At 42.6% G+C, this 72,089-nt stretch overlaps 1 protein-coding gene across 1 annotated transcript; it reads right to left on the reverse strand.

Moving 5' to 3' along the window:
• Nucleotides 1-27,624: 27,624 nt before the first annotated feature.
• Nucleotides 27,625-36,966, reverse strand: LOC139366362 (golgi associated kinase 1B). Its single transcript, XM_071103752.1, has 4 exons — nt 35,850-36,966; nt 31,524-31,741; nt 31,136-31,362; nt 27,625-28,879 (listed from the first exon to the last, which is right to left on the reverse strand). Exons 1-4 carry the CDS (start codon nt 36,784-36,786, stop codon nt 28,672-28,674), a joined length of 1,590 nt encoding a protein of 529 aa, XP_070959853.1. The 5' UTR covers nt 36,787-36,966; the 3' UTR covers nt 27,625-28,671.
• Between the last annotated feature and the right edge of the window lie 35,123 nt (nt 36,967-72,089).

The raw sequence follows: 72,089 nt of genomic DNA on the forward strand, positions 1-72,089 counted from the left end.
GTTCTTCCTTGGGGCGGCGATATTCTCCAGGCTGAGCCCAGGGTCCTTTACCGTCCAGTTCCTCCTCCCATGTCCATTTCTCCAGGTGGTGCAGCCTCTCCCACTGCAGCTGCTCCTGCTGCTGCTGCCTCTGTTCCTTCTCCTGCTGCACCTTGATGCGGCTACACTCCCCTGGTTTAGCCCAGGGTCCTCTCCCGTCGAGGATTTCCTCCCATGTCCAGAAATCCTTACTATGTATCTCCTCTTTTAGCTGCTGTTGCTGCCTGTTGACACGCTGCTTGGTCCGTTGGTGGTGGGTGATTCTGTAACGGTTTTCTGTATGAGAAGGAGAGTCGGACCAAAATGCAGCGTGATTATTGCGATTCATGTTTAATGAAAAAAACACACTAAACACAAACACTACAAAAACAATAAACGTAACGAAAACCTAAACAGCCTATCTGGTGAAAACACATAGACAGGAACAATCACCCACAAACACACAGTGAAAACCAGGCTACCTAAATATGGTTCCCAATCAGAGACAATGACGAACACCTGCCTCTGATTGAGAACCATATCAGGCCGAACATAGAACTAGACAAACTAGACATGTAACATAGAATGCCCACTCAGATCACACCCTGACCAACCAAAACATAGAAACATACAAAGTAAACTATGGTCAGGGTGTGACAATGTCAGGAATTGTGAAACTGAGTTTAAATGTATTTTGTTTAAGGTGTAAAGTTCTGACTTCAACTGTGTATATATAGAAAAAAGGGAATGTCTGACTTTTGCTGCTCTTGATATTTTTTTTTTATAAAACATTGGTTACAGGCTACTGTGTGCTGCTGCTAAGACCAGAACTGCTTGAAATTGGCACATTGGCTCACGTTTTTTTTAGGATACACCTCAAATATTTCCACCCCTCCCTCAGAGCAAGTGAGCTGTTAAGACAGGTAAATTACCAACCCTGGTGCAGAGTTGGAAAATAGTAGAGCACTGGTTTTTTATGTGGTGTGGGATTTTTGGAGTAGTGAACAGCTTTTGGTAACATGATATCCTCGCTGGTCACACTCCCAATCACAAGGGCGCAATAGGAACGTTTCATTTTGTGAAAGAAAGGACGAGCAGCTTTAGTCCAACTAAAAAGATATCAAGCTAGCTAACCTTTTTAGCTTCCCACATCTCTATGTGAAATAATCCGATTTATTTAAAAAATGTCCTGGCAAATATTGTTCCACTTGCCGGTGTAACCTAAAACATTCTTCAAGTTTGCTATGCTGCTTTCACCTTCATCCCCAAATCAGCTAAAAATAGAACTTCATGTTTTGGTCACAGAGAACAAAGCACATGGCTAGATAGAACCTGCTGTAGCCAACTATCATTTCACAATAGCCTGGAATCACTAGTTATTACCTCTAAACAAAAAACATTTTGGAATGAATTCTTGTTGTTTGGTTTACTGTTTGAACAGTTGCTGAGATTATATTTGGTTATAAATGCTAAATAGGCTACTTTGATGAATAGCCTAATATACTGTAGTCTATAGATCAGATAATGGAACCAATCCACAACAATGCCCCCACGGCTGCGGAAGGAATGATACACTGCGCCTCATTTTCCAGGTAGTAGAAAAGTATGTTGAATGCAAAGTGTTGTCGTGGAAATTCACCACCATGTCGTGGAAATGACCAACAGGGACACGCAAATGTAATATTAAATGAAGCATCCTTAATTATCAGCACACTGGAGAGGTTCCAACCAACTCAATGCACCATAGTACACATGTCAATCAGGAGCTCTGCTGTGGCAGTCCCAGCAGTTGTCTTATATACAGCTATACACAGAAGTTATATTTACATGATTTAGCATAGTTAATTCATCATTACCGACCAATACCTCACAAGGCTTCTTCTCTCTAAGTTGAGACCTTAACTGAGATGTATTTTTGTTCTCAAAACAAAAGGTCTGGGTGTACTGCCAAATTGCAGCTACTGAAAGTGAGGATTCGTTCAGCCAGTCACTTGCATGAACACAAACAGTTATTAGAAAAGTACATGAATAGAACACAGAAATTAGTTAAAGCACAAACAAATTCCAGCACAATTATTACAAGAAGCTGCCTCTTTTGTGACGAAAAACGACATTGCAACACTCTGAATCTTGCGACTGCATAGACCTTGTAGTAAGCTTTAGTAAGCCGGACCCATAAGTGAACCAGGAGACAACGAGAGGACAAGAAGGATGACTGTTTCCGGAATGGAGGAGTATGGTATGTGGATGGACAAACTTGAATCTGATGGCGTGTTGAGCAAAAATAGTTAAAACAATGACAATGTTTTTGGGGGAAATCCATTTGAAGTATCGAGGATGGTAAAGGATGTAGGAAATGAGTCAGTCAGTGACCAGAAGGGGTTTTGTTGGAATTTCTTGTGTATCAGAAGAGCACAAGGAAAAGGCATTATGGCTCTACTAACTATACAAACTCTACTAACAAACAATCAAAATGTGGAAAGTTTCGGTTTTTGGAGCAGAGCACTGTTAAAAGGTGTCATCTCTGACGTTGCCTTGGATGTTGAGGCCTTATGGTTTACCAGGAACATACCAGGAGTAGTTGGAGAATGCCGACGAGTATGTGAAGCTGGAATATGTGAGATATGCGGTGAGAGCTTTCATGTCGCAGCAGTTGTTTTTCTGGAATTGCAAAAGGCATGTACTGTATGGCCGTGTATCAAGTGTGTGCCGAAGGAATCTTTGTTGAAGAATATGTAGATGTAAGGTGTTGCAATGCTGCTGGAAAACACATTCCCAATTCCCCAGAGTGCCTTTTTAGGATAAAGGAGTTTAAAGTCGCAAGGGTCAGGGCTGCACAGCAGGTCAACTACATGGAGGAACACAAAATAGTTGAAGGAGTGAGTGGAGCTGAAGATATGGTGGTGGAGATTCAGTGTCCTTCCATAGTTGAGGGAAACTGATATGCTGATTTATGAAGAAGGTGGATTTTGTGGCGTTTTATTGTGCATGTGATTAATTGTACTGCCCAAACAAGTGGTCTAAGAAACTGGACTGGATTATATCTGCGACTGAAAGGTTCTTGGGTCTACAGGACTTCACGGCTGAAACATTGCAAGGAGTAGTGTCCGAAGATGCCACAGAGCTGTAGGGAATGGAGTTGATATTTGAATCTGACTAAAGGAGTACGTTGATTTTTGTTTCTTTACCTTTTGTTAAATACAAGTTTTAAAAAATAATATTGTATACTACCCCATACAATGGGAGGTGGCATGCACCTCTAACGCATGTTTGCAGACCGCCATAAAACCATAGAAGAAGGGAACCAGGAAGGGATTCAGTTGATCACCTCGTCCCCTTGGGTGGTACGCTATGAATTGCAGAAAATACCTAAGTGGCCAAAGTGGGAACCTGACTGGGACTCCTAAGTATTTGTGGCCCTCATGCACCTGGGGATCGAATGCCTTGTTTTCTACTACAGCCATTATTTTAAAGATTTGAGCATGTTTGGGTTGGTTGTTTTTTCCTTTCCTGCTGACAAAGTAGAAGGAGATTCTGAATTTACGGAGGGGAGTACATTCTCCCTGTAGTCTTTCATGGGCTTGAGCTGGTTTCTCACATATACTCTTCCTCTCTCTCTCTCCCTTTCCCTTCTCTCTCTCCAATGGGAGTTGACTTGCTGGGGATGGAAGGTGTGTGTGTGTGTGTGTGTGTGTGTGTTGAGGCGGGGGAGGAGAGGGTGGAATTGAATCAGCATCATGCATGAGCAAGGCAGCCATTTATCAGCAAACACACTGCTGTAGTGGATGAGGGATAGACGGGGGGAGGGGGGTGTCAGTGGAGGCTGCTGACGGGAGGACAGTTCATAATAATGGCTGGAACGGACCGAATGGAATGGCATCGATACCATTCCACTGATTCTGCTCCAGGCATTACCACGAGCGCGTCCTCCCCTATTAAGGTGCCACTGACCTCCTGTGATATGTGTGCACATATTCCTGTGTGTGCTTGTGTGTGTATATGTATGCGAGCTTACACACGCACACGCCCGTGTATGAATGTGGATGCAGGACATTTTCAACAGTAGTTGATCTGTATCCCCTCACAACTACCTAGGAAAAGATTTCCTCCTCCCTCCCCCCTCTCATCACCCAAGGCTCTGGGTATCTGGGAACACCCACGGGGGGTTATAGGAAAACGCACTGGGCCCTGGCCAGCTGAGCCCCGATGGCGGTGGCGAGGATGATGATGGTGACAGCCAGGGATAAAGATGGACTGTCATGAGTCTCTGTTGGGCCTCGCCTATTGTAAGCAGAGTGGCAGTAATTACCCAGGATACCATTGTGTAACAGCCTATCCGCCTCTATACGCCTCTCACCTCCGCCTCTATTCACAAACCACCCCTAATCCACTGTGTGGAAGGAGACTGAGAAGTATGGGGACCACGGACGGATAATTGCTGGGTTTATTTATGCCTCTGGTCACCCAGTGGGGAATGCACTCAGAATGACAAGTGTCAGAGGGGGGGTTGGAGATAGCCACCTCTCCGGATGAGGATGTGCTTTTTTGTGCGTTAATGAGTCCTAGTGCCTATAAGGTCTAGTTTTGCCAGTATGGCTTGCTTCCCTTATCCTTCCCACTTCACTATTGTGGGCTTATAGGGTTTGTGTGGAAGTAGGAGATTCTTGTTGCTGTCTGTGTATGACTCAGTTTTTTTCCCCCTCATCTAAGCCAGAGTCTGGAATAGACATACTTTACCAGTCTGGAAAGAGGGGCTTTCAGTTTTCAGCAAAGGGACACTGAACTGCTTCACTCATCCATAGAGTAACAGCGCTAAAAGAGAAGAGCTTCTTAATGTCACATCACAGGGTGCAAATAGTGGGCTTGATTCTACACACCAAAGTTGGATTCACTTTCCTTGAGAAACAGGGATATGATTTGCTTGTCCCTTTCTGTCATATTTCAAGTTATTTTAATACTCCATGGCAATGTTAGTTCTCCTGTTATCGCTATGTTTAGATCTGCTTTTTTCTTGAAAAAAAAACATTTCCCCAGGGAGTGGCAGCATTTTTCTTTTGTATAATGTATTAGTAAACGAGGCAAGCTTGTCTCATTACGTATGCCGTGGCATGCAGGAATTAAACTTTGATATGACCCACAGCTCTTAGCGTTTTAACAGCCACTGTGTGACATTATTCATTTCAAGCAAATTTCCTCTGCCTTCATTCCAACGATAACACGTGACTTTTAACAGGATACACGGCCCAGTTTTCTCCCCTTCTTCCCTGTTTCTGAAAAAATACATTCAGTATGCTGTTCAGTTGAGAGTTATGTCTAGACCTTATCACACACTTCAACACCCATAGCCTAGTCCAGCTCTCTGTGCTCTCAGCTTTAAATCTTCACTAGAAATTACATCTATGTATGGTAAATTAATTTAACTGTTTTTGTTGTCACAGCGTCTTGCACATTTACCTATAGATGGTATGAAATCTGCATTCTGTTATTGTGGTACTTGACAAGGTGTTTTTTTCTTATTGAAGGTGTGTCTCGTTACCTCTCTTAACTGTAGTGATATATTCAGATTAATTATTCAGATTAATTAAATCTTTGAAAACATGTTAATTGTGATAGCTCCCCAACTCCCCATGTGTTACCAGAGTAACCAGCTGTAGGGTATGAAATACAGGACAACATTGCCCTCCAGTGGTTTAGAGTGGATCAGACGCTGGCTGGACGTTTTATGAAGTAAGCAAGTTATGGGTGTGATCTGATCTAGGGTCTTTTTTTGCGATTTGACATTTAAGGGCTATGTTCTCGCGGTTGCAGGGACTGCATTCACAGTAAACGCTGCATATTTCGGCTTAATTGCCTTTTAAAATGTATATTGGATCTTCCACGATACTTTGGCGTTACGGATTGAATCCAGCCTCTCGTTCTTATTTCTCTCGCTCTCTCCCCCTCTACCATTCCCCTCTCTCTTCTTCTGCCCACCATACATACACACACACTCATTCTCTCACCCTCCCTCTCGCTCTCTCCTCATTTCCTACCTGCGTCTGTGTTGATGAACTCTTTAATACATTAATCATTTATCCACTGGCTTTACACAATGTTCCACATACATTTTTAGATTCTGGATGAGTCATTATCCAAATGTAATCCTTTTCAAACTGACTGTTGGTCACAAGATGACAGGGATGCATTTCTTGATGGAATCAAATTGATGTCATAATGACATCATGCAGACAGCAATTTATTTTTCTCACATACAGTAATAAAATAATGGGTGACAATTTCTCATACAAATGATGCAGGATCTTAATTTGATCACTCTTGTTTCTGAGAATTTTCCTTTGAGCTTTGTGATTTACATAAATTCACTGAAAACCCACACTAACACAGGTTATATTAACAGTATTGCACTTTTCATGTAGCTTACTTTTGGCCATCTAATATCCTAACCACTGATCAAGCAACATTATGGAATAAACGTTCAAATCCTGTTGCTGCAGGATTATTTTGCTGTGACAATACTGGTCAAATTAAGATCCTACATCTGTAACTGTTTGAGCTTCAACTTTTTGTGTGACGTTTTAATACTTCAAAAAGAGAGGCTGTGTCGTAATGATAAGGAAGCAATGGTGTGCCTATATGGATGGAATCAATTCCTGATCCATTCAACATACTCAGCCAACAGCTGAATCTGGAACATGCAGACACAACATGACGTCACCTGGCGTTGGAAACCGTGGGAGTAAGCAATCTTGGCTTGATATTTCCTTGATGGATGTTCCTTACCTTGAAATCCTGGGTCTATGCTATGCTGAGTGTCATGTTCAATACACCACATTGTGGCAAAAAAAATGACCCTCTATTGGAGAGCTGAATGTTAGTATTCTCTACTCTCCCCTAGAAGGAGGGGAGGGGCTTAGCCATTGGCATTGTCCTGTCCAAATGTCAGCTCGTTCATCAGAATTCTGCCACTTGACTCTAAGGAAGGTACCAAGGGAAACAGGTTGGCTGGGTTTGGAGGGGAGAGGGTGGTGGGGGGGCTTTGATAGACAAGGTAAAATTACTATAGCCTCTGTTTTCGCTTGATCTTTTGTATTTTGGGGGCCATTGAATCTGCACTCCAATGATGATTCAGTTATTAATAATATTTTATTCAGAGGGTTACTTTAAGAGTGCTACTTTGAGGGCTACTCTTTATTCAGAGGCCAACTTTGAGATTAGGGAGAGACATTTGCATGAATGTCACCCTGGTGATTGGGTCAAAATGGAAGGCTGTCTGGAGCATTGTTTTCAAGTGTGGCCCTCAATAGGTGATGTTTCTGTCAATTACTCCATAGGTAATGTAACTGACACATATACATTTGTCCATCAAATTTCAGACTTGGTCTTTGTAAAAGGCGATAGGTTCCTAACTAACAATGATATTAACCCAGATTAGGTTAAGTCTAAAATATAAGCCTGATAACAAGCTAAGCTAACAATAAAGGATGGTCAATATCAGTTATTTTCCAAGTCAATCATACAATCTTTGCCTGGCATTGTACTACTGTGAAAATGACCAAATATGCTAATTCAGGACTGAAATCGAACAGTAATGACGGCGCTGGCTGACTGTCCCGTCTCATTAATTCAGTTCTTGTGACAGGATGCACTTTTCAAGACAGCCATCTGATGCCACAAGGTCATCAATTCAAAACCAAGTTCTGCATAAATTTGACTGAGTAAAACAGTAGCTACATAAAACTTCAACCATTGTATGTCACACCATATTACCATCAAAGACGGTCATTTCTACTGATCCAAAAATAAAGGAAGATGATGCCACGTATCAAATGTTGCCTTTATTTCAAGAAATCACAACGGAAGTTCTGTGTTGGACTGAACCAACATTTGAGAACCTATTGAGAATATAATATGCAGCTCTGAAACATACAATATTGTAGTGTACCTATATAGAACTGAACACAGTGGCTCAAACACCCCAGACCACGAGAACTAAACACTTTAATGGAAAATATGAGATAACAGGACTCAGTGGAATGATTTGAATGAGACATATCTTAGCAAAGGTGATATAAAAGTGCACCAACTGAATGCATCCATTTTTCTCCCCAATTCTACAGAGAGAAAGAATGAAGAAAAGCTCAGAGATCGAGGTCGGTCTAGAAACGTGAATTGAAGGATTCAGTTTTTGTCAGTCTGTCACTGTCAGTTTATGGCACAAAAGGAGTCAGTCCTGGGAGATTGGAGCGTATCACATGTGGAGGTCACCGTCACGTCATCGCCAGTCCCTCACCTCCCAATAGGCTAGCAATTATGAAGTGCCACAAAACTGCATAGGTTTACACTATAGGATGGAACTCCATTGATTTAAGACATTCACTGAATGCATGTCCCCTGTTTTTCAGATTGATATACACTGAACTGTACATACATTGAGTAGGTCTCTGTTTCTCATATTTGTTAATACAAATTAGTTCTTGTTTGAGGGAGAATTCTATTCATTTTGTCTTGGATGTTTTTGGTATTTAGAATATGTGTGAAAAGAGGCTTACTGTGAGTTTTGTTTTGTTGTGTATCAACATATTCAGTGTGGATTCATAGTGAGTGTTATTCTCCATGCCGGAAAAGTCTTGACTGCGTGAGTGTTCAAATCGAAGCACGACTTCCCACATCTAGGTGGTCACCATGGAAACAATCCCACAAGTGCAAAATGCTACATCACTATGATGATTTAGACCAGATAAGAGTAGCTAGCTGAAAAACATATTTTATTTCATGTAAAATGCATTCTCTCTTTCAACACACAGCGGTCCTTGGATTTCCCTCTATGTATAACATGCTGTTGTTGGGAAATGCTGACAATGATTTTGTGTCAGAATATTTTGTGTGTGCTTTCCTGCCTTGGGGATATGTTTGGCCAAGAACACGTCAAATTAACAGTCTTTCAATCCAAATCAGTAACTTCGACTTCTCTCCCTCTGAATTAATGTGAAGACACAGGATAGGTTAAAGCGATGTGGTAGACAACTACGGGGCATTTTCCAATTATCAGTGAGGGAAAGATGAGGAGAGACAGCCACTTGAGACTTTTGAGATGCAGACAAAGTCTTGGTGAGGACATAGACCAGAGTAAATGGGTGAAGACAAGTCCTCCAACAGAACACAAGATGACAGCAGAGTTCTCTCTTTCATCATGTTCTCTCTCGCTCTCTCTCTCGCACCCTCTCTCTCTCTTGCTCTCTCTCTTTTGTTTTCTTTCTCTCTCTTGCTCTCTCTCTCTCGTTTTCTTTCTCTCTCTCTCTCTGTTTCTCTCTCTCTTGCTCTCTCTCTCTCGTTTTCTTTCTCTCTCTCTCTCTCTGTTTCTCTCTCTCTTGCTGGCTGCCACAAAAAGTAAATTCTGGTCAATTCTGACAATGTGTATCCCTTCTAGCTAAAACTCACCATGTTCAAATCAAATGGTTACTGCTAAGAATAATACATGTTGACATGTCTAATGGTGTATAATAGTAACAGGTCATTAGAGAACAACAGTTCACCAACCTGTACTCTTAGCATTGGACTAATTCGTTTCAAGTTTTTATTGTCACGTCAACAAGCACAGTGAAATGCTTTTCTTGCTTGTAATAGAAAAAAATAGTCAGGTAGAACAAAAAGTAAAAATAATAAGAACACGAGGAAGTAAGCCTGTGTAGTAGGATTCCACCTTGTTCCTATATTGTTCTTTTGCTCGTTTGATGACTGTCGTGGTCATAGCGGGACTTATTGTACTTGTTCCTGTCCTCAGCTATAGCCTCTGGGTTGACTGCAATAGCCCTGTGTGCGGTAGCCCTGTCCTTTAGCTTAGCACAAACCTCAGTGTTAATCCAGGGCTTTTGATTGGGAAAGCAGAAAACCTTCATTGTGGGGACAACGTTGGCGAATCATTCCCTAATGAAGCCGGTGACTGAGGTGGTTAACTCGTTAATGCTATCGGTGGGGACTCGGGACATATTCCAGTCAGTGCTAGCAAAGCAGTCTTGTAGCATAGTGTAACAGCATAACTTTAGACCGTCCCCTCGCCCATACCCGGGCGCGAACCAGGGACCCTCTGCACACATCAACAACAGTCACTCCACAAAAGCCGGGCCCTTGCAGAGCAAGGGGAACTACTACTTCAAGGTCTCAGAGCAAGTGACGTCACCGATTGAAACGCTATTTAGCGCGCACCACCGCTAACTAAGCTAGCCGTTTCACATTCATTACACTAGCCTCCGATTCGTAAAACCATTCCTCAATGGAGAACGTATTGAGTACTTCCTGTTTAATCTTCTGGTCTTAGAAAGGATGCAGGAGTAATGGGGGTGCGGGAGGGCCTTGTATGCTCGCTTGTGGGTAGAGCAGGGTTTCTCGAACTTGGCCCTCGGGACCCCAAGGGGGGCATGCTTTGTTTTCTGCCCTGGCACTAGACAGCTGATTCAACTAATCATCAAGCTTTGATCATTTGAATCAGCTGTGTAGTGTTAGGGAAAAACCTAAATGTGCCCCTCTTGGGTCCAGAGGATCGAGTTTGGGAAACGCTGGGGTAGAGAAACTGGTCTAGGACTTTATCGCCCCTAGTGGCAAAGAAAACACATTGATGGAAGTTGGGCATTACTTGTCTTAATGACACAAGAAGGAAAGCAGCCTCCAGGTGTATGGTTTCCTGCTTGTTTATAGCCTCTTACAATTTGTTTAGTGCCAGCTTGGTGTTTTTCCTGTCCTGAGGTGGAATATGTACTGCAGCAACAATAACAGCTGAACACTCTCTTGGGAGGTAGAAGGGTTGGCATTTGACCATCAGGTATTCAACTAGAGCCAGCACACCCCTATTTCCCTGACTCCAATGTCTTGTCTGCTCTGTGAATATTGAATCTATTGAGTTGGATGGCCATGGGGGGTATCTTGTCTGAAAGCTATGTTTCAGAAAAGCAAAGAATATTGCAGTTACGAGAGTCCCGTTGAAAATCGAATTCGTGATCGGAGGTAATTCATCTTATTATCAAGTGACTGTACATTGGCAAATAGAATGAAGGGAAGGGAAGTGGTGGCCAGTTTTCTCTTCACCTTAATCTCACCAGGTCTCCCGCTCTCCTGCCTATTCATTTGCATTTCCTCTTGAATAGCCCAAAAATTGGGTTGGAAGTTGAGTTGAAGTTGAAGCCGGAATTGGGGTTAGTAACTGGCAATCTGATGTTCAGAAGATTGACAAAAAACATTTGAACAGCATCAGAAACGGTGGTGGATACATTTTGTGCCAAAAAGTAAAGATAAATGCCAAAAGAATGACAAAATAGCAAAGTTGGGTCAGAGCTCGCAAGACAGCAGCTATACAGTATGGCGTCATCCTTCAAATAGTGCCCATATGTTCAGTGGAATGCCAAGACACCAGAGAGCGATATTGATCAATCTCCAGAGGCCAAGAGGCTAATTTAAGCTTTGTGGTTGGCTAAGAGCAGATATTTAAAGTCCAGCAACTCATCAACAGCTGTAATGTGGCGCCACATCATCATAGGAAACTAGGAGACGGCTATTTTTAAAATCCAAAAACTCAATGAGGGTAACAGAACATAAACTGAAAATGCCACGTTATAATGTGCTAACCCTGTCGCTCAGATGGTGCCTGTGTCCAGACATGGACATTAGTTACCCACCCTGCCCTTTCTTGTCTCTAGTCATTTCCTCTCTGCCCATTCTGGCTGCATGTTGGGCCTGACCAGGCCATTCCTGTTTGGATTCCTGTTATAGGAAGAGCTACATTCGCCATGGAACATTTTGTTTGGAGTGTTGCCCTGGTTTGCTGTGGTGCCAGGTTCTTTCCCTATTTGTCCACCAGACATTAGCTAGTAGTTAAGGAGGTTGAGAAGGGCATTGGAATTAACTGTTGGCGTGTATGGTTAAGGCATTAACAAAATGGTCCAAATGTAAGTGTTCTTTCTTATCCAGACAAGCACAATCAAAAACACAATGTATGTTTTGTAGCTATTGCTTAGTATGTTCTCAATGGTTTAATTTAATATGAATTATTCCTGGATTGAAATGGGTTTACAGAGGGGCCTGGACACCCCCAACTTTGCTTGAACAACCGCCTTTCGCACAATATATGGTGAAACAAAACGCAATATTGTTTTACCAGCTCCGCTAGTGACATTCTACATAGTCAATATCTCCAAGGCCAAAAAGTTACACAACTGTATATTTGGGTTAAAAAGTAACCCATAAAAGGAATTTGCACTTCATCACTCTATACTCTATCTGAAGATAAAAGTACTTTTATGACAAACTTGATTCTGCTCTAGTGAACACACAAGGGAAAGAAAATCTATGTCATAGCAAGCTTCCTTACATTCCAACTCATGCTACTAATTTAGGAAACAATATCTCCATTGTCTCCCTCAATCTCCATCCCTCAATACTCATGTATGCCTCACTGTGCTCCCCCTCTACAACTTTGTTTTATTCTCCCACTGACATTTTGACTACATTTGTCACTCAGTAGCAGTCCCTTCGCACATTTTAATAGGCTGTGGCAGCTAGCTAGCCTAGCAGCTGTCTCTTGAGTTTGATAAATGGTCCATTTCTCTACCAACGAGAGCTAGCCAAGGTCAAGGCTCCTAAATAGACACATTGAATGTACAATACATGACCTCACCTTTCCCTTAACTTCAGGACTGTCATGCTAAAATAGCTACTGCTGTCAATGGCTACTAACCGGGCCGAGCATGGGCATAAAATGGGCCCCCGACCCATTTTTAAAAAATCCGTTATTATTGATGTTGAACTCAGTCGGGGTCTCAACTTACTGATGAGAGTTAGAATAGTTGTAAGGTGCCATTTTGACATTTGGTTGTACATCAGCAGTTTCTCTTTATTTATTTTTTATTTAACTAGGCAAGCCAGTTAAGAACTAATTCTTATTTACAATGACAGCCTACCCTGGCCAAACCCTAACCCGGATGACGCACGGGTCAATTGTGCGCCGCCCTATGGGACTCCCAATCAAAGCCAGTTGTGATACAGCCTGGAATCGAACCTGGAATCAAACCAGGTTCTGTAGTGACGCCTCTAGCACTGAGATGCAGTGGAGTGGATTTAAATCCCTGTTTCCTAAGTATTCCACATATATACAATGTCAGTACAGTAATAGTCTGAAGAATTAGTACTAAGGAAGAATTAATGGGGAAAAAATCACATCTCATTGGATTCCCAAATCCCAGGCTTGTCTGTCGAGTCTGCTTTGTGAAGCGTTCCCAGAAGTATTGCGATGTTGGGCAACTGGGTTTAGAAACTCTGTGGTAATATATTATATTATATTATCTGGATTTGGTGGAAGGATGGCCACCGAAATCTAGTGGGCCTGCACTCCCCTCTACAGTCAGGTTAGCAGGCTAGGCTAATCCACTAGATTGCAGGACAAATATAGAAAGTCAAGGAGGAGCAGGAGGAGGACATGGAGAAAAGGTTGATGTGTATGACCTCATGCAATCTTTAAATATAATTTAAAGCAAATTATTGTAAAATAACAGATGCTTATGTTGGTGGTGGCTTTTATTCAGTCACTGTTCTTAAAATCTGATGTTTATTATATAGTATTTTTGCTCGTTTATTAAATAATTGGTTCACAATTTTTTTTAATCAAATCTCTATTGTTGATGTAAATGGCATGTTATAGAAGGGTCCAGACACTTGAGAAACGTACCGCACTCGAATAGACTTCCTCATCCTCGTTGTGTTGTCCAAAAACACCAAAATATGTCTTTTTAGAAATGGCAAGCTCTCAGTATAGTGATAGAGGTATTTAAATGTTGTGCACATGAAATTGTGTAATTCTGAACTTAATCCGCAACATGTTGGACTCAAGTGATACGTGTGTGAGAATGCTTTCTCCTTCCCATTGTGGTGAAACGAGAAAGCACTAGCATACTCACACAAAAAAATGTAATAATATTGGAGTACCCCTAGCCTAAACATTAATATGTTTATGTGTAAAAGACATCACGTTGCTTCCTTCGAAAGTATCACTTCCTCCAATGAGGCTTGAATCCAGGACCTCTGCCTTACTAGCGCATGTAACCACCCTCCCGAAGTGCCACAGACGCTTCAGGCTGAGGAGTAAGTTTCACACATCCCCATGTGCTACACATGCAGAAGGAATAGCCTGGCCAAAGTGAAGCCATCAATTACATTAGCCTATTATAGGACTACCTCTTAACATTATAATTCAGACCATGATGTAGCCTAATACAGAAAATATTTGATGCTAAATGACGGAATCGTATCTCAACACACCAATACAGGGGTCAGGAAACTTCACATTCTTAAGAACTATATTTTCCACAAAAATAACCTTTTACAAGCCAACGAAGAACCATTTAAGAACCTTTTTTATTTTTAAGATTGTAGGAATGATTTGACCCAGGAAGAACTGAAGCTGTTTTTAACACTGTCTTTAGCAGTCTATTTAGTCCTCGTCCTGCGGTTTCTCTGCACGTGTGTCCCCTTAGTGCTAATAGTAGAGTATGTTGTCAGTTTAACAAAATGTCTGTCGTTGGCCCGGTCATAAGCTGCAGACTGCCAGACCAAATGGATCCAAGAGCTCTTGTTTTGCTCTCATTATGCCCCCTTTTTTCCCATTCATTTGATTTCCTGGGGGTGAGAATTTTAGCAGATATTTTTCCATGGAGAAATCATTAGAGGATTATTACAGCACCATTTGAAATCTATCTATCCATTGTATCAGTATAGTAAATGGTCAAAAAGGAAAAGACGAACACAAAGAGAAAAAAAGCAATCTGAGCTTTTTCTCTCCTTACTTTTTAGAATGACTGTTGATGTTAGGATAATCATTCAGCTCCTGAGAGCTGTAATTGTGGTTTGAGATCAGGGTTTCGTCTGCCATTTCAGGGGCGGCAGGGTAGCCTAGTGGTTAGTGTTGGACTAGTAACCGAAAGGTTGCAAGTTCAAATCCCCGAGCTGACAAGGTACAAATCTGGCATTCTTCTGTCTTCTTTTCCCATCACAAGGTATCTATTTACAGATGATGACATAATAGACAGACAACTGTCCGATTTCCCTAGATATCCCCAGGGCAGATGTCATATTGCCCTAGATATCCCCAGGGCAGATGTCATATTGCCCTAGTTATCCCCCGGGCAGATGTCATATTGCACCAAATATCCCTAGGGCAGATGTTTGGCATGCCAGTGCATGGCGGTGGTGCCTCACCCCATACACCCTTATTTATGGATGGGAGTATGGGCTGCTTGTGTTAGGTCTGGGTTCACACTGCCTTTATCCTTCTTTCATCACTCCATGTGGAAGAGTGTGAACCCTAGGAACTAAGTGTGACATGGTCATTGTTAGGTTGGATACAACTCCACGCAGGTCAGTCTGAGTGAGAGGAGTGACCTGAAAAGCAGGAGTGACGTGTGCGTGCGTTCAGTTGGTAGAGCATGGTGCTTGCAACGCCAGGGTTGTGGTGTTCGATTCCCACGGGGGACCAGTATGGAGAAGGAAAAAAAGTATGGAATGTATGCACTCACTACTGTATGACGCTCTGGATAAGAGTATCTGCTAAATTACTCAAATGTAAATGTGTGTGTGCGCGACAGAAAGACAGAATAGAACGAGTACTGTGCAACAGGCCTTTCGGGGGTCCAGTGATCATGAGATATGTGCCAAATTTCTGTATCACTCCCATCTAAATCCTGTGCTGGAAATCCCTGTTTGTTGTTTCAAAAAGGTTCTCAGGCAAAGTGTTTAGTTAGCGACCCAAAGCTTTCATTAAATCGGCTTTATAAGATTATTGACTTCGGCTGTGCACAGAACGCCTCTGGCTAAACCTTTTAATTTGCTTGCATTCTAACCTGACAGAAAGCCTTAGGCCTATAGGCATACCTCTTTGTGTCTACAATTGGAAATGTAATTATGGGTCAAGTTCAGTCACAAAGTGAACATGACTGTCTCTTCTTAATTTCACTTTATGCCATGGTAGGGGAGAATGGGGTAAGTTGAGCCATCCCTTGTTTCTAGGTAAACCATACACAAAATTAATAATTTGCCCAAATATTTTGGAAGAGGTCATAATTTCATGGAGTCTGAAGGAAGAAACCACATGGGAAAAAAAGTGGTAAGCAAGTTAGGTTTTTTCACAAAGTAAAATGTATTTGTGTTAGAGGTTTCATGATGTTTGTATCTAAACCAAAATATCTAATTTTAAGATTGTTCTATACATCCATTTGGGTCTCTATAAGCTCCAGTATGAGGTCCTGAACCTAGCATGAAAGTCCCTTCTTGTAGCTGTGTGGGCTTAAATGTTTGCCTTGGAGTAGGTTGAGCCCATGGCAAATTGAAGTGTTTCTTCCCAGGCGTAATACAAGGCATTATTGCTGGGATATGAGGTAACACCAGACCTGGCCTATGTTAAAAGGGTTTTTAAAAGAACAAAGTGTTGGTTTAGTTGTTAAGACTGTGTTAAAATATTCTTTAAATTATTAAAAGACCAAGTTATTGTGTTTGAGAAATAAAAATTATATTCAGTACTGAAATGTGTTGGTGGATCAACATACCCTGTCCCTCCGCAAAATTTACCCCATACCCAGGGTAAGTTGTGCCAAGAGACAGCATTTTTTGGATAAGCTATGTTTCCAAAACTGTAGTGTTTACATTCATTCTCATTATTTCCAGGGATACACAACATCCTGAAATATATGTAGATATATTTGTTAGAATGAATATTATATTTACCTTGACAGAGTGATGGTGAATTAAGTGTTATTTCTTACATTGGTACCCCAGGTCATCTTAGGTTTCATTACATACAGTCGAGAAGAACTACTGAACATAAGAGCAGTGTCAACTCACCATCAGTACGACCAAGAATATGACTTTCGCGAAGCGGATCCTGTGTTCTGCCTTTCACCCAGGACAACGGAATGGATCCTAGCCGGCGACCCAAAAAAACGACTTCGTAAAAGGGGGAAACGAAGCGGTCTTCTGGTCAGACTCCAGAGACAGGCACATCGTGCACCACTCCCTAGCATTCTTCTCGCCAATGTCCAGTCTCTTGACAACAAGGTTGATGAAATCCGAGCAAGGGTAGCATTCCAGAGGGACATCAGAGACTGTAACGTTCTTTGCTTCACGGAAACATGGCTCACTGGAGAGACGCTATCGGAGTCGGTGCAGCCAGCTGGTTTCTCCACGCATCGCGCGGAGAATATGTATGCTTCATGGTTAACATGGCGTGGTGTGGCCACAACAACATACAGGAACTCAAGTCCTTGGAAAAACCTTGGATCATTGCTATTCTAACTTCCGCGACGCAAATAAGGCCCTGCCCCGCTCTCCTTTCGGAAAAGCTGACCAAGACTCCATTTTGTTGATCCCTGCCTACAGACAGAAACTAAAACAAGAAGCTCCCGCGCTGAGGTCTGTTCAACGCTGGTCCGACCAATCTGATTCCACACTCCAAGACTGCTTCCATCACGTGGACTGGGATATGTTTCGTATTGCGTCAGACAACAACATCGACGAATACGCTGATTCGGTGAGCGAGATCATTAGAACGTGCGTTGAAGATGTCGTTCCCATAGCAACGATTAAAACATTCCCAAACCAGAAACCGTGGATTGATGGCAGCATTCGCGTGAAACTGAAAGCCCGAACCACTGCTTTTAATCAGGGCAAGGTGACCGGAAACATGACCGAATACAAACAGTCTAACTATTACCTCCGCAAGGCAATCAAACAAGCTAAGCGTCAGTATAGAGACAAAGTAGAATCTCAATTCAACGGCTCAGACACAAGAGGTATGTGGCAGGGTCTACAGTCAATCACGGATTACAAAAAGAAAACCAGCCCCGTCACGGACCAGGATGTCTTGCTCCCAGGCAGACTAAATAACTTTTTTGCCCGTTTTGAGGACAATACAGTGCCACTGACACGGCCCGCAACTAAAACATGCGGAATCTCCTTCACTGCAGCCGACGTGAGGAAAACATTTAAACGTGTCAACCCTCGCAAGGCTGCAGGCCCAGACGACATCCCCAGCCGCGCCCTCAGAGCATGCGCAGACCAGCTGGCTGGTGTGTTTACGGACATATTCAATCAATCCCTATCCCAGTCTGTTGTTCCCACATGCTTCAAGAGGGCCACCATTGTTCCTGTTCCCGAGAAAGCTAACTGAGTTAAACTCACTTCCGTCATCATGAAGTGCTTTGAGAGACTAGTCAAGGACCATATCACCTCCACCCTACCTGACACCCTAGACCCACTCCAATTTGCTTACCGCCCAAATGTCCACAGACGATGCAATCTCAACCACACTGCACACTGCCCTAACCCATCTGGACAAGAGGAATACCTATGTGAGAATGCTGTTCATCGACTACAGCTCGGCATTTAACACCATAGTGCCCTCCAAGCTCGTCATCAAGCTCGAGACCCTGGGTCTCGACCCCGCCCTGTGCAACTGGGTACTGGACTTCCTGACGGGCCGCCCCCAGGTGGTGAGGGTAGGCAACAACATCTCCACCCCGCTGATCCTCAACACTGGGGCCCCACAAGGGAGCGTTCTGAGCCATCTCCTCTACTCCCTGTTCACCCACGACTGCGTGGCCACGCACGCCTCCAACTCAATCATCAAGTTTGCGGACGACACAACAGTGGTGGGCTTGATTACCAACAACGACGAGACGGCCTACAGGGAGGAGGTGAGGGCCCTCGGAGTGTGGTGTCAGGAAAATAACCTCACACTCAACATCAACAAAACTAAGCAGATGATTGTGGACTTCAGGAAACAGCAGAGGGAACACCCCCCTATCCACATCGATGGAACAGTAGTGGAGAGGGTAGTAAGTTTTAAGTTCCTGGGTGTACACATCACAGACAAACTGAAGAGCGTCCACCAACACAGACAGCATCGTGAAGAAGGCGCCGCAGCGCCTCTTCAACCTCAGGAGGCTGAAGAAATTTGGCTTGTCACCAAAAGCACTCACAAACTTCTACAGATGCACAATCGAGAGCATCCTGTCGGGCTGTATCACCGCCTGGTACGGCAACTGCTCCGCACACAACCGTAAGGCTCTCCAGAGGGTAGTGAGGTCTGCACAACGCATCACCGGGGGCAAACTACCTGCCCTCCAGGACACCTACATCACCCGATGTCACAGGAAGGCCATAAAGATCATCAAGGACAACAACCACCCGAGCCACTGCCTATTCACCCCGCTATCATCCAGAAGGCGAGGTCAGTACAGGTGCATCAAAGCTGGGACCGAGAGACTGAAAAACAGCTTCTATCTCAAGGCCATCAGACTGTTAAACAGCCACCACTAACATTGAGTGGCTGCTGCCAACACACTGACTCAACTCCAGCCACTTTAATAATGGGAATTGATGGGAAATTATGTAAAATATATCACTAGCCACTTTAAACAATGCTACCTAATATATTGTTTACATACCCTACATTATTCATCTCATATGTATACGTATATACTGTACTCTATATCATCCACTCCATCTTTATGTAATACATGTATCACTAGCCACTTTAACTATGCCACTTTGTTTACATACTCATCTCATATGTATATACTGCACTCAATACCATCTACTGTATCTTGCCTATGCCGCTCTGTACCATCACTCATTCATATATCTTTATGTACATATTCTTTATCCCCTTACACTTGTGTCTAAAGGTAGTAGTTTTGGAATTGTTAGCTAGATTACTTGTTGGTTATTACTGCATTGTCGGAACTAGAAGCACAAGCATTTCGCTACACTCGCATTAACATCTGCTAACCATGTGTATGTGACAAATAAAATTTGATTTGTAAAAAATGGCTCAATTTACCCCACTCTCCCCTACACTGAAGTTGGACTATCTGGCCATAGCAGTGAGGGAAGAGTTAAATGTTAGGAGGACACATCCCTTTCAGACAAGACAGCTGTGGCCTTGACAAAGTGAAAAAATAAACGAAAAGAACCTGGCTCTATGCCCAGAGCCAGAGCTGTGTGTACATGCAGAAACCATATCTTCACGCCAAACTCCACGAAATAGAGCATAACAGAGTATAACATCACAAAGATACATTATCGAGGCTTCAAATTCCGGGTCTATATATTATTTCGAAAGTAAAGGCCTCTGGAATGAGCAGACATTCTTATTATTTCCCTCAAGTGGATGGGAGTCCTTATCAAGAACACCGCTTCCTCTAGCTGATGGGAAGCAACTTGGGAGGACATTCTGTTGTGTCTACCTTTCTGTATTTTGAAGAAGAACGAGAGTCCCATCTATGTTGGCCTTTTATCTCTCCATCTCTCCGTTGAGGTCGCCCCACTTTTCATGTGCTGTCTGTCTGCCACCCAGGTGTGATGTTGTCAAGGCACTCAAAACCGTTTTGGTATTGGAAGGAAAGTCAAGGCGGTGCAAAATTCCAGCTAGCACTATGATTCTACATGGTTGAAGAATGATTAACCAGGTCACTGCCTGAGTAGGCAGCTAGTGTTCCAAACCACAGGGATGGAACAATTAGTGCATATTTTGTATTTTATGGTATCGTCATTTAACTCCTGAAACATATGCAGTGTCACTAACTTCGGAAGTTACACCTTCGGTGTTAATAAGATGCAGTTTCCCATGGTATATCTCAATACAAAAATAAGCTGAATACACACAACACCATGGTTTAATTTATCATAATCATGAGGATAATTATACTCCACACAAGCATACATTGCAGGTTCATATTCTGCACAGTAATGATAACTTAACAACATTTACCTAAGGACGATGCTGGTTTTGAAAAACAATCCCAATCTATTAAAGTATAGGATAAAACTATCCATCGGGCTTACACTGAAACACAAAATAGTTTTTTCCCCCCGTGGATTCGGTGAGTGTCATTGGCTGAGCAGAGAGAGCTGTGAATGGGGAAAATTGACATCATGGTTTAATGCAGTGATTATCAGTACTGGGCTGAATACAGAGAAAAGAAAGAACCTCTCTGTTTGGATGTAAAGTCTGTGCTGGGTGAGCCCAGCTGTCTGGAACTCACATGAACTGTGCTCTCCCAAATAATGCTCTCACAGAGAGAGAGAGAGAGAGAGAGAAATAATTGGCAACCCTATTGGACCCTTAACAGTCATGCCAATTCAGCACATTTGAGTATGAACTTGAGGCAAGGGGGATATAGAGAGGCAAGAAAGAAAAGTCAGTAATGGGGCCAACTGCTATATTGTTTATTATTAATCCTGCTACCAGTCTGGATTCGAACCAGGGACTGTAGTGGCACCTCTTGCACTGAGATGCAGTGCCATAGACCGCTAGCTGTAGGCCATTAGAATTACTCACATGAAGGGGCATGATTAAACATGCAGGTATTTCGTCCTCCCTTTTTTGACTCGACATAGGCCCATGCTCACATGCACAGGCTGTCTATCTATGTCTGTCTGTATGTGTTTCTGCATTATTTTAGTATGAAAAAGTGGACCTTCAGAAAGTACTCACACCCTTTAACTTTTTCCAAATGTTGTTGTGTTACAGCCTGAATTTAAAATACATTCCATTTAGATTGTGTGTCACTGGCCTACACAACACCCATAAAATCAATGTGGAATTATGTTTTTCAAAGTTTTTACAAATTCATTAAAAACAAAAAGCTGCAATTTATTGAGTCAAGTATTCAACCCCTTTGTTATGGCAAGCCTAAATAACTTCAGGAGTAGATATGTGCTTCACAAGTGTCATAATAAGTAGCATGGACTCACTCTGTGTGCAATAATAGTGTTTATCTTGATTTTTGAATGACTACCTCATCTCTGTACCTCACACATACAATTACTTTTTAAGGTCCCTCAGTTGAGCTGTGAATTTCAACCACAGATTCAACCACAAAGACCAGGGAGGTTTTCCAATGTCTCGCAAAGAAGGGCATTTACTGGTAGATGAGTAAAAATGAAAAAAAGCAGACATTGAATATCCCTTTGAGCATGGTGAAGTTATTAATTAGTAATTCGTGAATTGAGGAAAGGGTGTTCTCTTGCTTCTACAGAAAGCAGTGAAAACTCCTTTGACTCTATTGCCGACCATAAGGCCATTAAATCAAATATCCAGCCACCCTAGTTAGACTACTCTTTCTGCTTCACACAACAAGCGGTACCGGAGCGCCAAGTCTAGGTCCAAGAGGCTTCTAAACAGCTTCTACACCCAAGCCATAAGAGTCCTGAACATCTAATCAAATGGCTACCCCGAGTATTTGCATTGTCCCCACCCCCTCTTTGACGCCGCTGCTACTCTCTGTTATTATCTATGCATAGTCACTTTAACTCTACCTACATGTACATATTATGTCAATTACCTCGACTAACCTGTGCCCCCGCACATTGACTCTGCACCGGTACCCCATGTATATAGCCTCGCTATTGTTATTTTACGGCTGCTCTTTTTAGTACTTTTATTTCTTATTATTATTTTTTGTAGGTATTTTTTTAAACTGCATTGTTGGTTAATTAAGGGCTTGTAAGTAAGCATTTCACTGTAAGGTCTAAACCTGTTGTATTCGGTGCATGTGACATGTAACATTTTATTTGATTTAAGGATGTTTCTGAAAACTTCACCTGTGTCAAATGCCACGAACTAAATGCTGTCAAGAAGAGGATCATTACTTTACTTGAGGAAATTAAACATCTAGACGAGCGTCTAAGTTTGAATAAGGACGCCTCACATTTAACCGCATTTGTTGATGCCTCTTTTCAATGACACAACTGTAATGGAACTTTTATGGATCTTTAGCATTTCCCCACGCTACGGGCTTCTGAACCTAGCCAAAAGTTGGATGCTATCAACTCTACCCCTGACGGGCGTGAATGGAGTGTGATTGGATCCAGGAGGAGGAAGAGACCTGCACCCCAGCGTTCCATTTTTTTCCGGTAGAGTCGTGACAAACTCTCAAATAATTGTTTTGAGCCACTGTCCCTGCTGTCTTCCTCAGGGCGTACGGACACCGGAACTAATTGCAAAACTGCAATACCTAAACAAGCGTCCTATTATATCGGGTCACATACCCACGAAGAGACATGGATATGGTAGATTCAGTTGGTTGCTATCACTTCAGATCTGGCTAAAGAGTTACTGTAACTCTGTCAATGTTGTCTTTATTGATAACAAAGGAATGGAATTCAGCCAAACTATCCCGGGGCTTATTTTAAGGCTGCTCTGAGAAACTGACTGGGATATAACCCGCACTCTATCCATGTTATCCCAACCACCCTCACACATCCAACTGTTTCCGCCGTTAAATACTCTAGTCAAGGAAATCTACATTACCCGTCTTAATTTCAAAAGGTTTTAAACAGCCACCAAATAGATGCAGCCGCAGGCCCATCGGGGCAAGCTTTGATAACTTCATTTCAATTCCTATGAAATCTCCTGACTTACCTAATGATCAAGTTTATAACGACCCGGTTAGGGTAAATATGGACACCTCTGCTGTTTTTAAGTCTCGCAAAGGGCTGGGTTTGTTACATTTAAATGTGCGAAGTATGATGTCTAAGATGGACTTTATCGATATCTGGATGCATGACACGAACACAGACATTCTTGTTTTATCAGAGACATGGTTAAATGATTCTATCATGGATATTGACATTTCTAATTACAACATTTTTGATGTGACAGGCAGAGAAAAGGTTGAGGGTGGCAATGTGAAATCTGCTTTTGTAGCATCTTGTGCTCTTAATATCACTATACCCCAGAAATGTGAAATCCTGGTTTTAGATGTGACCATAAGACAAAATGTGCATGTATTTGTTGCTGGAGTGTATAAGCCTCCTGCTACTTTAGTTGATGCAATTTAGTATCATAGAAAAAAAATTAAATGCTCAGCTATCATCTGAACTGGTGGTCTTAGGTTACTTTAACCTAGACTGGCTGATACCCATCTCAGATAACTTTTAAGAACATTTGTCTTGATCTTAATTTAACCCAGATAATCACAAAACCCACTCGGGTAAAAGTGAAAAATCGAGATTGATCCTCATTATTTGATTTCATTCACACAAATAACCCTCATAAGTACAATTCTGTTGGTGTGTTTGCAAGTGACCTTAGTTATCATTGCCCTATAGCCTGTATTAGAAATTCCAGAGAGCATAATTCTGATCCTCGTATTATTAGGAAGAGACATTTTTTTAAACTTTTCTCCCCAAGCGTTTATGTATGACTGAATTAGCTCTTGAGCATTTCTCATCTGTTCCTATATCACTGGCAAATAAACACGCTCCTTTAAACGCTATAGACAATAAAAAAAATAAAATCCATGGTTTTCTACAGTACTTTCAGATATCTTTAGAACAAGAAACCATGCCTGGGCCAAAGCTAGACGAACTAATGCTGTTGTGGACTGGCAGCTTTTCAGGCAACTGAGAAATAAATGAGTCCTTAGTATAAAAAAAACTCTATCGCTGACTCTGCTGGTGATTAATCTACATTTTGGAAAACAGTTAAGGCGTTAAAGCGTGGAAATTCTTCTCCTTCCCGATCCAAGCAAGTTATATTGAACTCTGACATCGTTCTTGAAAAAACGAGATGCTTTTAAACCAATATTTTATGTGCATTGGTTTTTTATTTGAAGGAAATCTTGGTTTAATAGACCCGGGTGTCAGTAAACTGCTCATTCTTCTCCCATCCTCTAGTCATCTTGATAGAGGGCCAGACAACCCCCAGTGAATCCTTGTACTCTCTGGAACAACTGTCTACTTCTGATGTATTGGAACAACTACTTATGTTTGATGTTAAAACATCTACTGGGCTGATATGCTTCATCCCTGCATATTACAGCTGTCTGCTCCATTGATTTCGGAAGCAATAACACATATTTTTAGCTTCACAATTATATTGAATACTATCCCTAGAGATTGGAAGGCTGCCCATGTGCTTCCTTGACAAAGGTGGGGACCCGAGTGATCAAAATAATTATCTTCCCATATCCAAACTCTTTTGCCTAGCAAAAATCCTGGAATCATTGATCAATACTCAGGTTAGATCCCTGTAAACTGCAACATATTTTCTGAATGTAAAACAGTCAGGATTTCAGACCAGGTCATAGTACCATCTCTGCTACTTCTATGGTTTTAAATGATGTCATAAATGGTTTGATATGAAGAAACGCTGTACTGCCCTCTTAATTGACCTGTCCAAGGCTTTCGACACCGTGGATCACATCTTATTTACTCAGAAATGCTCCACACTTGGTTTAGATCGGGCAGCTTGTAGCTGATATAATTATTTAAACGACAGACCACAGTGTGTACTTACTGAAGGCGTTAAATCAGGATTTCTAGACATAACAAAAGGTGTCCCACAGGGTTCGATTCTTGGTCCAGTTCTTTTCACTATTTATATTAACAGCATTGGTCTATCTGTACAAAACTGTAACGTTCATATGTATGCAGATGATACTGTTGTATACGGTACTGCCCCTACGGCAGCTCAGGCTCTGCTGACTCTTCAATCTGTTTTTACTACCTTGTAGAAAGCCTTGTTGACCTGAAGTTGGTACTAATTGCTGGTAAAACCTAGTACATGTACATGTTATTTTCCAAATCATGTAATAATATAACTGATTATTTGTGCATGAGTACGTTAGATTGTGCCCCCATTGATCGTGTCCCAGCCTATAAATATCTGGGCATCTGGATTAACGAAAAGCTATCTTTTTAAAAAGCATGTTGACGAGTTAGTTAAGAAATTAAGAACAAAGTTAAGCTTCTTCTGTAGGAATAGGGCGAGCCTTTCATTAAATAGTAGAAAACAGATCATTTAGTCTACATTCATTCCTGTTATAGATTATGGCGATATTAAATACATGAATGCAGATAAGTGTTTTCAAGCCCTTGGACACAATGTATCATAGCGCACTTCGTTTTATAACTTAGGACAGTTTTGACACTCACCACGACATCCTCTATCATAAAGTTGGTTGGACCTCTCTAAAAACACATACAGTGGGGCAAAAAAGTATTTAGTCAGCCACCAATTGTGCAAGTTCTCCCACTTAAAGATGAGAGAGGCCTGTAATTTTCATCATAGGTCCACTTTAACTATGACAGACAAAATGAGGGGAAAAAAAAACAGAATCACATTGTAGGATTTTTAATATATATATTTGCAAATTATGGTGGAAAATCAGTATTTGGTCAATAACAAAAGTTTCTCAATACTTTGTTATATACCCTTTGTTGGCAATGACAGAGGTCAAACGTTTTCTGTAAGTCTTCACAAGGTTTTCACACACTGTTGCTGGTATTTTGGCCCATTCCTCCATGCAGATCTCCTCTAGAGCAGTGATGTTTTGGGGCTGTTGCTGGGCAACACGGACTTTCAACTCCCTCCAAAGATTTTCTATGGGGTTGAGATCTGGAGAATGGCTAGGCCACTCCAGGACCTTGAAATGCTTCTTACGAAGCCACTCCTTCATTGCCCGGGCGGTGTGTTTGGGATCATTGTCTTGCTGAAAGACCCAGCCACGTTTCATCTTCAATGCCCTTGCTGATGGAAGGAGGTTTTCACTCAAAATCTCACGATACATGGCCCCATTCATTCTTTCCTTTACACGGATCAGTCGTCCTGGTCCCTTTGCAGAAAAACAGCCCCAAAGCATGATGTTTCCACCACCATGCTTCACAGTAGGTATGGTGTTCTTTGGATGCGACTCAGCATTCTTTGTCCTCCAAACACGACGAGTTGAGTTTTTACCCAAAAGTTTTATTTTGGTTTCATCTGACCATATGACATTCTCCCAATCTTCTTCTGGATCATCCAAATGCTCTCTAGCAAACTTCAGACGGGCCTGGATATGTACTGGCTTAAGCAGGGGGACACGTCTGGCACTGCAGGATTTGAGTCCCTGGCGGCGTAGTGTGTTACTGATGGTAAGCTTTGTTACTTTGGTCCCAGCTCTCTGCAGGTCATTCACTAGGTCCCCCTGTGTAGTTCTGGGATTTTTGCTCACTGTTCCTGTGATCATTTTGACCCCACGGGGTGAGATCTTGAGTGGAGCCCCAGATTGAGGGAGATTATCAGTGGTCTTGTATGTCTTCCATTTCCTAATAATTGCTCCCACAGTTTATTTCTTCAAACCAAGCTGCTTACCTATTGCAGATTCAGTCTTCCCAGCCTGGTGCAGGTCTACAATTTTGTTTCTGGTGTCCTTTGACAGCTCTTTGATCTTGGCCATAGTGGAGTTTGGAGTGTGACTGTTTGAGGTTGTGGACAGGTATTTTATACTGATAACAAGTGGAGAACAGAGGAGCCTCTTAAATAAGAAGTTACAGGTCTGTGAGAGCCTGAAATCTTGCTTGTTTGTAGGTGACCAAATACTTATTTTCCACCATAATTTGCATATAAATTCATTAAAAATCCTACAATGTGATTTTCTTTTCTCATTTTGTCTGTCATATTTGAAGTGTACCTATGTTGACAATTACAGACCTCTCTCATCTTTTTAAGTGGGAGAACTTGCACAATTGGTGGCTGACTAAATACTTTTTTTCCCCACTGTGTGAGCCTGGAAGAACTGGCTTAGACTCATTGAAACTAACTGGGAAAGAGTGGGGCCCTCCATGAAAAACACACACTGAGGGCTGTGTTAATGAGGGCTGTGTTAATGAGGGTTCAAAGGAGTTAAAACAACAACCGCTCTTACTCCCAGCACTGACATGGAAAATGACCCCACAAAGCTTCATAGTCTATATAGGCTCAATCGCAAGACCCTGTTTATACCAGCCTTGCAAAACAGACACAGTGCTTTGGCTCATGTTTCATAGGCACCAACTATTTCTGTCCTTGACTTGTCTGACACTTTTAAGGCTGATGATGTCATGGTTGAAAGACCAGAGAGGGGGCAGTCTACTGTATATGTTATTATGCTAATTTGTTTCTGGGTCAAAGTCTCATGTGTTTCAAGTAAAAGTACATTTATTTTCATCAACATTTGAAATATTATTAAAATAAATATAAACAATACAATTGGTAATGTTGGAGGACTAACATCTTAAGCGGTACAAATTAAACACTTTGTATAATATCAAAACAATTTCTAACTAATTTTACTTGTGGCAAGTTAGACAGATGTTAAACCATCAAAGAGTTGTAGGCTACTGTAAGGTGAAGCCAGAGGAGCACTATGGTACATGAAAAAGGCCCAAAGAAATGCTACAAATATAATTGTTTACTGTATTACAGTTATACTGTAGATGAGTAACATTAAATATTATAATAACAAAGCAAAAGACTAAGTAAGACTAAAGTAAGACTGTTGGGTTATTGAATACAGAACTGTAGCCATTTTGTATAATGAATACTAAGAGTAATGTTTCAGCTTGACAATTCAGAGCTGTGAGATTCTGGCTTGATACCAAATCAGCCAATACAGTACGTCCTGTTGGAGTGAAAACCCTCGAGACCCTGGTAGTTCTTTCACTGGCAAATATTTTGATTCGAGGAATGGAAGTTGTTTTTTGGCTTTCGGAAAGGGAACTTAAAAAATGACAAATGGCTTGGTCTTTGTGGAAGATCAAATTCCCTGTCTATATCTACTCTCCATCTTCTCTCCTTTTCCAAACCCTGTGATGTCATACATTCATGGGCACCACTTTGATGCCGTGGGAATTGATGTATGTTAGGAGAACCTGGGCCCGTCTCTCAATGACGTCGATGAGCTTCTCGATGCCCTGCCGTCCTCCCTGGCTCTCCCAGTACAGCTGATCCAGGAACAGTGACTGGAGGAGCTTCTCCCTCAGCTTCTGGCTCATCAACACGGCCACTGCCTGTTCTGGAAGCCTGGGTGGAGAAGAAGTTGGTAATTTAATTTACTTGGATAGTTGGCAACACTATTTGGTTAGATGGTAGCACTTTATTTGGATAGTCAGTAACTGTTTAACAAACTATGACCACAACTGTTTGATCCATATGCACATACTGTACATTTATATGCAAAGGCACAGAAAGAATGTATTGCTTAATTAAAAAGATGTACTCCCAATATTCATAAATTCTACAATGGCATAATGTAATTCAAGGTAATATAATCAAATTCTGCCCATGCCTAGAGTACATTATCCAGGCCGGAGCCTTCTAATCTTTAACTAATGTGAAATCCAGTTGAAAGCCTCTGCTTTGAAGAAGATCACTACAAGCCATGTAAGAGGAGAGGTGACCACTGTCAGTGCCAGAACAAAGTCCCCCCACTTGGTCCTCCCAGTGGTTTGTTCCACTGATTTATTCATCACAAAATGAAGATGAAACACAGGGAATGTCCCTGGTTGTGTCACCAAGCCTATGGGTGGGTATAATAGACTTCCTAACAAAGGCATGCACTTGGCGATTACGTGTTAGAATGTGTGTTAGTATTTTCCCACAGTGTGAAGTCAACAGGGAGGAATCTCTAGACTAAGAGCTGACTCAACCACAAATTGTATGCAGGGGGTACATTGTAGATAGTTGCTGATTGAAAGCTGAGAATAAAATTCTGCACACTGTACAGTAATATTGCTTGCAAATACTTTTGTTTGTTTTTGTACTATATAGTACCATAGTACTATTCAGAACAATAACTGTATTGTCCGACTAATTATCAATTCACTATGCTGTCTATATACAGTACCAGTCAAAAGTTTGGACACACCTACTCATTCAAGGGTTTTTCTTTATTTTTACTATTTTCTACATTGTAGAATAATAGTGAAGACATCAAAACTATGAAATAACACATGGAATCATGTAGTAACCAAAAAAGTGTTTAACAAATTTGAGATTATTCAAATAGCCACCCTTTGCCTTGATGACAGCTTTGCACAATCTTGGCATTCTCTCAACCAGCTTGATGAGGTAGTCACCTGGAATGCATTTCAATTAACAGGTGTGCCTTGTTAAAATAACATTTGTGGAATTTCTTTCCTTCTTAATGCTTTTGAGCCAATCAATTGTGTTGTGACAAGGTAGGGGTGGTATACAGAAGATAGCCCTATTTGGTAAAATAACAAGTCCATCTCAAATAAGCAAAGAGGAATGATAGTCCATCATTACTTTAAGACATGAAGGCAAGTCAATAAAGAACTCATTTGTATTTACAATGATGGCCTACCCAGGCCAATTGTGCGCCACTCTATGGGACTCCCAATCATGGCCGGATGTGACACAGTCTGGAAACGAATCAGAGACTGTGGTGATGCCTCTGATGCAGTGCCTGAGACCCCTGCGCCACTCGGGACAACTGCTGCAAAAAAAATCACTATTAAAAGGACACCAATAATAAGAAGACTTGCTTAGGCCAAGAAACACGAGCAATGGACATGATTGGAAATCTGTCCTTTGGTCTGATGAGTCCAAATTTGAGATTTTTGGTTCAAACCACTGTGTAGGTGAACGGATGATCTCTGCATATGTGGTTCCCACTGTGAAACATGGAAGAGGTGGTGTGATGGTGCTTTTCTGGTGACACTGCCAGTGATTTATTTAGAATTCTAGGCACACATAACCAGCATGGTTACCACAGCATTCTGCAGCGATATGCCATCCCATCTGGTTTGCGCTTAGTGAGACTATCATTTGTTTTTCAAAAGGACATTGTCCTGACACACCATTAGGCTGTGTAAGGGATATTTGACCATGAAGGAGAGTAATGGAGTGCTGCAACAGATGACCTGGCCTCCACAATCACCTGACCTCAACCCAATTTAGATGGTTTATGATGAGTTGGACCACAGAGTGAAGAAAATGCAACCAACAAGTGCTCAACGTATGTGGGAAATCCTTCAAGACTGTTGGAAAAGCATTCCAGCTGAAGCTGGTTGAGAGAATGGCAGGAGTGTGTAAAGCTGTCATCAAGACAATGGTGGCTACTTTGAAGAATCTAAATATTTTGATTTGTTTAACACCTTTCTTTGGTTACTACATGATTCTATATCTGTTATTTCATAGTTTTGAGGTCTTCACTATTATTCTACAATGTTGAAAATAGTACAAATAAAGAAAAACACTTGAATGAGTAGGTGTGTCCAAACTTTTGACTGGTACTGTATTTTGATGTGGACTCACTCCTTGATTCCCTCCAGTAGTCTGTAGTCCAAGTTGTCCTCGTCGCGGTCGAAAAAGCCCTTGTTTTCAGTGAAGACCAAGTGCCTGGGGTCGTGACCCCTGTGGATGATGTTGGCCAGCGTCAAACTGTCCATGTCCCCACATTCCAGGTGGTGGCCCTGCTCCACACACACGTCCTCCTGACGAGGCCTGAACCCACAGCAGTTCCGGTCCAATCGGCTGTATATCTGAAGAGACAAACATTATTTACCTAAGCTATTACCTCAAAAGAGTGATGCCATTGCCAATTATCTCAATCCAACAGTGTCCTAGTTTGACAAGCTTCCTTCTGAAGACATTTAACACTGTAGTTCATTTGAAAGACCAAACACGTGTGATCGTACAGTACCTGCAACAGGAAATCAAACAGGGCTAGTTTGCTCCACTCATAATGGTGAATGCTGGAGCAGCCAGAGTTAGGCTTGGGCGTGACGTTCCTGTTCCAGCACCTCTGTTTGAGGGAGCTCTGGTACTCCCCCCATGTCATCCTCACAGTGGACTGGCCCTCTGCATTGTCCCCTGTAGAGAGAGAACCATCCCACAGCACCACGGGGCAAGGCTGGCCATCTGTGGGATGAGGGGGATCCAGAGGTAATGTTAGTGTGACCTACCGAGCTTCGAACATGGGCCGTATGTGCAATGTCTGTGTTGGCCCACGGCGTTATGCATTTGCACCTCTGTTTCTCAATCCCTCCCACAGACTTATGAGGACTCAGACAGCTGCATGCTCTGCTGGCTAAAGGAGCCAGGCTTCATAGCTCCAGGGCTGATACTTCTGCTCACAAATATGCTTGGCCTTATAATATTACATTGGCTACAACATTCCTGGAATGCTGATTTGGGAAGAGATAGACGTGACATAGCCTACACGCTATTAAAATGTCACCTTAACAGTCACGAGTAAATTAGTCTAGTCGTAAAACTAAATACAAATAAAACTATTATATTTTAATATTGAATACTGCATTCTTGGGTAGGGCTTGCAAGTTAAGCATTTCACTGTACTGTGGGTACATGTGACAAAAAAACATACAGTGATTAATAAAACTATTGTTCCATGAAGGAGGGAATGAGGTATCACATAATATGGGAAGTCAATCACCAATTATATTCACCTGAAGAAAACTGAAATCACGCCAAAAGGGCCAATGGATGGCGAGCCCGCCCTCAGAAGCTCCGCCTTCCTGGGGCCACATTAATTTCCTCAATTCAGTACTGCTCTTCAACAAGCCCTGATGGCGCGAGGTCAAAATATATTATACCTGGTTTCCTCCTTCCGGGAACAGTAGTTATTTTCATAACTGTACGTTACCTTTCAATCGGTCACTCGGTATAACATACTATGGGGACATGCAATCACGCCCCAAGCCGGGGCAGAGAGTACCAAACTAGGAGGCCCACGGTCACCCAAGCACACAGGTTCCACCAGATCCAAAAATGGGATACAGAAGCCACATTTTTCCTTAATACTTACCCGAGAAGCCTGAACTGTCAGAGCCTCATGAGGCCTGAACTGTCAGAGCCCTATATAGGGAACCATAACCTGCTGCAACTTGGCTATGCACACTGACACGCTGCCACTGCAGCCCATATCCATAGACCCCACTGTTCCAAGAACAATACTTACCTTGCAAGCCTGAAATGTCAGAACTCAGACAAGGAACCGCAAGTCCAAAACAACAGAACACCTTGGCACATGCATGCTGCATAGAGTCTATGAACCACAGCAGGAACCTGGAAACTGTACGATGTCACGGTAGCCCAAGGCTGAAATCCACAAGAAACTGTGGTAACCCTGATAATGCACACTTTACACGCTGCCACACCCCAAGGCAGACGACAATGCATGTTTTCTCACAATTCGTAAAGACCTACATAAGCCCTGCTGAACCGGTCCCATATCTGGGCAACACCGAGGGGTGCAGTCTCCACTCCGTAGAGATAGGAGGACCCCCCCCCCCAGTACGTCACCCTGAGTGACAGGAAATGCGCACTGCTCCATTCGAGCAGATATAGGGCCAGGTTTAGGAATGAGCGAGACCACGTACCCCCCTGCCTGTTGATGTACGCTACTGCTGTTCTGTTTTCGGACCTTACCAACACATGCTGGCCCTCCAACATCGGAAGGAAACGCCTCAGCGACAGTCAGTAGCACTAGGTAATTGATATGCATTGCACTTTGCACTGCTGACCAAATCCCTCTTTCGGTGTAGCTATAGAAACCCAAATAACCACAGGCACAAACAAAAAGGCATGGCGTGCTCCAAATGAAACCATCCCAGAGAGACTCTGAATGCGACCCTCCTCTGTTGGAACAAAAACACATGATTCAGAGCCGAGTCCAGAACTAGACCCAGAAACTGAATGCGCAGAGCTTGAGCGAAACTATTTTTCTTGTGATCCACTATGAACTCCAGAGACTGAATATGGGAAACCAGCGTGGCAGTGTGGAGCTCCACCTGTTCCCTCGACTCCGGTATGACCAGCCAATTGTCCAGATAGGCCAATACTCTGATCCCTTGCACCGCACAAGTGCCAAAGCCGCTTCCACCACCATAGAAAAGGTGTGGGTAATGGGGAGAGCCCAAAGGCAGCACCAGAAACTCATAGCTCACATCATCTAAATGAAACCTCCAACACTTCCTGTGGGGAGGATGTATAGCTACATGAAAATACGCATTCCTTCAGATCCATGGACCTGAACCAATCGCTGGGACGCACTGACTGCAATAGCCGGCGAAGTCTGACCATTTTGAACTTGCAAACCTTGAGGTGCTTGATTAAAACATGCAAGTCCAGGATGGGATGCAACTTTCCATCCCTCTTGGGAACTAAGAAGCACTAGTACACGGGTGGCCCCTGTGTACTTCTGACACGGGGCCACCCGAATAGCCTGCTTTTGATGGAAAGAGTAAATCTCCTCTCTCAAGACAAGCACTAGCACCTCGAGGACCATTTACGTATTGATGCCACCAAAAGGAAGAGGACGCACAGCAAATTGCAGACCGTACCCCCTCATCACCCATGGTGAAACTGCACATACCTGCCACTTGACGGAGCATGCTGACCGTCTCCCCACATTATCTTCTGAAGGGGCAGAGTGCCACCCTGAAGACTGGGATAATTTGGTTTTTCTGTCACGCTTGTTTCCATATCCACCAACCTTGACAACCGTCAGTCTGAATGTGGGAACTGTGTTAATTATGCCCACACTTGGACAATACCACACTCTCTATACCCTTGAACACAGAGAAACCTTGGGTAGAAGCAATGTGGTACCGCTGTTCTAATACCTGCCCCACACCGGGATCGGGAATTTCGGCAAACAGTAACTTGCCCCCATCGGGAGCAGTATTGCCACAGTAAACACTTAGGGAGCAGGGACCCAAGAACATGCCCCCTCCCCCAGCATCCAGCTAGAGTCACGAGGGCTGCTTCTTCCCCTGCGCCGCAGAATAGTCTGCTTTCACCCCGCTATCCTTAAACCCAACGCGGTGACTGTGCCAAGACATCCACCACTGCCCAGAAGAACCAAGACGGTCACCGACCTCAAAGCCACCCCTGGCCTGGGGCAATCAGGAATCTGGGACAACGTCAAGCAGAGGTGGCGCTGAGCCACCACCATTGCCCCCATACTTTTCCATACAGCCAGGACAGATGCAGCATAAAATTAGCCGCAATGCAGATTTCGTAGAGACGCTCTGAAACCGGCTTCCCCGCCTCCACGATATTATTTAGCTCCTGCAGCAAATCAGTATGATGCATCTGCAGTATCATGACCACATTCAACAACTGAGCCACCACACCCTCAGCCTGGTACACTTTGTTCTGCTGATCCACCGAAAAATCGGCACTGTTTATTGAGAAGCTCCAGGCTCGGATTAGCCCCCTTATTAGGCTCTGGAGATAAATAACTTGCTAGCTTTCCATCCATCGGCAGTGTGCAATCGAGCCACACTTTCTCCATACTGTCTACATTCATGGCAGCACCTGCCTGGCTGAATCAGGGGAATCCCAGGTCACCTTTAGCTCATTTACAAAATCTTTAAACAGGGGTAAGTGATGCTTCACTGCTGCAGGGACAGAATGTAAAATAATCTATCACAAAACATCTAGTGGCCCTTTTGAGTACTTCAGATTATTACAGGTGTCTATAATCTCTGGCCCTCTCATTAGCCTTATCACATGTAAAATATGAAATAAATAAATATGATTTAAAAAAAAATAGAATGACAAATCCATAAAACATCCTAAATATAAACCATAAGCATAGTGAATTCAATTGGTGTTTAATATGAGGGTTTTAAGCATGAGATGTCCTTTTATACTTATTTATTTTACTAAGTCAATATGTATTTGTCTTCATGTTTTGACTTCAAACTAGTGGCAGTTGTGAACACAGTCAATAGTTGAAAGAGTTGCACAGTTAATCGGAAAATAATGCCATTGTTGATTAGATGCTTTTTTCAATAATTCAACTATTTTCTCTTGAACCATATGGTCTATCTACAACAAATCCATGGACAATAAGGACACATATAATACATTCGTACTTTTTGTTATTCAAGTAAAAATTACCATAGATTCTGTTAATAACCAGAATTACTGAAGGTGACGGTAACATTGGAAAGATTCCGGTAGCTTTTCAACCCTAGTCGGTGGACAATGGGCCTACCTTGTACAAACGGAAACTTCCTGCTGACAGCGGCAACGCTCCGGTTCAGTCCCAAGACCCTATCCAAATGGAAAGCGAAAACCTCGCTCGTGTCCACTGGACTTTTGATAACTCCACATTGTCCTATACACACATTATGGTCCTTGAAATCGTTCTGTTTGTCAGAATGGATCAAGGACAAATATGATGTGCTTTCAAACAGCAAGAGGGGGATAAATTCCTTATTGGACACTTCATGAATACGCGAAACTTTACCATCAGCAAGAAAGCGCATGGCACTAATGTCCTCTTTGCTGAACCACGGCGGTGCCTTCTCACTGTATATTCGGATAGAACTGACGTGAGGTTCTGTTTGCATCTTTAAATTCGAGCTTACATCTCGTGTTGCATGATTTATGGTGTTAATTTGTTTCCAAGTTATGTCGATTCGGTTAGTGCGCTTTTGTCTCCATTCCTCCCTCTTCAATGTGCCAATTTTATTTTGCGTAAATCCCTCATTGGGTTTGGTTCTCCTCGCTTTTCTCCTTAGTTTCGGTCTCACTGTTCCCCTCATAATAGATGGTTTAATGCGCCTTGACTTTAGTGTTATGTACACCACATTGGACCGCGTTGGAACCACTGAGGGTAATAAAGAGTCGTCGTTAGCACCGGTTGGTGAGTCGGCTGTTTCCGACGGGCTATCATCATCGAACCTCAGAGTGTATAGTACCAAACTCTTCTTGTACCCGTGTCTGCCCAATCGTCTATCCTGGTGCAGCAACGAATGTCCAACCTGGGAAACCACGAAAAACAGGTACACACAACATGCACCCACGATTATCAAATTCCTTTTCGACGGGGGATACCTCCGAACGCAGTTAGATATCCTCAGAAAATACGAACACGACCAAAGAATGAGAGACTTTTTGATGTCTCCAGGACGTATTAACGTCTCCATTAGAACTCGTGATCCGACATGGTTAGGCTATCTGTTTGTCTTTGCCCTGAGCTCAAATAAGGATAAGGACAGCGGCGGCGCTGGCGGCGCATAACTTCCGAAAGTAATTTTCAACTGAAAAAAAGTGATGTCCAAAATCAGAACGCGATGAGAGGGGATGTGGTAATCCTTGTTTAGGTCAATGTGTCATCGCAACAGAGGAAGGGTGGCTTTGTTGCTATAGAGAATTAGTAGGGACAACTGTCAAAACAGATAACATAATCATGTCAGGACATGAATAAATGAAGCCTATAGCCCCCACTATCATAGATGTATGACAATAATAGCCCAAACAATCAATATCACCTATATTAACAACATATAATATTGCATTGGTCAGTGGTTTGAATGTGTGTAAAAGTAACATCCCTCAGACGACATCTGCTGGTGTAGTTTTACACAGCGATGTGATACAATGTGTGAATGTGTGTCTGTTTGTCTGGTCGAGCCTATTGTCTAGTATTTGGAAAAAACTGTTGAACCTGGTCAGTGGTACTAGGATAACAATATAGAAGGTCAGAAATACCTACTCTTTGTGATGTCAGTGCTGCAGAACAATAACAGAAGGGAAAAGGAAACATTCCTTGGGATGTGCAAGGTAGTGCAGAATATAAAAACAGGAAACAGTCCATCAGCATCATCACACTTGCCAGGAAGTGTTGGTTTGAGCAGATTAGATATACTTAAATTATGTAGACTAGCACTAGCAACAATCTCTGTGACCAAGCAGGATTTCCTGTAGTCAAGCATTTGTAAGTGTTAAAAGGTATATCAATCATCTTGTTCAAATATGAAAAATATCTCTGACTGAAATGTTGACCCTAAGCACACGAGGGAGCCAGACCCTGTATTCATAAAGACTAGGAGTGCTGATCTAGGCTCAGGTCCCCTCCTGTCCATGTAATTGTATTCTTTATTATCTAAAAGTCCAATCGTAGATCCGCAGTCCTAAAATCAACAATGCATATTGCTTGATGTCCATTGAAATTATCACTAGCTATGTTTCCATTCACTTGTCCAGTGATTGTTATTGTTTTGTCAACATATAGAAAATAGATGTGACAATTGCCTGCTTGGGTGCGTTTTCATTCAAAATTTGACTTGTGTCGATGGAAACAGCTGGATGTAATGACGTCACACCAACAAGAAAAAACTACGGTGTTGAACAAAAATGTAGTGGTTGAAGGGTTCCATTATCCATTTAGGGCTTCTGCAAGTTTCATGCTTTCTTTTTTCTTTTCTTGAGCGGATGGTCGGGGGCCCGGAACATAATTACAAATACATTTTAGATTGCAAAATGACCGCAAGAAGCCCAAACAGATGTAATATTTGACCTAAACATAATCATTTCAAACCTTTGTATACAATCACATACAGTGCCTTCAGAAAGCATTCATACCCATTGACTTACTCCACATTTTGTTGTTACAGCCTGAATTCAAAATGGATTACATTACTTTTTTTCTCTCACTGATCTACACACAATACCCCATAATGACAAAGTGAAAACAGGTTTTTTGAAACTTTTGCAAATCTATTGAAAATCCAATACAGAAATCTAATTTACCTAAGTATTCACACCCTTGAGTCAATACTTTGTAGAAGCCCATTTGGCAGAGATTACAGCTGTGAGTCTTTAGAGCTTTCCATACCTGGATTGTGCAACATTTTCCAATTGTAATTATTTTCAAAATTCTTAGCTCTGTCAAATTGATGGTTGATCATTGCTAGACAACCATTTTCAGGTCTTGCCATAGATTTCCAAGCATATTTAAATCAAAACTGTAACTTGGCCACTCAGGAATATTCAGTGTCTTCTTGGTAAGCAACTCCTGTGTAGATTTGGCCTTGTTTCGGGTTATTGTCCTGCTGAAAGCGGAACTCATCTCCCAGTGTCTGGTGGAAAGCAGACTGAACCACGTTTTCCTCTAGGATTTTGCCTGTGCTTAGCTCCATTCCGTTTTCTTTTTTATCCTGAAAAAATCCCCCAGTAATGTGGTACTTAGTAATGTGTTATATTAGATTTGCCGGAAACATAACACTTTGTATTCAGAACAAAAAGTGAATTGCTTTTCCACATTTATTGAAGTATTACTTTAGTGACTTGTTGTAAACAGGATGCATGCTTCCTTCTTTTCACTCTGTCATTTAGGTTCAAATTGTGGAGTAGCTAAAGTCACCACTGGACTCATGGTTAAATCCCTGGGTGGTTTCCTTCCTCTCCGGCAACTGGGTTAGGAAGGATGCCTGTATTTTTGTAGTGACTGGGTGTAGTGATACACCATCCAAAGTGTAATGAATAACTTCACCATGCTCAAAGGAATATCCTATGTCTACTTATTTTTTTTGTCCTTCTTTGCGAGGCATTGGAAAACCTCCCTGGTCTTTGTGGTTGAATCTGTGTTTTAAATTCACTGCTCTACTGAGGGACCTTCAGATAATTGTATGTGTGTGGTATAGAGATAAGGCAGTCATTCAAACATGGTCGGCCCCCTCATTAGGTAGGATTAGGCGCCCTCCTACAGCTTTTTCTGAGCTAAACTGACCAACTGACTAATTTTGGCCAAAAATAATGACAATTTCTCTCAACCAGTGGCATATGGACTTTTTAGGTTAGCGCTTATGCCGCCCTATGATAAGCAGTGCCCACTTTGTCAAAGGCAGGGTCACACAATATTTCTTGTCCATTCCCAGTGCGACTCTCCAGGGTGCTGTTGGAGAGATGCATCACTTTGCCGCTCCACCAGCATTCCATCAAAACAATAATTAACATAGACCATAAATCAGATATAGGATATGGTAGAAAAGTATGTGGCCTTTTCTGCAGCCTAAAGGTTGGAGATTAAAATGTATGGCAATATAATGAGACTGAAACTTTTAGGCTACATCATGCAGATTTCTCTGATCAAATAGCCTAACCTAAATGGCGCGCAATCAAATGAAACATGCGCTGATAAATTAACAATATATCCTAAGGTCAAAGTAAAATTGACAATATGGAATGGACAATCAAGCTACTAACAACTGCTGTCCAGGAGTTTCATCCCATGTGGGCTAAATTGTGGTTCCAAGTTTGTATTAGCCAATGTTTTACAAGCTGTTCATAGCAAAAAAGTAAAATACTTCTGCATTTGCCACTGTGTAAACACATTGCAAATAGGCTCAGGATAACTCCTCCAGATGTTGAGTAGCTGATATTTAGAGTTTAAATAGCCAAATTGATTAGTCACAGGAATCAGGACTAATAAAGCCAATGCAACTGCCTGTTTTACAAACGGTAGGTCTACCACATGGATGGGAATTCCTAAAATTCCACTGTGGGGCCGAAATGGTAGGCTACACCCAAGTTAGCACCGACCCACTTCTTTTGGAGACATTTTTTGTTGTTGTCTTACCTAGGGTGGCAGAACGGCCAGGACCGGCCCTGCATTTAAAAGTCATGTTAAACACTATTGCACACATTGTGACTTGCACATTTTTACTCCTAAACTTATTTAGGCTTGCCATAACAAAGGGGTTAAATTCTTATTGACTCAAGACATTTCAGCTCTTAAAAACCTCTTTGGGCTGAGATCCCGCTAACGGGATCGATATGACACCAGCCAGTGAAAGTGCAGGGCGGCAAATTCAAAACAACAGATATCCCATACTTAAAATTCCTCAAACATACAAGTATTTTACACCATTTTAAAGATACACTTCTTGTTAATCCCACCACAGTGTCCAATTTCAAAAAGGCATTACGACGAAAGCAAACCAAACAATTATGTAAGGTCAGAGCCAAGTCACAGAAAAACACAGCCATTTTTCCAGCCAAAGAGAGGAGTCACAAAAAGCAAAAATAGAGAGAAATGAATCACTAACCTTTGATGATCTTCATCAGATGACACTCATAGGACTTCATGTTACACAATACATGTATGTTTTGTTCGATAAAGTTCATATTTATATAAAAAAAATCTCAGTATACATTGGCGCATTACGTTCAGTAGTTCCAAAACAGTCAGTGATTTTGCAGAGAGCCACATCAATTTACAGAAATACTCATAATAAACATTGATAAAAGATACAACTATTATACGCGGAATTATAGATACACTTCTCCTTAATACAACCGCTGTGTCAGATTTCAAAAAAGCTTTACCGAAAAAGCACACCATGCTATAATCTGAGTACAGCGCTCAGAGTCCAAAACAACCCAAACAGATATCCGCCATGTTGTGTAGTCAGAAGTCAGAAATAGAATTATAAATATTCACTTCCCTTTGATGATCTTCATCAGAATGCACTCCCAGGAATCCCAGTTCCACAATAAATGTTTGTTTTGTTCGTTAATGTCCACAATTTGTCCAAATACCTCCTTTTTGTTCCGTTACAGTCCGTGTAAACATGTCAAACGATGTATAGAATCAATCTTTAGGATGTTTTTAACATGAATCTTCAATAATGTTACAAACGGAGAATTCCTTTGATTTCAGAAATGCAATGGAACTCAAGCTAACTCTCACGTGAACGCGCGTGGCCAGCTCGTGGCTCTCTGGCAGACCTCTGACTCATTTCCCTCTCATTCGCCCCCACTTCACAGTAGAAGCATCAAACAAGGTTCTAAAGACTGTTGACGTCTAGTAGAAGCAATTTGACCCCATGGACACTGTGCATTCGATAGGGAATGGTTTGAAAAACTACCAACCTCAGATTTCCCACTTCCTGGTTGGATTTTTCGCAGGTTTTTGCCTGCCATATGAGTTCTGTTATACTCACAGACATCATTCAAACAGTTTTAGAAACTTCAGAGTGTTTTCTTTCCAATATGCATATATTAGCAACAGGGCCTAAGTAGCAGACAGTTTACTCTGGGCACCTTATTCATCCAGGCTACTCAGTACTGCCCCCAGCCATAACAAGTTAATGTTTTATTATTATTATTTATTTTTTACATGATTCCACTTTGACATTATTGGGTGTTGTGTAACACAACATGGAAAAAGTCTAGGGGTGTGAATACTTTTTCAAGGCATTTCATGTCTCGCTATTATGCGTGGGAATACATGGGAACATATTCCCTAAATTAAAATTACTCCGAGCTGATTTCCTGGTGTTTTTACAGTCTTATGTTTTGCTCAGAACTCGAGGGAACAAATAAAACCACCTGCGGGCCGAAGCCGTGGGCCACCAGTTGGAGAACCCTGTCATAGGACATGGATGACTTAGTACACAAACTGGGACCGGTTTTGGCTCGTGAGCACCACATTCAAAACTACTGGAAAAAAACTTGTACAAAAGCTCTGGAGCATCACTTGAATACTTTGAAGCTCTCGTGACAATCATATGGCATATACAAAGTCTTGTTTTGTTTCCAGGGGAATCATCTTTTAGTTTGTGAAGACTGATGTTGGAGAACATTCGGAATCAACCCCCATCCTGATTTCACAGGGTAAGACTATCCTACCGATCCTCGACTTCGGCGACGTCATCTACAAAATTGCTTCCAACACTCTACTCAGCAAACTGGATGCAGTTTATCACAGTGCCATCCGTTTTGTCACTAAAGCACCTTATACCACCCACCACTGCGACTTGTATGCTCTAGTCGGCTGGCCCTCGCTACATATTCGTCGCCAGACCCACTGGCTCCAGGTCATCTACAAGTCCATGCTAGGTAAAGCTCCGCCTTATCTCAGTTCACTGGTTACGATGGCAACACCCATCCGTAGCACGCGCTCCAGCAGGTGTATCTCACTGATCATCCCTAAAGCCAACACCTCATTTGGCCGCCTTTCGTTCCAGTTCTCTGCTGCCTGTGACTGGAACGAATTGCAAAAATCGCTGAAGTTGGAGACTTTTATCTCCCTCACCAACTTCAAACATCTGCTATCCGAGCAGCTAACCGATCGCTGCAGCTGTACATAGTCTATTGGTAAATAGCCCACCCATTTTCACCTACCTCATCCCCATACTGTTTTTATTTATTTATTTTTATTTTTCTGCTCTTTTGCACACCAATCTCTACCTGTACATAACCATCTGATCATTTATCACTCCAGTGTTAATCTGCATAATTGTAATTATTTGCCTACCTTCTCATGCCTTTTGCACACAATGTATATATAGACTCCCCTTTTTTCTACTGTGTTATTGACTTGTTAATTGTTTACTCCATGTGTAACTCTGTGTTGTCTGTTCACACTGCTATGCCTTATCTTGGCCAGGTCGCAGTTGCAAATGAGAACTTGTTCTCAACTAGCCTACCTGGTTAAATAAAGGTGAAATAAATAAAAAAATAAATAAAAAGTCTGTTTGACATTTGGGAAGTCTAAATACTTTTGCTCAGTAATAGCCATGCAGTAAATCAAATCAAATTGTATTTGTCACATACACATGGTTAGCAGATGTTAATGCCAGTGTAGCGAAATGCTTCTAGTTCCGACCATGCAGGAATATCTAACAAGTAATCTAACCTAACAATTTCACAACAACTACCTTATACACACAAGGGTAAAGGAATGAATAAGAATATGTACATAAAAATATATGAATGAGCGATGGCCGAACGGCATAGGCAAGATGCAGTAGATGGTATAGAGTACAGTATATCCATATGAGATGAGTAATGTATGTAAACATTATATGAAGTGGCATTGTAAAAGTGGCTAGTGATACATTTACATCAGTATGTTGGCAGCAGCCACTCAATGTTAGTGATGGCTGTTTAGCAGTCTGATGGCCTTGAGATAGAAGCTGTTTTTCAGTCTCTTGGTCTTTGATGCACTTGTACTGACCTCGCCTTCTGGATGATAATGGGGTGAACAGGCAGTTGCTCGGGTGGTTGTTGTCCTTGATGATCTTTTTGGCCTTCCTGTGACATCGGGTGGTGTAGGTGTCCTGGAGGGCAGGTAGTTTGCCCCCGGTGATGCGTTGTGCAGACCTCACTACCCTCTGGAGAGCCTTACGGTTGTGGGTGGAGCAGTTGCCGTACCAGGCGGTGATACAGCCCGACAGGATGCTCTCGATTGTGCATCTGTGAAAGTTTGTGAGTGTTTTTGGTGACAAGCCAAATTTCTTCAGCCTCCTGAGGTTGAAGAGGCGCTGCTGTGCCTTCTTCACCACGCTGTCTGTGTGGGTGGACCATTTCAGTTTGTCCATGATGTTTACGCAGAGGAACTTAAAACTTTCCACCTTTTCCACTACTGTCCCATCAATGTAAATAGGGGGCTGCTCCCTCTGCTGTTTGCTGAAGTCCACAATCATCTCCTTTGGGTCCTGGAAGTCCAGGACCCAGTTGCACAGGGCGGGGTCGAGACCCAGGGTCTCGAGCTTAATGACGGGTTTGGAGGGTACTATGGTGTTAAATGCTGAGTTGTAGTCGATGAACAGCATTCTTACATAGGTATTCCTCTTGTCCAGATGGGTTAGGGCAGTGTGCAGTGTGATTGCGATTGCGTCGTCTGTGGACCTATTGGGGTGGTAAGCAAATTGGAGTGGGTCTATGGTGTCAGGTAGGGTGGAGGTGATATGGTCCTTGACTAGTCTCTCAAAGCACTTCATGATGACGGAAGTGAGTGCTACGGGGCGGTAGTCATTTAGCTCAGTTACCTTCGCTTTCTTGGGAACAGGAACAATGGGGGCCCTCTTGAAGCATGTGGGAACAGCAGACTGGTATATTGATTGTATATGTCCGTGAACACACCAGCCAGCTGGTTTGCGCATGCTCTGAGGACACGGCTGGGGATGCCGTCTGGGCCGGCAGCCTTGCGAGGGTTAACACGTTTAAATGTTTTACTCATGTTGGCTGCAGTGAAGGAGAGCCCACAGGTTTTGGTAGCAGGCCGTGTCAGTGGCACTATGTTGTCCTCAAAGCGAGCAAAGAAGTATCAATTCAGTTCAATTTTAAAAAACAATTTATCCCAGGGTTATCCAGTTTGGGATAACCCTGCCCTAAAGTGAGCCAGCCCAATTTGACACTGTTTTTGGTGTGACATACCATCAGATATTTGTGGTTTTAACTAATGCTTTCAGGGCCTGGTAAACTGCTTCATCTTCATAGTAGCGTCCTCTGTTGTCCTGACTGGATCACTGCTGATGGCCTTCTCCAAGGTGTAGTGGAACACTCAATACACCACTAGGTGGCAACATTATACAGGAATGGCCCTCCTGGAGGAGGCATATATTTCTATCTGAAATATATGCTGTTTTCATGTTTTGCTGCCATGCTATTTTGTCGTCTTAGGTCTCTCTTTATGTGGTGTTGTGATGTCTCGTCGTGATGTGTGTTTTGTCCTATATTTGTAGTTATTTTGCATTTTTAATCCCAGCCTCCATCCTCGCAGAAGGCCTTTTGCCTTCTGGTAGGCAATCATTGTAAATAAGAATTTGTTCTGACTTGCCAGGTTAAATTAATAATAATAATAATAATAATAATACACCCTCTGAACAGAGCCCTGGATGGTGAAGTATGTCTGTGATAGTCCTTCAGTTTTGTCCGTGCGTCTAATGGAGCACCTGTTCAATTAGGGTTCAGCTGTTGCTGCTACTCGCTCTTCTGTTGTCATGTTTTAAATAACTCTCAATAGATTAATTCAATTGCATTCAGAATATGTTGACAGGGAAGATGTATTTATAACTTCCACAATGTTTATACAGTGCTGATATCAATTTGTGGTGTTGTCTGTGGCACTTTGCTCTGAATTTGAGCAAAAATATTTTTATGAAATGTGAAAAACTATGAACTTAAAATATTAAACTCCTAATATTTGGAACACACGGGTTTTTGAGCACTTCACTTTTTAAGGGAAACTGGTGGAGAAAGCAGTAACCCTAATTGGTATGCTAATCTACAGTATAATTAGTTCCTGAAAAGTTCATAAAGACTGCTTTCCATACACACAAATAGCTTATTTCTCTCATTTTGTTCACATTTGTTTATATCCCTGTTAGTGAGCATTTCTTCTGTGCCAAGATAATCCAACCACATGACAGGTGTGGCATATCAAAACGCTGATTATACAGCATGATCATTACACAGGTGCCACTTTGTGCTCGTGACATTAAACGGACACTCTAAAATATGCAGTTTGTCACACAACACAATAGATGTCTCAAGTTGAGGGAGCGTATCAATTGGCATGATGACGGCAGGAATGTCCAACAGAGCTATTGCCAGATAATTTGTTCATTTCTCTACCACCTCTAACATTGTTTTAGAGTATTTGGCAGTAAGTCCAACCGGCGTCACAGCCTCAGCCCAGGACCTCCACATTCAGCTTCTTCAGCTGCGGGAACATCTGAGGGGGAAAAACTCATTCTGATTGGCTGGTCGTGGCTCTCAAGTGGATGGGCCTGTGATCTCATAGGCCCACCAATGGCTGTACCCCTGCTCAGTCACGTGAAATCCATAAATTAGGGCCAAATTAATTTATTTCAACTGACGGATTTCCTTCTAGGAACTGTAATTCAGTAAAATCTTTGAAATTGTTGCATGTTGCATTTATTTTTGTTCAGTGTAGTTTGAAGTAGAACTTGGGGGACTGAATCTGATTATTTATCTGTTAAAGCTTAACACATGGAGATGGGAACAAACCTAAAAATATTTAGTTAAAGTTAACCTTGAATAGACGGTGAATCGTGCTTTTATTCCGCTCTTTGCTTCTGAATCTACAATGGGCTTTTTATTCAAATGTAAAAGAACAGTACTTGATGAATACTAAGGACTTTTAGGGGTATATGACAATGGATCTTTTTTGTACTTTTGTTAGACTGTGATGAATCAGAGAATAACACACTTCAGAATCTGTGTAGCTATAGCAGCCATCTCCAGGCTACTTTTGACTAGGACCCCAGGGAAATCGTATTGTTCCTCAGCTTTAATCCTAGGATTAAAGTCCCCTCTATGTATTCATTATGTAAATTATAACTTATTAGTAATGAGTTTGAAAAGAACTTGCATGACCCTCTACTTTCAAAACCTCCCGGATAATTGTGAGATGTGTACATCAAGACAACAGACATTGTTTGATGCTTTTACCACTGGGACAAAAGAGTAGATCCTGAAATAACCTGTGGCTACTGTATAGTGGGGTGTCAGGATATAGAATAATGTACAGTACATTACAGTATAGTGGCCATGTACTTACTGGAGTCCAAACAGAAGTGTTGAGATATAGAATGAATTAACTTTATTTGCAGATATACTCACCCCACATTGATGGCTTATAATTGACTTAATTTTTTTTTATATGAAAGGGAAGGACAATGTTGGCTCAAGTTCTTTGGGATAGTCTAATTGCTCAGAATTTGCATTTGGTGTCCCTGCACATACAGTGCATTCGGAAAGTATTCAGACCCCTTGATTCTTTTCCACATTTTGTTATGTTACAGCCTTATTCTAAAATGGATTCAATTGTTTGTTTTTTCAAACTACACACAATACCCCATAGTGACAAAGTAAAAACCGGTTAGAAATATTTTAAAACATTTTTTTATAAATAATATACATTTACATACTTATTCAGACCCTTTACTTAGTACTTTGTTGAAGCACCTTTGGCAGCAATTACATACTTTAATCTTCTTGGGTATGACGCTACAAGCTTGGCACACCTGTATTTGGAGAGTTTCTAACATTATTTTCTGCAGATCATCTCAAGCTCTATCAGGTTGGACGGGGTGAGTCTCTGCACAGCTATTTTCAGGTCTCTCCAGAGATGTTCAAGTCCGGCTCTGGCTGGGCTACTTAAGGACATTCAGAGACTTGTACGGCTGTGTGCTTGGGGTCGTTGTCCTGTTGGAAGGTGAACTGTTGCCACACTCTGTAGCAGGTTTTTTCTTCAAGGATCGCTCTGTACTTTGCTCCATTCATCTTTCCTTCGATCCTGACTAGTCTCCCAGTCTCTGCCGCTGAAAAACATCCCCACAGCATGATGCTGCCATTGAAACATGTAGATGATTTCATTCTTGTTATGTTTGTAAATACCCTGGTAGGTTGACCAATAAAGTGAACCAGGTTGCAGGCACTTTTTCTTGAGTGGACAGCTTGATGAAAGCCAGTCAATATTTAGGTCATGCAGAAAACATACCTCTCTGTTGATTTCACATAAGTAGTTAGTATCAGGCTTAAACTGTCAAACTGTCAATCAAATACTGTGATTTGTGAGGGCACGGGACTTCACACTATGATGTGAATATCACACAGTTTTGGTGTGGAGGGTAGGGTTTTTGTTGGGGGGGCTTGTGAAACTGTTTTTAATGGGGTGTGTTTTGGGGGTCTGGGTTGAAATCCAAGATTGTAATCAAACTGGTTGGGGGTAGATGTAAGCCTCTCAGAGCATTCACACCTGGCCCAGTGGGGAATTCACTAATAGTTGTCTGGACTTAAAGTTAAAGGTTTTCTTCCCCCAATAACTTTGGTGCTTTTTTTTTTACAAGTCTGGAAAATTATTACAAGTCTTAGCACAAATATCCAATCAGATCATCAAAATGGCTCATGTTTCAAAACTAATCACATTTTCAATTGACTGAGTATATCAAACATACTGACACTGTATGACATAAGTTTTATGATATGGACATGTGAAGTGCAGATCCCAGAAGCCTATGCACAGGTTGAATCTGTATAATATTTTTTTTAGCAGGGTAGATCAGCTTTAATATTGCAGATAACATTGATGGAAGCCACAATCTAACTTCCTGACTAGCAACAACGATGTATTGGCTGTCGAAATGTGAAAGGAGGAGATTCAGCCTAATAGGAGAGTATAAATACTTGTGCTGGTGACAGAGTTTCTCGGTTCAGTGTCTGTGTTCTTTTGCCCATCTTAATTTTTTATTTTTATTGGCCATTCTAAAATACTGCTTTTTCTTTGCAACTCTGCCTAGAAAGCCAGCATCCTGGAGTCGCCTCTTCACTGTTGGCGTTGAGACTGGTGTTTTGCGGGTACTATTTAATGAAGTTGAGGACTTGTGAGGCGTCGATTTCTCAAAGTAGACACTAATGTACTTGTCCTCTTGCTCAGTGGGGCCTCCCACTCCTCTTTCTATTCTGGGTAGCGACAGTTTGCCTCTGTACGCCTATGTAGGTATTCCATAAAAAATCTGTCGTTTCCAGCTACGATAGTCATTTACAAAAAATTTTTATTTTACTAGGAAAGTCAGTTAAGAACAAATTCTTATTTTCAATGACGGCCTAGGAACAGTGGGTTAACTGTTCAGGGGCAGAACGACAGATTTGTACCTTGTCAGCTTGGGGATTTGAACTTGCAACCTTCCGGTTACTAGTCCAACGCCCTAACTACTAGGCTACCCTGCAGCCCCATTAACAATGTCTACACTGTATTTCTGATATATTCTATGTTATTTTAATGGACAAAAATGTTGCTTTTCTTTCAAAAACAAGGACATTTCTAAGTGACCCCAGACTTTTGAACGGTAGCGTGTATACTTTTCAACTGCATAAACATTGTTGATTCACTGTCACCCGGCAACTCTCTAGATCCTAGGCCTTTGAGTACTGTGAATGTATCAGATTTTATTATTAGATTAGCTTTTTAAGATCAAGAACGATCTCTCTCACACACACACAAAAGTTATATTCACTTATGCTACAGACATTAGTTTTCTAGGATTAAGGATGATATTTTACATCCTAGATATTAGTGGGCACTAATATTGCTATTTCAATAAGTTTTTGATATCTTTCAATATCGATATAAGCGAGGCATATCGTGATATTTAATTTCTCTGACCTCTATCATCGGTAATTCAAACATACAGTTCTGTATTTGCTACAATTCCCCATTCAGTACTGTTGTTTAAAAAAAAAACAAGCACTCAAGCAAAACAAGGCTAAGCATACAAGCATGTTACGATCAATACAATTACTTCTCAATATGTACATTTTAGGCACCGATTTCGCTATTTAAATATGTTGTTGATATTTTTTTCATATTGATATGAGCAAGGCTTATTATGATATCAGTTTATCATTTCTTTTAAACGACACTATATATATTCCACAAATCTCTCTCACAAACCTTCATGAAGGCTCTCAACTTATGGTTGATGGGCTCATTGTATTCACACTGGTAAGTCTCCAGAGAATTCACACCTGTCCCAATAGGGAGTCAACAAGCAGTTGTCCGGGCTTCAAAGTCTTTTCAAAGTTCTTTTTCAATCCATTTTTTACCATTTTCACAAGTATGTGGTACATTTTCAGAACTCTAAGCACAAAAAAAAAACAGGTCATCAAAATGGATCATGTTTCAAAACTGCTTTTTAAGATACAATGTTCACTTTACTTTTGATTTTCTTGTCATGTTAACAATACAATTAACTATCACTTTACCAAACTACTCACAACTGATGACTGAACCATAATTATGTAGTACCTAGTTAACGTGTATAGTTTGATAACTGAAGAACACTCCATTTCTATATTTTATATCCCATAAATGTATCAAAATAACACCAATATATGTTTACATTTTACAATTACATTTGAGTCACTTAAGTCGCTCTTATCCAGAGCGACTAACAGAAGCAAATAGGTTAAAAGTGCCTTGCTCAAGGGAACCAAATCATGTATGCCTGTGGCTGAATTATCATTCTTCATCAGTGCTTTAGTAGGACAAAGTGCTTTAGTAGGACAAAGTGCTCCAGTGGTACAAAGTGCTCCAGTGGGACAAAGTGCTCCAGTGGGACAAAGTGCTTCAATGGGACAAAGTGCCCCAGCGGGACAAAGTGCCCCAGTGGGACAAAGTGCTCCAGTGGGACACAGTGCTTCAGTAGGACACAGTGCTTCAGTAGGACACAGTGCTTCAGTAGGACACAGTGCTTCAGTAGGACACAGTTCTTCAGTAGGACAAAGTGGAAAAAGTCACTCTATATGTTACCGTTTGGGATTATAGTGTAGTGTACAAATGCACTGCTGAAATACCTGGGTTGTATATAATAATTATCTGAATTTCAATGATACAGTATCGCCTGTTTCGCTGCTTACAGTGTATCAGGTGATCTTTTACAGTGTTGCATGGGGGAGGGGGGAGTAGCCAACCACCATTTCTGATGTTTTGTTCAACATATATACACTATATAAGGATAATAAACCTAAAACATATTTCAACATGCTCACAACCTGCCATTGGATACAAATTATTGAAGAGAACTTGTGCATGTCAAATTATAGTCAAATACTGTATGAACAATTATATTTACCACCTATTATTCTTTCTATTCAGCACTTCAAAAATAAGTTTTGAAATGTGTCTCGTGTTATTACTATTGGATGAAATGGTAGTTAGAAATACTAAATGGTGAGCCTATTATTCATTATCTTATATACTGTATTTGATGGATTTTCCATATATATCCCCATCACAAGTACACTTCAATGTTTTCACAAATACAACTATCTAGTTGGTGTTTTTTCAGACACTTCACCACACTGCTGAACGTCCTATTTACTGTTGAACAATCATTCAGACAAAACACAAAAAGTATAATACAATCTGTATTAACATTACTCTATACAGATAACAGGCATGGTCACTTTTCTGAAAGATTTAGCTGTTGCTGATTTGATTACATTTTATTAGTGTTTTTCATAATCATTAAGTCTGTATATATCGATTTTGTTTTACAGTTCCATAAAACAAAAAGATTTGTCTAAAGCATGCTTTCATTTGTCTTTTTTTTATTAATTCAAGGGTTGAATAAAGGGTAGAGTTCCATTTTTATGGAATGGTCTGCCTACCCATGTGAGAGACGCAGACTCGGCCTCAACCTTTAAGTCTTTACTGAAGAATCATCTCTTCAGTAGGTCATATGATTGAGTGTAGTCTGGCCCAGGAGTGTGCAGGTGAACGGATAGGCTCTGGAGCAACGAACCGCCCTTGCTGTCTCTGCCTGGCCGGTTCCCCTCTCTCCACTGGGATTCTCTGCCTCTAACCCTATCACAGGGGCTGAGTCACTGGCTTACTGGTGCTCTTCCATGCCGTCCCTAGGAGGGATGCGTCACTAGAGTGGGTTGAGTCACTGACGTAGTCTTCCTGTCTGGTTTGGCGCCCCCCTTTGGGTTGTGCCGTGGCGGAGATCTTTGTGGACAATACTCGGTCTTGCCTCAAGATGATAAGTTGTTGGTTGAAGATCTTCCTCAGGTGGTGTGGGGGCTGTGCTTTGGCAATGTGGGTGGGGTTATATCCTGACTGATTGGCACTGTCCGGGGGTATCATCGGATAGGGCCACAGTGTCTCATGACCCCTCCTGTCTCAGCCTCCAGTATTTATTTATTTTTTTATATATTTTTTTACCTTTATTTAATTAACTAGGCAAGTCAGTTAAGAACAAATTCTTATTTTCAATGACAGCCTAGGAACAGTGGGTTAACTGCCTGTTCAGGGGCAGAACGACAGATTTGTACCTTGTCAGCTCGGGGATTTGAACTTGCAACCTTCCGGTTACTAGTCCAATGCTCTAACCACTAGGCTACCCTTTGCAATTTTCACAAGTATGTGGTACATTTTCAGAACTCTAAGCACAAAATAAAAACAGGTCATCAAAATGGATCATGTTTCAAAACTGCTTTTTAAGATACAATGTTCACTTTACTTTTGATTTTCTTGTCATGTTAACAATACAATTAACTTTCACTTAATCAAACTACTCAAAACTGATAACTGAACCATAATTATGTAATGCCTATACTCGTAACCGTATGCATTTATGCTGCAGTAGTTCATGTGTTGGGGGGCTAGGGTCAGTCTGTTATATCTGGAGTATTTCTCCTTTCTTATCCGGTGTCCTGTGAGAATTTAAGTATGCTCTCTCTAATTCTCTCTTTCTTTCTCTCTCGGAGGACCTGAGCCCTAGGACCATGCCTCAGGACTACCTGGCATGGTGACTCCTTGCTGTCCCCAGTCCACCTGGCCGTGCTGCTGCTCCAGTTTCAACTGTTCTACTTGCGGCTATGGAACCCTGACCTGTTCACCAGACGTGCTACCCCTCAGGCTGGTTCCTCTCTAATCAAATTCAAGTCAAAGTTTATTTGTCACGTGCACCGAATACAAACAGGTGTAGTAGACCTTACAGTGAAATGCTTACTTACAGGCTCTAACCAATGGTGCGGGGAAAAAAGTGTGTGTAGGTATGTAAAGAAATAAAACAACAGTAAAAAGACATTTGAAATATAGAGGCTCTATAGACACCTGTTATTCAGACTTATTGAGGTAGTATGTACATGTAGGTATCGTTAAAGTGACTATACATATGATGAACAGAGAGGAGCAGAAGCGTAAAAAGAGGGGTTGGCTGGTGGTGGGACACAGTGCAGATAACCCGGTTAGACAATGTGTGGGAGCACTGGTTGGTCAGGCCAATTTAGGTAGTATGTACATGAATGTATAGTTAAAGTGACTATGCATATAAGATAAACAGGGAGTAGCAGCAGTGTAAAAGAGGGGTTGGTTTCTTCCTAGGTTTTGGCCTTTCTAGGGATTTTTCTTGCCACCGTGCTTCTACACCTGCATTGCTTGCTGTTTGGGGTTTTAGGCTGGGTTTCTATACAGCACTTTGAGATATCAGCTGATGTATGAAGGGCTATATAAATACATTTGATTTGATTTTAATTTGAATGTTTGGCATGGAATCAGATCAGTTCCTAATCTACTGTTGAGTTTATTTTATTTTTACAGGGACAATGCACATTAAGCAACGTTTCAGTAAAAGTGCCGGTTTTAGCCAGCCGGCTAATTTTCAACCCCAGTCCCTGGGCAGGTTATTAAAAACAATTACAATATAGACAATCATTGAGCAGTGAGCACACGCAGAACAACATAGGACAGGCAAGACATAGCATATAGACAGAGCAACATAGAACAAAAAACAGCAAGACACAAACTTCTGCAGCAAGACACTGACACAAACTACTGAAACTTAGGACTGCACTACTACATTATAACATACAACTATCCAAAATGGTAACCCTTTATACTCGTAACCGTATACAGGTTAAAAATGGCCGATTTGGGCAATGATAAATGGTTAAACTGGAACACAGTGGCTGTACAGTAACATTATATAAATGTCAGAGCACAGGCTTTGTGCTTCACGGTTCTGTATGGGTTTGAATTGGCAGACATTCTAAACTTGAACACTGGGCGCAACAAGAAGTTGTCCTCATCCCTCCCACTATGTCAACTTTTGCAAATTTTTTTGTTGTCTGAGTGAGGGAAATGCTGTAAATTAAGAGGAATCAGCATTTTGAAAGATGAGAATTATAATAAATACCGCTTTGGTGTCATACAAGCAAGCCAAACACCCGTGAATCGAAACGTGCACTACACATTTTCATATCAGCCGCGAAGTGGTAGGCCACAAGATATTTTCTTGTTTTGGCTGAATGATTGTTCAACAATAAATAGGAAATTCAGCAATGTGGTAAATGGTTTGAAAAAACATCAACTAGATAGTTGTATTACGTTTGTGCGGACATTGAAAGTTACTAGTGATGGGGATAGATATGGAAAATCCATAAAAATATGTAAGATAATGAATGATAGGCTCACCATTTAGTATTTTTAACTAGCATTTAATCCAATACCAAAACACATTTTATAACTGTTATTTTTGAAGTGCTGTATAAAAAGAATAGCAGATGGTAAGTACACTACATTACCAAAAATATATGGACACCGCCTTGTCGAACATCTCATGGTCCTCCCTTTGCTGCTATAACAGCCTCCACTCTTCTGGGAAGGATTTCCACTAGATGTTGGAGCATTGCTGTGGGGACTTGCTTCCATTTAGCCACAAAAGCATTGGGGACTAAAGGGTCTAGCCTGAACCATGAAAAACAGCCCCAGACCATTATTCCTCCTCCACCAGACTTTACAGTTGTCACTATGCATTGGGGCAGGTAGAGTTCTCCTGACATCTGCCAAACCAGATTTGTCCGTTGGACTGCCAGATGTTGAAGCGTGATTCATCACTCCAGAAAATGTGTTTCCACTGCTCCAGAGTCCAATGGCGGCGAGTGTGTGGGGCTGCTCGGCCACGGAAACCCATTTCATGAAGCTCCCAACAAACATTTCTTGTGCCGACAATGCTTCAAGAGTTTGGAACTCGGTAGTGAGTGTTGCAACCAAGGACAGACAATTCTCGGCGGTCACATTCTGTGAGCTTGTGTGGCCTACCACTTCGCAGCTGAGACGTTGTTGCTCATCGTGGTGTGGCCTACCACTTCACAATAACAGCACTTAAAGTTGACCGGGGCAGCTCTAGCTGGGCAGAAATTTGACAAACTGACTTCTTGGAAAGGTGGCATCCTACGATGGTACCATGTTGAAAGTCACTGAGCTCTTCAGTGAGGCCATTCTTCTGCCAAAGTTTATTTATGGAGATTGCATGGCTGTATGCTCGATTTTAAATACCTGTCAGCAACGGGTGTGGCTAAAATAACCAAATCCTGTAAATATAATGTAGCTTAATACCATACCACTGATCAAGAGCATAACACAATTGTAACACAATTTACCAAGGACTCTTGATTAAACTTGATTAAAAGTATTTTGCCTTTCATATAGCCCAATAATTCAGGATGGCTCATAATAATGGCTGGAACGGCGTCTTATGGCTGGAACGGCGTCTTATGGCTGGAACGGCGTCTTATGGCTGGAAAAGTGTTGTCTGAAATGGAGTGAATGGAATGGTAACAAACACATAAAAACCATGTGTTTGATACCATTCCATTTTCTCCATTCCAGACATTATGAGCTGTCAGCAGCCTCCACTGGTAGGTCATAATGATACTTCTGTAGTATATAATGATGCTACAGTAGAATATAATGATGCTACTGTACTAATATATCCATGCAGTCGCGGATTTAGGTATAGGCGACATGGGCAGCCGCCCAGTGCGGCATCTTGCCGGGAGCGGCATAATAGTGACATTTGCACGTCAATGATATCATGGCATCGTGTGGTACTGTGGGTCAAGTAACCTTGTCGGTGTGGGCACCCTGATTCTAGTTGGTGAGCTAGGCAGGCTACTGCCTGGGAAGGTCTCCCACTCAGAAGTATGAGATGGGGAGGGGGACGGGGACAGGGGTAGGTTGACCTCAGGTCTCCCCACTGGAAGCCCAATAGCACACCTCTAACTTTGTACAGTACTTATGCAATTAGTCAAATCAGTCACACTACAAAATGCTACCAAATAAACAACAATTCATTCAGAATACTGTGAATACATAGTTTCATAGACATATTTTTGCATTGTTTTCTGGTTTGTGGGAAATGGTTAAGAATAATATAAAACCAGTCTGCACACCACCAAGGTGAATTGGTTTAGTCTTTCTCTTGGTTGACAGTGTTGGGGGATGGGTAATGTATTGATGCTCAAGTGCCAAATCAACACATTTGTTTCTATTTGTCTTTGTTACTTCTTTTTGTTATTTATGAGTCTAATTTTTGTATATATTTATATAGTTTTAAAATGTTACAATTATTTATTTGTGTTGTTTCAAATGTCTGAATAAAAATGACAGTTAGTGCAGAATGGCTCTGAAGGAGGGGTTCGCCCAGGGAGCCAGACAAGCTAGAACAGCCACTGCATCCATGGCAATTTATCCCCTCTCAGGTTCTTCAAATACCTGCACTCCAAACAGGCACAAAACTAAAAAGTAAGATTTCGTATAAAGGATCTGCACTCAAAAATGTCATCCCTTCTCATAATGGACATAACACAATACTGTTCAAATACTTCTGCGGACCGCTTTTCTTGTCGAACTTGTAAAGGCAACCTTCTATATTTCATATATGCGTTCAGCTTATTTTATTTCTACGTTGAGCATGAGGCATGAAATTGGGAAAAAGACTGTACTTTAATAGAATAGCCTTGCTATGCATCCTTGCACCTTGGCCAAGAGCTTTCAGATTAAAAAATGAATTCCTGTCAAAATGGTGTTATTCCTTTAAAACACGATAAACTCAAACTATGGGACAATGAATTTAAAATGGAGCTACAATTCATTTAAATGTTCATTTTAAGGCAGCAATTTTAGGGCAAGTCGGGGTGTTCAAAAGGATACCAGAGTAGGAGTGGTGATCTAGGATCAGGTCCCCCCTGTCCATGTAATCTTATTCATTATGATCTGAAAAGGAAAACTGATCCTAGATCAGCACTCCTACTCTGAGACGCTGGTCTCTCGGATATCAAAAAAGATTGGACCTGATGAAAGAGCCTGACGTCAAACAATTTTGTTCACTCTTTCATGTCCATATAATGTGACAAAACATCCAATTTATACTGAGGATGTTAAGGATGTTCTGATTGATGTACTATTTCTTGTGTATTTTTGCAGAAATGCCACCATTGAAAGATGGCAACCATATGATTGTATCATCCCATCATCTCTCTCTCCCTCCATCCCCTCTATTGACAAGTCTCTATGCTTTTCAGTTGCCTAGATATCCTGTGCCATAAAGCACTTTGCCACTGATAGAAAAAACCTCAAAGTCTGCCTTCATCATCAATGCTCAGACTGCCCAAAGTCAAAAGGAGGACAGTCTCAAGGTAAACTTTAGACAGGGCTTGTATTCAGATGCAGCGTCTTTGAACGGAAATGGCTACCTTGTTTCAAATGAAAGGTGGGTTATACGGATCAAAAGATCCATATAAGCTGAATAATATATTGAAAAAGTGCAACAGCATCAACATTTGTCAGCAGGGACATCATAGAGTTCAGATGTTATACTCTTTCACCCTATTACCTGTTCCATGCTATGAACTGGGTCTCACATCTTGTTAAATGGCCCATCGTTGTTGCTTACTGACCCACTCATTTACAAACTCATTGTTTAAACATCAGAACCATCTGGACGATGGAAGCACCTGTATAAATTATAAATGAAATACACTACATCACCAAAAGTATGTGGATACCTGTCTGTCGAACATCTCATTCCAAAATCATGGGCATTAATATGGAGTGGATTCCCCCTTTGCTACTATAACAGCCTCCACTCTTCTGGAAAGGCTTTCCACTAGATGTTGGAACATTGCTGCGGGAGCTTGCTTCCATTCAGCCACAAGAGCATTCGTGAGATTGGGCACCGATGTTGGCCGATTAGGCCTGGTTCGCAGTCAGCGTTCAAATTAATCCCAAAGGTGTTCGATGGAGTTGAGGTCAGGGCTCTGTGCAGGCCAGTCAAGTTCTTCCACACCGATCTCGACAAAGCATTTCTGTATGGACCTCACTTTGTGCATCAGGGCATTGTCATGCTGAAACAGGAAATTATCTTTGTCAAAAAGTTGAAAGCACAGAACCGTCTAGAATGTCATTGTATGCTGTAGTGTTAAGATTTCCCTTCACTGGAACTTAGGGGCTTTGCCCGAACCATGAAAAACAACCCCAGACCATTATCCCTCCATCAAATTTTACAGTTGGCGCTATCTAATGGGGTAGCGTTTTTCTGGCATCCGTCAAACCCAGATTCGTCTGTCGGACTGCCAGATGGTGAATGCGTTTTTTGCATTTATAATTTTGTACAGTATATTTAACATTCAGTCATTATTGGGTAGTGTGTGTAGATAGGTAAGAAAAATATTCAGGCTGTAACGCAACAAAATGTGGAATAAGTCAAGGGGTATGAATACTTTCTGAAGGCACCGCATTAAGCCTTTTGACAGTTACAGATATGAAAACAGACAGCACCTGGTAAACGATATATCCAATGAATACGACTAGAGACATGGATTTCTTGGGATGACGCCGCAACTAATTTGTTTTGTTGGAAGTTGTCAAAACTGATGGGTTTCGGGGGCGGTTATTGTTGAAACAGGAAATTGAAGTTTCATGTTTTTATCTTAAATGAGGCGATGGTCTGAAATAAAAGTTTCAGATAAGTCCTTTATTGTCCCCAAGGGAAAGGTTGCCTTGGAGACACATGATTGCTTTAATACTGCACTATTTCCTTAGTTTATGTAACCTAAGACCTTGACGCAATAACAAAAAAATAACAGACTTCCCACCTAGAGTGAGTGGAGTGGGTGGCTGTTATTTTCTGCAATATGTGACATCAACAGTAAGTGGTTCATCCTCACCGCAGGTAATGGCATTCTTCCTCACCGCAGGTAATGGCAATCTTCCTCACCACAGGTAATGGCAATCTTCCTCACCACAGGTAATGGCAATCTTCCTCACCACAGGTAATGGCAATCTTCCTCACCACAGGTAATGGCAATCTTCCTCACCACAGGTAATGGCAATCTTCCTCACCACAGGTAATGGCATTCTTCCTTCCGTCTGTGGAAGAAGGTGAGGACCAAGGTGCAGCGTAGTAAGTGTTCATGATATTTAATAAAATAAACTGAACACTGAATAACAAAGCAACAACCGGAACAGTTCTGTCTGGTGTAGACACACAAAGACTGAAAACAACCACCCACAAAACACAATTGAAAACAAGCTACCTAAATATGGTTCTCAATAAGGGACAACGATTGACAGCTGCCTCTGATTGAGAACTATACCAGGCCAAACACAGAAATAGAAAATCATAGAAAAACTAACATAGACAACCCACCCAACTCACGCCCTGACCATACTAAAACAAAGACAAAACAAAGGAACTAAGGTCTGAAGGTAATTTGTGGAGAATCTTTCCATTAGACAGAGCTTAAAGTATTAGATGAGTCTGGGAGAAGATTTAAAATAATGATTTATTTATTTTCTCTGTAATACTATTAGCCACCAAGCAATTTTATGTAGATGGCTTTAGCTAGCCATGATAGGTTCCCATTCTCCCAACTTCATAACTCACTACTAAAAAGACATTTCAGGCTATCAATCAAGTTGGAGTAGCTGGCTTGTCTAACTAACTTATCTGGCATGCCTGCTGGCAAGGTTGGTAGACTTTAGAAAAGCAAGCAATAACTTAATGTTATGAATAAGACTCACATTCCTTTCAATCTTTTACTCAGATTTTAGCAGAGATGCGGAGAAACATATTACAGTCAGCTCAAGAGGTAAGCTTAGATATGCAGAAAAATAAACATGCTTTTTACATGTAATTAAGAATAATGATTATGGCTCTAGATTTCCAGGGGTTGCACAATTCTCCAAATTCAGGACGGGGGGACTAGCCCCTTTCTGGACCGCCCCCTCAGATTTTGGGGGTGAATGATGTTCTTGGGTCCGTCTGTGACTTGATTCCTTCTTTTGGTGGCCAAAGATGTTATAGATCACACTATTCCTTCATTTCTTCCAAATCTATTTCATACTGTATATTTATTTTTGTCCAGAGGCTGGGCAAAAGTACGCCAGGATACTTATCCACTTTGGAGAGAGAAGCTCTTTGAAGATCAGTTCACCTATTCCACTTGCAGCATGCAGAGAGCTTTCTGAGATCTTAGCATATTTTCAAGTTGTCTTATCCACCTCCAGAAGAGCCATACATCCCCAAACCTCCCAGTTTTCAGATGAAGTTTGAAAGAGAGTTTGAAAGAAACAGCTCAAATCAACCTACATTAATATCCCATTTACAGTTGAATTCGGAAGAATAAATAAACATAGGTTGGTGTCATTAAAACTAATTTTTCAACCACTCCACACATTTCTTGTTATTAGCAAACTATAGTTTTGGCAAGTTGGTTAGGACATCTTCTACTTTGTGCATGACACATAATTTTTTCAACAATTGTTTACAGACAGATTACTTAATTTATAATTCATTGTATCACAATTCCAGTGGGTCAGAAGTTTACATACACTAAATTGAATGTGCTTTTAAACAACTTGGAAAATTCCAGAAAACGATGTCATGGCTTTAGAAGCTTCTGATAGGCTAATTGACATAATTTGAGTCAATTGTTGGGGGACCTGTGGATGTATTTCAAGGCTTACCTTCAAACTCAGAGCCTCTTTGCTTGACATCATGGGAAAATCAAAATAAATAATCGAAGACCTCAGAAAAAAATTGTAGACCTCCACAAGTCTGGTTCATCATTGGGAGCAATTTCCAAATGCCTGAAGGTGCCACATTCATCTATACAAACAATAGTACGCAAGTATAAACACCATGGGACCACGCAGCCGTCATACCACTCAGGAAGGAAGTCTCCTAGTCTAGAAAGTCTCCTAGAGATGAATGTACTTTGGTGAGAAAAGTGCAAATCAATCCCAGAACAACAGCAAAGGACCTTGTGAAGATGCTGGAGGAAACAGGTACAAAAGTACCTATATCCACAGTAAAACGAGTCCATAGTTCGACATAACCTGAAAGGCCGCTCAGCAATGAAGAAGCCACCACTCCAAAACTGCTATAAAAAAGCCAGACTACGGTTTGAATCTGCGCATGGGGACAAAGATCGTACTTTTTGGAGAAATGTCCTCTGGTCTGATGAAACAAAAACAGAACCTTTTGGCCATAATGACCATCGTTATGTTTGGAGGAAAAGGCGGAGGCTTGCAAGCCTGAAGAACACCATCCCAACCATGAAGCACGGGGGTGGCAGCATCATGTTGTGGGGGTGCGTTGCTGCAGGAGGGACTGGTGCACTTCACAAAATAGATGGCATCATGAGGCCGGAAAATTATGTGGATATAATGAAGCAACATCTCAAGACATCAGTCAGGAAGTTAAAGCTTGGTCACAAATGGGTCTTCAGAATGGAGAATGACCACAAGCATACTTCCAAAGTTGTGGCAAAATGGCTTAAGGACAACAAAGTCAATGTATTGGAGTGGCCATCACAAAGCCCTGACAACAATCAAACATTTGTGGGCAGAACTGAAAAAGCATGTGTGAGCAAGGAGGCCTTACAAACCTGACTCAGTTACACCAGCTCTGTCAGGGGGAATGGGACAAAATTCACCCAACTTATTATGGGAAGCTTGTGGAAGGCTACCCGAAATGTTTGACCCAAGTTAAGCAATTTAAAGGCAATGCTACCAAATACTAATTGAGTGTATGTAAACTTCTGACCCACTGGGAATGTGATGAAAGAAATAAAAGCTGAAATCAATCATTCTCTCTTCTATTATTCTGACATTTCACATTCTTAAAATAAAGTAGTGATCCTAACTGACCTAAAACGGAATTTGTCCTTGGATTAAATGTCAGGAAAAACTGAGTATTTGGCTAAGGTGTATGTAAACTTCCGACTTCAACTCAATTCCCAGCCAGCTATGTCATGTTGTCTTGTCTCTGTCCTTTCCCTTCACCCTGTCTCCCTCTGCTGGTCGTGTTAGGTTACCTTTTCTCCCCCGCTTTCCCCCAGCTGTCCCTTGTCTCCTCTAACTACCCATTCACCCCGTTCCCCACCTGTTCCCTTTTTTCCCTCTGATTAGGTCCCTATATCTCTCTCTGTTTCTGCTCCTGTCCTTGTCGGATTCTTGTTTGTTTGTGTCATTCATGCCTGAACCAGACTGTCGTCATGTTTGCTGTAACCTTGTCCTGTCCTGTCGGAATCTGCCGGTCCATCTGAGCCTACCTATGTTTGGTAATTAAAGAAGCTCTGTTTAAGTTGATTCGCTTTTGGGTCCTCATTCACGCACCGCAACAGAAGAATCCGACCAAGAATGGACCCAGCGACTTCGGATCCTCTCCACTCAGCCGTCGAGATCCAGGGAGCGATGCTAGGCAGACACAAGCAGGAATTGTCTGCTGCTCGACATGCCGTTGAGACCCTGGCCACCCAAGTCTCCAACCTCACAGAACAGGTTCACCATCTCCGCCTCGATCCACCGGCCACTTCCAGGGCTTTCGAATCTCCGGAGCCCAGAATCAATAACCCGCCGTGTTACTCTGGGGAGCCCACTGAATGCCGCTCGTTCCTCACCCAGTGTGATATTGTGTTTTCTCTCCAGCCCAACACTTACTCCAGGAGCACTGCTCGTGTCGCCTATGTCATATCTCTCCTTATTGGACGGGCTCGTGAGTGGGGCACGGCAATCTGGGAGGCAAGGGCTGAGTGTACTAACCAGTATCAAGACTTTAAGGAGGAGATGATACGGGTTTTTGATCGATCTGTTTTTGGGGAGGAGGCTTCCAGGGCCCTGTCTTCCCTATGTCAAGGCAATCGATCCATAACAGACTACTCTATTGAGTTTCGCACTCTTGCTGTCTCCAGTGGCTGGAACGAGCCGGCCTTGCTCGCTCGTCTTCTGGAGGGTTTCCGCGCAGAGGTAAAGGATGAGATTCTCTCCCGGGAGGTTCCTTCCAGCGTGGATTCCTTGATTGAACTCGCTATTCGCATTGAGCGACGGGTTGATCTTCGTCACCGAGCTCGTGGAAAGGAGCTCGCGCTCTCCGTCGCCTCCCTCTCCGCATCACTACCATCTTCCTCTGCCGGCTCGGGTGCTGAGCCCATGCAGCTGGGAGGTATCCGCATCTCGACTGAGGAGAGGGAACGGAGAATCACCAACCGCCTCTGTCTCTATTGCGGTTCCGCTGGTCATTTTGTCACTTCATGTCCAGTAAAAGGCCAGAGCTCGTCAGTAAGCGGAGGGCTACTGGTGAGCGCTACTACTCCTGTCTCTCCTTCAAGATCCTGCACTACCTTGTCGGTCCATCTACGCTGGACCGGTTCGTCAGCTTCCTGCAGTGCCTTAATAGACTCTGGGGCGGAGGGCTGTTTTATGGACGAGACCTGGGCTCGGGAACATGACATTCCTCTCAGACAGTTAAAGGAGCCCACGGCCTTGTTCGCCCTGGATGGTAGTCCTCTCCCCAGGATTCAGCGTGAGACGCTACCTTTAACCCTCACTGTTTCTGGTAATCATAGTGAAACCATTTCTTTTTTAATTTTTCGTTCACCTTTTACACCTGTTGTTTTGGGCCATCCCTGGCTAGTTTGTCATAATCCTTCCATTAATTGGTCTAGTAATTCTATCCTCTCCTGGAACGTCTCTTGTCATGTGAAATGTTTAATGTCTGCTATCCCTCCTGTTTCCTCTGTCTCTTCTTCACAGGAGGAGCCTGGTGATTTGACAGGGGTGCCGGAGGAATATCACGATCTGCGCACGGTGTTCAGTCGGTCCAGGGCCACCTCTCTTCCTCCACACCGGTCGTATGATTGTAGTATTGATCTCCTTCCGGGAACCACCCCCCCCCGGGGTAGACTATACTCTCTGTCGGCTCCCGAACGTAAGGCTCTCGAAGATTATTTGTCTGTAGCTCTTGACGCCGGTACCATAGTCCCCTCCTCCTCTCCCGCCGGAGCGGGGTTTTTTTTTGTCAAGAAGAAGGACGGGTCTCTGCGCCCCTGCATAGATTATCGAGGGCTGAATGACATAACAGTGAAGAATCGTTATCCGCTTCCTCTTATGTCTTCAGCCTTCGAGATCCTGCAGGGAGCCAGGTTTTTCACTAAGTTGGACCTTCGTAACGCTTACCATCTCGTGCGCATCAGGGAGGGGGACGAGTGGAAGACGGCGTTTAACACTCCGTTAGGGCACTTTGAATACCGGGTTCTTCCTTTCGGCCTCGCTAACGCTCCAGCTGTCTTTCAGGCATTAGTCAATGATGTCCTGAGAGACATGCTGAACATCTTTGTTTTCGTTTACCTTGACGATATCCTGATTTTTTCACCGTCACTCCAGATTCATGTTCAGCACGTTCGACGTGTCCTCCAGCGCCTTTTAGAGAATTGTCTTTTTGTGAAGGCTGAGAAGTGCACTTTTCATGCCTCCTCCGTCACATTTCTCGGTTCTGTTATTTCCGCTGAAGGCATTAAGATGGATCCCGCTAAGGTCCAAGCTGTCATTGATTGGCCCGTCCCTAAGTCACGCGTCGAGCTGCAGCGCTTTCTCGGCTTCGCGAACTTCTATCGTCGTTTCATCCGTAATTTCGGTCAGGTGGCAGCTCCTCTCACAGCCCTTACTTCTGTCAAGACGTGCTTTAAGTGGTCCGTTTCCGCCCAGGGAGCTTTTGATCTCCTCAAGAATCGTTTTACATCCGCTCCTATCCTTGTTACACCTGACGTCTCTAGACAGTTCGTTGTCGAGGTTGACGCGTCAGAGGTGGGAGTGGGAGCCATCCTTTCTCAGCGCTCCCTCTCTGACGACAAGGTCCACCCATGCGCGTATTTTTCTCATCGCCTGTCGCCGTCGGAACGTAACTATGATGTGGGTAACCGCGAACTGCTCGCCATCCGGTTAGCCCTAGGCGAATGGCGACAGTGGTTGGAGGGGGCGACCGTTCCTTTTGTCGTTTGGACTGACCATAGGAACCTTGAGTACATCCGTTCTGCCAAACGACTTAATGCGCGTCAGGCGCGTTGGGCGCTGTTTTTCGCTCGTTTCGAGTTCGTGATTTCTTATCGTCCGGGCTCTAAGAACACCAAGCCTGATGCTTTGTCTCGTCTCTTCAGTTCTTCAGTAGCCTCCACTGACCCCGAGGGGATTCTCCCTGAGGGGCGTGTTGTCGGGTTGACTGTCTGGGGAATTGAGAGGCAGGTAAAGCAAGCACTCACTCAAACTCCGTCGCCGCGCGCTTGTCCTAGGAACCTTCTTTTCGTTCCCGTTCCTACTCGTCTGGCCGTTCTTCAGTGGGCTCACTCTGCCAAGTTAGCCGGCCACCCTGGCGTTCGGGGTACGCTTGCTTCCATTCGCCAGCGTTTCTGGTGGCCCACCCGGGAGCATGACACGCGTCGTTTCGTGGCTGCTTGTTCGGTCTGCGCGCAGACTAAGTCCGGTAACTCTCCTCCTGCCGGCCGTCTCAGGCCGCTTCCTATTCCCTCTCGACCGTGGTCTCACATCGCCTTAGATTTTGTCACCGGACTGCCTTCGTCAGCGGGGAAGACTGTTATTCTTACGGTTGTCGATAGGTTCTCTAAGGCGGCTCATTTCATTCCCCTTGCTAAGCTTCCTTCTGCTAAAGAGACGGCACAAATCATCATCGAGAATGTTTTCAGAATTCATGGCCTTCCGTCAGACGTCGTTTCGGACAGAGGTCCGCAATTCACGTCTCAATTTTGGAGGGAGTTTTGCCGTTTGATTGGGGCTTCCGTCAGTCTCTCTTCCGGCTTTCACCCCCAGTCTAACGGTCAAGCAGAACGGGCCAATCAGACTATTGGTCGCATCTTACGCAGTCTTTCTTTTCGCAACCCTGCGTCTTGGTCAGAACAGCTCCCCTGGGCAGAATACGCCCACAACTCGCTTCCTTCGTCTGCGACCGGGCTATCTCCTTTTCAGAGTAGCCTCGGGTACCAGCCTCCGTTGTTCTCATCTCAGTTCGCCGAGTCCAGCGTCCCCTCCGCTCAGGCTTTTGTCCAACGTTGCGAGCGCACCTGGAAGAGGGTCAGGTCTGCACTTTGCCGTTATAGGGCGCAGACTGTGAGAGCTGCTAATAAGCGTAGAACTAAGAGCCCTAGGTATTGTCGCGGTCAGAGAGTTTGGCTCTCCACTCAGAACCTTCCCCTTAAGACGGCTTCTCGCAAGTTGACCCCGCGGTTCATTGGTCCATTCCGTATCTCTCAGGTCATTAATCCTGTCGCAGTGCGACTTCTTCTTCCGCGATATCTTCGTCGCGTCCACCCGGTCTTCCATGTCTCCTGTGTTAAGCCCGTTCTTCGCGCCCCCGCTCGTCTTGGCCCCCCCCCCCCCCCCCCATCCTTGTCGAGGGCGCACCTATCTACAGGGTCCGTAAGATCTTGGACATGCGTCCTCGGGGCCGTGGTCATCAGTACCTAGTTGACTGGGAGGGGTACGGTCCTGAGGAGAGGAGTTGGGTTCCCTCTCGGGACGTGCTGGACCGTGCGCTGATTGATGATTTCCTCCGTGGCCGCCAGGTTTCCTCCTCGAGTGCGCCAGGAGGCGCTCGGTGAGTGGGGGGGTACTGTCATGTTGTCTTGTCTCTGTCCTTTCCCTTCACCCTGTCTCCCTCTGCTGGTCGTGTTAGGTTACCTTTTCTCCCCCGCTTTCCCCCAGCTGTCCCTTGTCTCCTCTAACTACCCATTCACCCCGTTCCCCACCTGTTCCCTTTTTTCCCTCTGATTAGGTCCCTATATCTCTCTCTGTTTCTGCTCCTGTCCTTGTCGGATTCTTGTTTGTTTGTGTCATTCATGCCTGAACCAGACTGTCGTCATGTTTGCTGTAACCTTGTCCTGTCCTGTCGGAATCTGCCGGTCCATCTGAGCCTACCTATGTTTGGTAATTAAAGAAGCTCTGTTTAAGTTGATTCGCTTTTGGGTCCTCATTCACGCACCGCAACAAGCTAGGCACATGATTCCTATTAATGTCAACTTAGTAATTGGAACACATTTCAATTCAATGAGCCAAACCCTTGACACTCTTGAAATTATTCAGTAGTGAACAATTCTGTTTTTTTTACTGGAAATCTAGTAAGCGAGTAATCTCTCCATCTGTATGGGAAGTCCAAACACTGGCTAATTCATGTATTCTGTGTAATGCCTTGCCATTCCAATGGCAACTCATTGGAATACTGCCTGATGAGCCAGCCTCGCTGGAGCCATGGTCACATAGGATTGCATCATGGCTGGCTTGTATTCCTAAAAGACCTTGATCTCTCCATCTCCCATCTCAGGACCTCTTCCAATGCATGCTGGGCTGCAGTTAGCTGTTAGGCAGTTTGTCTGATACCCTTCAGATGCACTCTCAAATCATGCATTGAAGTCAGTGGGGGATATTTGTGTGAAATTGGAGTTGGGATTCATATCTCCTGTTTAGATTGGTCCCTTGAGACCAACAAATGTTGGATATCATCGATAGCTTTACTTCAAGTATTTCTATGGAGAAAGATGTCTGGCGTAAGGACATGTGGTGGAATTTTATAGTCAAGTATTTCCAATAGTAAGTATACAAGCAATGTACATAATTTCCTGTACATAACATTTCAAAAGAGTGCAAATCATTTTCTCATATCCCAGGCCCAATACAGCAAGGCGTAGCTCAATAGGGCTGTATGCATGTATTTCAAACAAACCAGCACCAGGTTTACCATTCATTGAATATCTTATTGAAATACTGTATGGCTACTGACAACAAACATGTGATTTGTTATTGCATATAATGATATCATTTAATTCAGCAAGTACTTCCAGGATATTTACAACTCATACAAGCCATTTTCTCTTTTCAATTGTTGATGATTTACATCAAATTATGCACATGAAATGATTTACATGGATTGGCTTTGAGTAAGTTCCAACTTGAGCCAAATCTCTAAACTCTCTTTATAGCAGATTAGTTTTGTCCTTATCTCTCGCGGTGGACACACTAATCGTGCATCTGACCAAATTGAGCAAGATTTTGTTCCACGTTTTCTCCCTATACCAGGGATGGGAAACTGGCGGATGCGGCCCGTGGCCACCCTTTTTCTAAGCCTGCAGACCAATTTCACAAAAATAAAATATATACAAATAAAATATAATGAACAAAAATACAGTATAAACACAACATGTAAACTGTTGGTTCCATGTTTCTTGAGCTCAAATAAAAGATTCCAGAAATGTTCCTTAGGAACAAAAAGTTCACTCTAAAATGTGCAGTTTTTTCACACAATACAATGCCACAGATGTCTCAAGTTTTGAGGAAGCGTGCAACTAGCATGCTAAGAGAATTTGACAGTACGTCCAAACGCAGACCACGTGTAACCATGCCAGCCCAGGACTTCTACATCCAGCTTCTTCATCTGCAGGATCATCTGAAACCAGCCACTCAGACAGCTGATGAAACTGAGGATTATTTCTGTCCTTAATAAAGCACTTTTGTGGGGAAAATCTCATTCTCATCGGCTGGGCCTTGCTCCCCAGTGGTCCCCATATGCCCTCCCCTGTCCAGTCATTTGAAATCCACAGATTAGGGCCTAATGAATTTATTACAATTGACTGATTTGCTTATATGAACTGTAACTCAGTAATAGCGATGACATTGTTGCATGTTGTGTTTATATTTTTGTTCAGTATATACAGTACCAGTCAAAAGTTTGGAGACAACTACTCATTCAAAGGGTTTTTCTTAATTTTTACTATTTCCTACATTGTAGAATAATAGTGAAGACATGAAAACTATGAAACAACACATATGGAATCATGTAGTAACTGAAAAAGTGTTAAACAAATCAAAATATATTTCAGATTCTTAAAAGCAGCCACCCTTTGCCTTGATGACAGCTTTGCACACTCTTGGCATTCTCTCAACCAGCTTCATGAGGTGGGAATGACCTGGAATGCATTTCAATTAACTGGAATTTCTTTCCTTCTTAATGCGTTTGAGCCAATTAGTTGTGTTGTGACAAGGTAGGGATGGTATACAGAAGATAGCCCTATTTGGTAAAATACCAAGTCCATATTATGTCAAGAACAGCTCAAATAAGCAAAGAAAAATTAGATTTTAGATTTTTGGTTCCAACCGCCGTGTGAGACGCAGGTAAACGGATGATCTCTGCATATGTGGTTCTCACCGTAAAGCATGGAGGAGGAGGTGTGACGGTGCCTTGCTGGTGACACTGTCTGTGATTTTTCAGAATTCAAGGCATGCTTAACCAGCATGGCTACCACAGCATTCTGCAGCAATATGCCATCCCTTCTGGTTTGCGCTTAGTGGGACTGTGATTTGTTTTTCAAAAGAACAATGATACGACACATCTCCAGGCTGTTTAAGGGCTATTTGACCAAGAAGGAGAGTGATGGAGTGCTGCATCAGATGACCTGGCCTCCACAATCACCCGACTTCAACCCAATTGAGATGGTTTGGGATGAGTTGGACTGCAGAGTGAAGGAAAAGCAGCCAACATGTGCTCAGCATATGTGGGAACTCCTTCAAGACTGTTGGAAAATCATTCCAGGTGAAGCTGGTTGAAAGAATGCCAAGAGTGTGCAACGCTGTCATCAAGGCAAAGGCTGACTACTTTGAAGAATCTAAAATCTTCTAAACTTCTGACTGGTACTGTATATATAATTTTTGGGTAACTCAGTTTGGGTCTCAACTTACTGTTGAGAGTTAGAATAATAAAATACAGAAGGTGCCATTTCTAAATGTGGTTGTGCATCCGAAATCACTCAATTAGCCCATGTCAGCCCATAAATGTTGGTAAATTAGTCTCGTGGCCAGTTATCTAAAATTGTAGTAAGCAGGGTGTGGCCCATTGATCAGTTATCATACTAAAAACTGCAAATATTTTAGATCTGCGTAGCAAGGGCGAAATAAAAAAGCTGAACCTGAACACAAACAAGAAAACTGAACCACTCAACTTGAGTTGCAACTACAATGACCCAACAGGACACATTATGCAACCGCTAAAAGAAGAGGCACTAGCTTGGGGAGGATACTCTGGAATGGAAGGTGCCATGGGGGCCTGTACCTCTATAAATGGGGAGAGAAGAGGTGTATTGTGAAAGGGCTAGAGCTTTTTTGGCGTAGTCAGCCGATAGACCTGAGCCAACTCCCGTGCTTACCGGAAGCAGCGTGATACTGGTCAGGCACCATGTTATGCGGTAAAGCGCACGGTGTCTCCAGTGCGCGCTCATAGCCCGGCATGCGAGAGTGGGCATCCAGCCAGGGCGGATTGTGCCAGCTCAGCGCACTTGGTCTCCGGTGAGCCGTTTCGGCCCAGGGTATCCTGCGCTGGCTCTGCGTACTGGGACGGTTCAGTTCGTACTATGCCTGCGCTCCGCCCGTGCCGGGCTAAAGTGGGCATTGAGCCTAGAGGAGTGGTGCCAAGGCTGCGCACCAGAGCTCAAGGGCTACCCCATAGCCCAGTTCATCCGGTGCCACCTTTACGCACCAGGCCTCTTGTAGGTTTCCCCAGCCTGGTGGGCAGCCTGTGCAGCCAGTCCGGGGCCCGCTACGAGGGTCCCCAGTCCGGGGCCCGCTATGAGGGTCCCCGTTCTAGAGGCGCCACCTAAGTGGGCCAAGCCAGAGGTGGAGCGGGGGCTACGTCCCTCACCAGAGCCGCCACCGTGGAGAAATGCCCACCCAGACCCTCCTCTATAGGTTCAGGTTTTGCGGCCGGAGTCCGCACCTTTGGGGGGGTTTGGGGTACTGTCACGCTCTGACCATAGAGCTTTTTATGTCTTTATTTTGGTTTGGTCAGGGTGTGATTTGGGTGTGCATTCTATGTTCTATGTTTTTGTATTTCTTTGTTTTGGCCGGGTATGGTTCTCAATCGGGGACAGCTGTCTATCATTGTCTCTGATTGGGAACCATACTTAGGTACTGTAGCTTTTTCCCACATGGTTTTTGTGGGTAGTTCATTTCTGTTTAGTGTTTTGCACCTTACAGGACTGTTTCGGTCTCGGTTATTCTCTTTGTTATTTTTGTTAGTGTTCAGTTTCATTAAAAAGCATGAACACTTACCATGCTGCGCTTTGGTTCGATTCCTCTTCCTCAGATGACGAATACCGTGACACATGGATCTGTTTGTACTCCAACAACATGGCCATACGGGGTCCATAGGGGTGGGTAATGAGATGAAGAGAGGAGCAAATGTGCTCCAATCCACATAGTATCCTTTAAAGGAAAGCCGCCAACAGTGATGGTAGCTAGTTTTAGTACATACAGTACAAGACTGGAACAGTGATGTTAGCTAGTTTTAGTACATACAGTACAAGACTGGAACAGTGATGGTAGCTAGTTTTAGTACATACAGTACAAGACTGGAACAGTGATGGTAGCTAGTTATAGTACATACAGTACAGGACTGGAACAGCGATGGTAGCTAGTTATAGTACATACAGTACAAGACTGGAACAGTGATGGTAGCTAGTTTTAGTACATACAGTACAAGACTGGAACAGTGATGGTAGCTAGTTTTAGTACATACAGTACTGGAACAGTGATGGTAGCTAGTTTTAGTACATACAGTACAGGACTGGAACAGTGATGGTAGCTAGTTATAGTACATGCAAGGTGAGAGTACCATGGCATGGCAACATAATGACCCCTCACCTCCAACGTCTACATCAACACACGCAGTGTATCATATTGGAGGGCCTCAGGGGGAGATAAAACATAGATGTCCCTATACATAATAGTTGTTGACAAGACACAGTGTAGGTAGGGCTTACAACTGTGTTCAATCAATACCCTTAACAAGGTATACCGGAGGGTGTTACCTGAAGCATTGACAAGTACATGTCCTGGCAGCACTTACAAAGTTACCGTTGGAAATAAATATAGGGGTTAGAACAACCAATGTGTCATTTACATGTGTGGATGTATGGATTGGCAGTGACATTAGTTACATAACACCGTATGCTACTGTCAATTCAGTTTTGAGAGGCAATAAAAGTTAGGTGGGCACTGGTAGGTGAGCAT

The sequence above is a fragment of the Oncorhynchus clarkii genome, chromosome 14 (assembly GCF_045791955.1).
Source record: "Oncorhynchus clarkii lewisi isolate Uvic-CL-2024 chromosome 14, UVic_Ocla_1.0, whole genome shotgun sequence".
In the NCBI taxonomy this organism is placed as follows: domain Eukaryota; kingdom Metazoa; phylum Chordata; class Actinopteri; order Salmoniformes; family Salmonidae; genus Oncorhynchus; species Oncorhynchus clarkii.

Coding starts and splice junctions, on each gene's coding strand:
- LOC139366362 (XM_071103752.1), bottom strand. CDS start 36,786: ATGGAGACGTTAATACGTCCTGGAGACATCAAAAAGTCTCTCATTCTT. Junction 31,742..35,849: donor GAAGTTTCCGTTTGTACAAG/GTAGGCCCATTG, acceptor CTCATCCCACAG/ATGGCCAGCCTTGCCCCGTG. Junction 28,880..31,135: donor CTACTGGAGGGAATCAAGGA/GTGAGTCCACAT, acceptor TTCTCCACCCAG/GCTTCCAGAACAGGCAGTGG.